This window comes from Muscardinus avellanarius, assembly GCF_963383645.1.
Source record: "Muscardinus avellanarius genome assembly, chromosome: 4".
NCBI lineage: Eukaryota > Metazoa > Chordata > Mammalia > Rodentia > Gliridae > Muscardinus > Muscardinus avellanarius.
The window spans coordinates 136,013,172-136,084,836 of NC_137789.1; the positions used below are offsets into that span (position 1 = coordinate 136,013,172).

The 71,665-nt window shown below is 43.2% G+C and overlaps 3 protein-coding genes and 1 pseudogene across 5 annotated transcripts in view; 2 read left to right on the plus strand and 2 right to left on the minus strand.

The window, feature by feature from the left end:
• INA (internexin neuronal intermediate filament protein alpha) overlaps window positions 1-4,956 on the plus strand; it is a gene marked incomplete at both ends in the record, with an annotated part of 14,587 nt that extends 9,631 nt beyond the window's left edge. Inside the window, 2 exons of the mRNA XM_080694093.1 lie at window positions 1,986-2,110; window positions 4,635-4,956. Coding sequence (XP_080550219.1) covers window positions 1,986-2,110; window positions 4,635-4,956 — 447 coding nt within the window. The remainder of the gene's footprint in view (window positions 1-1,985; window positions 2,111-4,634) is intronic.
• Window positions 4,957-22,086: 17,130 nt separating this feature from the next.
• Window positions 22,087-39,876, minus strand: PCGF6 (polycomb group ring finger 6; the record flags this gene model as incomplete). Its single annotated transcript, XM_080694856.1, has 10 exons — window positions 22,087-22,143; window positions 27,760-27,846; window positions 29,002-29,100; window positions 31,445-31,472; window positions 34,906-35,014; window positions 36,194-36,253; window positions 36,352-36,407; window positions 37,447-37,543; window positions 37,634-37,733; window positions 39,532-39,876. 10 exons carry the CDS (start codon window positions 39,874-39,876, stop codon window positions 22,087-22,089), a joined length of 1,038 nt encoding a protein of 345 aa, XP_080550982.1.
• Window positions 39,877-40,547: 671 nt separating this feature from the next.
• Window positions 40,548-42,844, minus strand: LOC308262445 (large ribosomal subunit protein eL19-like; annotated as a pseudogene). Its single transcript has 2 exons — window positions 42,831-42,844; window positions 40,548-41,120 (listed from the first exon to the last, which is right to left on the minus strand). The product of its transcript is annotated as a large ribosomal subunit protein eL19-like (transcript).
• A 10,498-nt stretch (window positions 42,845-53,342) lies between these two features.
• TAF5 (TATA-box binding protein associated factor 5) overlaps window positions 53,343-71,665 on the plus strand; it is a gene marked incomplete at both ends in the record, with an annotated part of 24,213 nt that continues 5,890 nt past the window's right edge. For both annotated transcript variants that reach the window (XM_080694970.1, XM_080694971.1), the window contains 5 exons: window positions 53,343-53,901; window positions 58,715-58,952; window positions 68,132-68,447; window positions 69,588-69,751; window positions 70,597-70,732. In XM_080694970.1, coding sequence (XP_080551096.1) covers window positions 53,343-53,901; window positions 58,715-58,952; window positions 68,132-68,447; window positions 69,588-69,751; window positions 70,597-70,732 — 1,413 coding nt within the window. The remainder of the gene's footprint in view (window positions 53,902-58,714; window positions 58,953-68,131; window positions 68,448-69,587; window positions 69,752-70,596; window positions 70,733-71,665) is intronic.

Sequence of the window (71,665 nt, forward strand, 5' to 3'; positions counted from 1 at the left end):
TCCCAAATGCTGGGATTTCAAGCATGCCCCACCACACCCAGTTTATATAGACTATTAATTTATTGTGGTACTGGGGGTGGAACCCAGGGGCTTTTCTACCTCTGAGATATACTCTCAGACCTATTTTATACTATATTTTGAAATAGAGTCTCACTAAGTTGCTGAGCACCTCACTAAGTAGCTGAGGCTGGCTTCGAACCTGCGTGATCCTCCTGTCTCAGCCCCTCAAGCCCAGGGATTATGAGCGTTTACCACCACACCCGGCTATTTATTTATTTATTTATTTATTTATTTTGGTGGTACTGGGGTTCCTGGAAGCCCGTCTACCTCTGGGCTACACTCCCAGACCTATTTTATAGGTTTTATTTGGAAACAGGGTCTCTTAAGCCAGCACGGCTGGCTTCGAACCTACGAGATCCTCCTGTCTCCACCTCCCAAGCACAGGGATTACAAGCGTGCGCCACCATTCTCGGCCCGGCTTTTTATATAGGCCATTTAATCACATCTTTTCAGATCATTAAGAAAAGAAATAGTACTGAAACCAGGCATGGTGGTGCTTGCTTGTAATCCCAGCATTTGGGAGGCTGAGACAGGAGGATTCCAGCTTGCTGACAGCCTCAGCTACTTAGTGAGGCCCTTCACAACTCAGTGAGATCCTGTTTCAAAATAAAGAATAAAAAAAAAAAATTTGGGCTAGAGGTGTAGCTTGGAGGTAGAATGTCCCTGGGTTCCATCCCCAGTACCACCAAAAAATAAAAATAAAAAAAAAATAAAAAATAGGGTTGGGAGTGTAGCTCAGAATTAGAATGCCCCTGGGTTCCATCTCCAGTACTGAAAAAAAAAAAAAAAAAGAAAAAGAAAAAGAAAAAGAAAAGAACTAAAAGCTAGACATGGTGGCATACGCTTGTAATCCCAGCATTCGGGAGGCTGAGACAGGAGGATCACAGATTTTGCAGCCAGCCTCAGCTACTTATTGAAGCCCTTTGCAACTCAGTAAGACCCTGTTTCAAAATAAAGAATAAAAAATAGGGCTAGGAGTGTAGCTCGGAGGTAGAATCCCCCCGCCCCCCGGGTTCCATCCCCAGTACTGCAAATAAATAAAAAGTAAAACATTTTCAGTAGCATTGAGTAGCAGACTTTTCAGAGAATCTCCCAGGCCAGCTGAGGCCTGGGATGGCGGCAGGGAGGCCTTGCTGTCTTCCCTGTATTCCACAGTGGAATGTTCTGAATCTAAGCTCCTAACCTGATCCTTTGGGGTTTGTTTTGTTTTTGTTTTTAGTACTGGTGGGGATGGAACCCACATCCTACCTCTGAGCTACACCCTCAGCCCAAGTTTTTATTCTTTATTTTGAAACAGGGTCTCCCTAAGTTGTGAAGGGCCTCACTAAGTATCTGAGGCCAAGAAGTCTGGTACCTGAAATAAAGTCATTTGCCACCTTTTGCTTTTCCCTTTGTACATTTTATTTATTTTTATTTTTATTTTTTCCGATACTGGGGATGGAACCCAGGGGCATTCTACCTCCGAGATATACCCCCTGGCCGTGAACCTGTGATCCTCCTTTCTCAGCCTCCCAAGTACTGGGATTACAAGCATGCACCACCACACCTGGCTTTCTTAGGTATTTTTTTGTTTTGTTTTTGTGTGTGTGCGTTTGTTTGTTTTTTGGTGGTGGTACTGGGAGTGGAACCCCGAGGCTTTCTACCTCTGGGCTATACTCCCAGATCTATTTTTATATTTTATTTGGAAACAGGGTCTCACTAAGTTGCTGAGAGCCTCACTCAGTAGCTGAGGCTGGCTTTGAACCTGCGCGATCCTCCTGTCTCAGCCTCCCAAGCGTGGGGATTATAAGCGTGCGTCACCATGCCCGGCTTTTTATATATGCTATTTAATGTGTAGTCAGGGTTGAGAATCTTGGCTTTGTGGAAAGTTCCATGCATTTCAGCTGTGGTGTCCTACTAAAGATTTTGCACATGTCCCTTTCCAGGATAGCATTGGCCAGCTGGAGAATGACCTGAGGAACACCAAGAGTGAGATGGCACGCCACCTTCGGGAATACCAGGACTTGCTCAACGTCAAAATGGCCCTTGACATTGAGATAGCAGCTTACAGGTAATGCAGAGGGCACACTCGCTCGGGCCAAGCGCATGCTCACCCAGGGCAATGCTACTCAAATAAGAGGTTCTGGTCGCTCTGGTTTTTGATGAGTGAGGGAGGGTGAGAAAGGGCATCACTGGCCACTTCCAGGTGAGCTAACCTCTCTTCTCTATTTGGGTGCGTGTCCCAAGTTCACCTTATTAGCCTTAGAGTATTCTACATACTTCTGCCCAGGGCTTAAGGGGATAATGAAGGCACACGGTTGCAATAAAAATCCATCAAACTCTAAATTTTAAAATAGAGTTTAAGCTAAGCATGGTAGCTTAAAATCTATTTTAAAATTTGCTTATAATCCCAGTACTTGGAAGGCTGAGACAGAAGGATCGCAGGGTTGAAGCCAGTCTCAGCTACTTAGTGAGGCCCTTCACAACTTAATGAGACCCTGTTTCCAAATAATAAAATTGGACTGGAGGTTTAGCTCAGAGGTAGAATACCTCTGGGCTCAATTCCCAGTGCCATACACACACACACACACACACACACACACACACACACACACATGTTTAAGCTGAGTGTGGTGGCACACACTTGTAATCCCGGTATTTGGGAAGCTGAGACAGGAGAATCACAGGTTTGAGACCAACCTCCATAACTTAGCAAGGCCCTGAATTAATATAAACTTTAAAAGGGGCCTAGGGATGTAACTCAGCGGTAGAGCACTTACCTAGCATGCGCAAGGCCCTGAGCTCAATCCCCAGAAACACACACACACACACACACACACACACACACACACACACGGAACGGAACTACCGGTGTTATTTTTGGAGTGATTATCATGTGCCAGGAACTGTATTAGAGACTTCCTAAACCTGGCTTAGGTGTCAAGTCAACCACAGGTTGTATGGCTGGCCCAAAGTCACAGTAACAGTAAATGGCAGAGCTCAAAGTCAGCCTGGGATCAGTCTGAACATTCTTCTTTTTTTCTTTACACTAATTATGAACACTACTTCAGAATAAGTCTTCAAGAGCAGTGATAGTATTGTGCATCTCCAATAGTTAAGGATAATAAAAACTATTAGTTATGAGAAACAAGATATTGGGACCAATCCTTGATGGTTCTGTTTAGGCCAGGCCAACAAGTCTGGAACCTGAAATAAAGCCATTTGCCACCTTCTGTTATTCACTTTGTACATTTTAATTTTTTCCGGTATGGGGAAGAAACCCAGGGGCCTTTTACCTCCGAGCTACACCCCTGCCCTATTTTTTATTCTTTACTTTGAAACAGAGTCTCACTGAGTTGCGAAGGGCCTCACTAAGTAGCTGAGACAGGCCACAAATCTGCTATCCTCCTGTCTCAGCCTCCCAAATGCTGGGATTACAAGCAGGCGCCACCACACCCAGCTCATTTTATTTTTCTTCTTTTTGGTGCTGGGAATTGAGACCAAGGGCATTCTACCTCTGAGCTATACCCCCAGCCATTATTTATTTATTTATTTATTCATTTATTCATTCTGGTACTGGGGTTTGAACCCAAGGGCTTTCTACTCCTGAGCTACACCCCTATTTTATTTTATTTTATTTTATTTTGAAACAAGGTCTCACTAAGTTGCAGAGGGCCTCACTAAGTTGCTGAGACTAACTGTGAACCTACAATTCTCCTGTCTCAGCCTCCCAAGTACTGGGATTATAAGAGTAAACCACCACACCTGGATTATTTATTTATTTATTTATTTATTTATTTATTTATTTATTTTTGTGATACCGGAGACTTAGCCCAGGGACATTCTTCCTCTGAATTAAACCCCCAGCCCTATTTTATCTTATTTTGAAACAGTCTCACTAAGTTGGGGAGGGCCTCACTAAGTTGCTGAGGCTGGCCACAAACCTGCCATCCCTGCCATCCTCCTGTCTCAGCCTCCCAAGTACTGAGATTACAAACGTCTACCACCATGCCCAGCTTTATTTTTTATTTTGAAACAGGATATTAGTTGCTGTGGCTGTCCTCAAACCTGCAATTCTTCTGTCTCAGCATCCCAAGTACTGAGATTTCACTAGGTTGATGAAAGTCTCACTACATGCTAAGGCTGTCCTCAAACCTGTGATCCTCCTGTTCAGTCTCCCAAGTGCTGGGATTACAGGAGTGTGCAGCCACACCCAGCTATAGGTTTCCTTTTGACAGTACTTTAAACACAGCTGGTGCGGAAGGGGTGTATGGGTGTGTTTTGCAAGGAGTCTCTCTAAAATGAGTAGCCACAGCCAGGCATGGCGGCACACACTTGTAATCCTAGTACTTGGGAGGCGGAGACTGGAAGAGCACACGTTAACGGCCAGCCTCAGCAACTTAGTAAGACCCTGTTTCAAAATAAAAAATAAATAGGGCTGGGGGTGTAACTCAGAGGTAGAATGCCCCTGAGTTCAATCCCCAGTACCATGAAAACAAACAAATAAATAAATACAACAAATAAGGACTAGAGGGTTAAGTTCTTTTAACAATTTTGCAAGTTGACTTCTTGATCTCCCTTTATTGTATTTACAGGAAACTGCTGGAAGGCGAAGAGACACGATTTAGCACCAGTGGATTAAGCATTTCAGGGCTGAATCCACTTCCCAATCCAAGCTATCTGCTTCCTTCTAGAATGCTCAGCTCTACAACCTCCAAAGTCTCATCCACTGGGCTGTCGCTTAAGAAAGAGGAGGAGGAGGAGGAAGAGGAGGAAGAGGCTTCTAAGGTTGCCTCTAAGAAAACCTCCCAGATAGGGGAAAGTTTCGAAGAAATAGTGGAGGAGACAGTAATATCTACTAAGAAAATCGAGAAATCAAATATAGAAGAAAGCACCATTTCTAGCCCCAAAATATAATTTGTTTGCTTAAAAAAATGTTAATGCTTAAGAGGGAAAAATATGCATTTGACTTGTTAAACAGCCTATTCCTGAACCGTAACACCTGTCACCACTATGTAATCTCTTCAAGGCTTCCGTCTCATATTCAGTACTGAATACTTAATTTCTCTAATAGGAAAACCAGCCCTTAGATTGGAGTCAACTGCAGTCCTGGAGCTATCACAGAGGAGTTATCTAAGAACACAGCTTTCTCACCTACAGCTCAGGCTTCACAGTGATGAGGGGTGATTCAGGTGCAGAGGAAGTACGAACTCAGGTGCTAAATCTGTGATCATCATCATTTGCTGTGAGCCGAAACTAAGGCCTGTGTATATTCACACTACCCAGCCAGTGCCCAGCTAGACGCTCTTATTCTAGGAACCTAAAACCTAAGATCACTGCCAAAAGTAAACCGGTGGTCCACACCCAAATCCACACTGATAGAACTAATCAGAAACGATAGGTGTTTGTTGAATGGACATTTTCCTTCCCACTCTCCTCAATTCCATATATCCTCTTCTTCCGTCCAGGAAAAAACAAAAGAAAGTAGAAAAAAAAGTCTAGTGTAGTATTCTTCCCTTTTAAACACATGAAGCTTTTCCTCAAAAGAACTTACCCCGTTAGCCGTCTTTGCTCAATGGGTAAAATTAAATGCATGTCGACCATTTCTGTGATTCGTGTAATGACTTGTCCCTGCCCATTTCATGTTTTTTCAACTCCGTAGGTTAAGAAAAACTTGGCAGTGATGAATTTTAAGGCCCCCCCCCAAACAAATAATATCATGAAAAGAATCCTTAGATTTTAGGCTTTTACCTTATTCCAGTCCACTGAAGTAGGGGGAAACGTACTTTATTAAGAACGTAGCTTTTTAGAAGTACGGTAATAGTTTTTCAGAGCTGTGATTAAGCTGACCTTAGATTAGTCGTGTAAGTTAGAAGAGGTATTTTCACGAATGGAAAAAGCCAAGGTCTGGTCTGTGTTAGTTCCTGTACGATGGTATAAAATTAGCTTCTTCATGTCCTTGCCCTTAGAACCCACATATCCCCCTTCCCACTAGCCTGGCTCCGACAGAGGCCTTGCTTTTACTCCTAAGCCTTTTAAGAGTGCTACACTGTAGGATATTTTATCACCAGGACACAACGCTGCTACCCCAAAGTTAAGAATAACAATAAAAGGCCCCACTTCTGGTCAGTCAACACCACCAGCAAACATAAAAAAGAAATCTTGCTCTTCTCAAAGAGTCTTCGCCCCTGGCACCAGTTTCCCGCGGAGCCCCTCCTGCTGGAGAGGCAGGGAGGGACACTCACGCCCCCGCGCTTGCTAGGAGGTCGCAGAGTCGGCTCCTCATGGCCAGCGGCGTAGCATCCGCGTTGCCCGCCTGCCGCGTGCCAAGCTCGATGCAGGATTCATTCTCTGCCAGTGCTTGCTTCCTCTGGAGCCAGAGTCACCCTGACCCTGTCCCACAGCTCCATTAGGAGCCCTGTGGCTGGAAGGACGCGATGCTTTCACCGAACTTCAATAGCACCTGCTTCAGTAGTTCAAGGAACTCCACAGACACTTTTCCCTTCCTCTTTTCTCTTCCTCTGTCCCTGCCCGTACTCCTCACACTTACTGTAAAACATTAGTAAAATAAATTAAAAGTCACACAAACGCCACCAGTGTGACTCGTGTTCTTTGGTTTCAGCTGGTTTCACTGAGGGAAGCGCTGTTTGGGTGGAGAGAGGACACCTGGCTCAATTTGTATATTCTGTTTTTGTCGAGTTACAACTAACTGCTACACACTCATTTCTGAAAAAAGACAGACATTAAGAGCATCTTACAAGCCAGGCGTGGTGGCACACGCTTGTAATCCCAGCACTGGTGAGGCTGAGACAGGAGGATCGCAGGTTCACTGAGACAGCTACCTTGTGAGGCGCTCTGCAGCTTAGGGAGACCCTGTTTCAAAATAAAGAATAAAAAACAGGGCTAGGGGCATAGCTCAGAGATAGAATGCACCTGGGTTCAATCCCCAGCACCACACACATCATCATCATCATCATGATAAAAGGAGTGAGGTGTAGCTTGGAGGTAGAATGCCCTTGAATTCAATCTCTAGTGCCAAAAATAAAAAAAATCACAAGGCAAAGGGGAATGAAAGGGAATCGAATGACATCAACTGTTATTTACAATAGGCAACAAAATAAGTCCAATAAATGGTGGGAAAGCTTACCTGAGAAGTGCTTTAATGATCCCCATGATGACCTTCAGGTCTGTTAAATAATGAGATCCCTACATCCTGAAATTTATATCTGTTATTAATAATTAAAATCTTAAGCCAGGCGTGGTGGCACACGCTTGTAATCCCAGCATTCGGGAAGCTGAGATAGGAGGATCCGGATTCACGGACAGCCTCAGCTACTTAGGCCCTTTGCAACTCAGTGAGACCCAGTTTCAAAATAAAGAATAAAAAATAGAGCCAGGGGTGTAGCTCAGAGGTAGAATTCCTCTGGGTTCCATCCCCAGTACTGCAAAAAATAAATAAAATAAAGAATAGGCCGGAGCTGGGCGTGGTGGCACACACTTTTAATCCCCGCACTTCGGAGGCTGAGACAGAAGAATCGCACAGGTTTGAAGTCAGCCTCAGTTACTTAGTGAGGCTCTCAGTAATTTAGTGAGACCCTGTTTCTGGGAGTATAGTCCAGAGGTAGAAAGCCTCTGGGTTCCACTCCCAGTACCACCAAAAAAAAAAAAAAAAATAGGCCAGGCATAGTGGTGCATGCTTGTAATCCCAGCATTTGGGAGGCTGAGACTGGAGAATCACTGTTGGTGGACAGCCTCAGCTACTTAGTGAGGCCCTCTGCAACTCAATGAGACCATGTTTCAAAATAAAGAATTAAAAACTAGGGCTGGGGAGCCGGGCCTGGTGGCACACGCTTGTAATCCCAGCATTCGGGAGGCGGAGACCTGACGATCGCGGTTTGTGGACAGCCTCAGCTATTTAGTGAGGCCCTTTGCAACTCAGTGAGACCTTGTTTCAAAAAATAAAAACACTAAAAACTAGGGCTGGGGGTGTAGCTTGGAGGTAGAATGCCCCTGGGTTCCATCCCCAGTATAAACACACACACACACATATACACACACACACACACACAAACAACTAGGGTTGGGGGTATAGCTCGGAAGTAGAATGCACCTGGGCTCCATCCACAGTACTGCAAAAAAAGAAAGAAAAAATAAAAAATAGGGCTGGGTGTATAGCTGCAGGGAAAAAGACAACCTACTCATTCGGATATAGCACTAGGCAGTAACAGAGTTGCCTCATTTAAACCTCACCCATTCTTTAGATGTAATATGTGTGTACAGGCTTCAGAAATGAAGAAGCCAGGCGTGGTGGCACACACCTGCAATCTCAGTACTTGGGAGGCTGAGATGGAGGATCACAGGTTTGAGGACAGCCTTAGCAATGGTGGGACTCTCAGCAACATAACAAGACCCTGTTTTATACCAAAAAATAAAAATAAAAAGGGCTAGGACTGTATCTTAGGGATAGAATGCCCTGGGTTCAATACTCATTACAACATCAACAACAACAACAAAAGGATGAATTTCAGAATGATATGGTCAAGGCCCCTGCTTGATGGCGTGATGTCGCACAGTATAAGTAGCAGAGCTGACCATTTGACCTGGGTCTTCTGTTTTAATCTACAGGACTTGATTTTCTTTCCGATGATGCCTTTGTAAAAGGAAGTGAGCTCTGAAGGAAGTAGGAATCCTTATAATTCCTTCGTCACCAGATTCCATTTAAAGTGACTCTTCCCAGAAGCCATTGGCAGCACCAGGTCCCATAGGCAAGCTGTGGCGTTGAGCCAGCTTCCTCAGCTCCTGCTTCCTGATGGCAGCCAGGTGGTGAAGCTCAGTACTGGGCTCTGGTCTAACCACAAGTCACCTCTGCTCCTGATACAAAGTAGATAGACATGGGGGCAATTCCCCATTTAAAAGAAAGGGGTAAACTGGGCATGATGGCGCACATTTGTAATCCCAGTGCTTGGGAGGCTGAGATTGAAGGATTGCAGGCTCGAGGACAGCCTCAGCAAATTGACTCTCATCAACCTAGTGAGACCCCATTTCAAAAATAAAAATAAAATAGGGCTGGGGGTGTAGCTTGGAGGTAGAATGCCCCTGGGTTCAATGCAAAAGAAAAAGAAAGGAAAAAACAATTAATTACAGGTTTGTGGCCAGCCTCAGCAATTTAGTGAGACCCTGTTTCAAAATAAAATAATAAAATGGGGCTGGGGGTATAGCTCAGAGGTAGAATGCCCCTGGGTTCCATGCTCAGTACCACACACACAAAAAAAAGATATAGAGAAGAGAGATGATGGGGCTGATAATTTTGCAAAGGAATTCTATAGCATCCCTTCTAAGGGCCCGGAAATGAGGGAGTATTACAGGTTAATTCTTCGAGGGATAATAAACCCAGAATACTCAGAATTCATTTTACTGCACTGGCTAATCAAGGGGGAAAATACGCGCAATCATTTGGAAGTTAAGAGTCCAAATTTAGCTCCAGAGTTAATGCAAGTCACAGTCATGGAGATAAAGTCGAACTTACATGAGGACCCGGAAAGAAGGCCTAGAACCACCGTCCATGGCTCTAAAGGCAAATATGAAATGGCTTTGTGTGTGTTCATGGAGTACTGGAGACTGGACTCAGGGCTGCTCTGCCACTGAGCTGTGCCCCCCAGCCCTTTTTGTTTTTCATTTTGAAGTTGAGTGTAGTGGCACATACTTGTAATCCCAGTGCTTGGGAGGCTGAGACCACGGTCGTCAGCAATATAAGGGTTTCAAAATAAAAATAATAGGGCTGAGGGGGTAGCTCAAAGGTAGAATACTCCTGGGTTCAATTCCCCATAATACACACACACACACACACACACACACACACACACACACACACACACACACAGACAAACATCAATCTTACTTAAGATTGGTTTATTTATTTATTTGTTTATTTGTTTCTTTATTTATTGTGGTACTGAGAATTGAACTCAGAAGCATTCTACCTCTGGGCTACACGCCCAGGCTTATTTTGAGACAGGGTCTCACTAGGTTGATGAGAGTCTCACTATTTGCTGAGGCTGTCTTAGAACCTATACTCTTCCTGTTTCAGCCTACCAAGTATTACAAATGCACACCACAATGCCAAGCTTGGTTTTATGTTACTTAAATCTGACCTCAATTTTAAAAATCCATTGAATATCAGGCATGGTGGTGCACACTTGTAATCCCAGTACAGTACAAGGGAGGCTGAGAAAGTAGGATCGCAGCTTAGCAGCAGGCCTCAGATACTTAATGAGGCCCTCCCCAACTTAGTGAGACCTTGTTTCAAAACAAAGAATAAAGAATAGGGCTGAGGCTGCAGCTCAGAGGTAGAATGCCCCTGAGTTCCATCCCTAGTCGTGCAAAACAAAACAACAACAACAAAAAACAAAAAAACAAAACATTAATGGGAAATTTGTGGAATTATCTATCAGAAAAATGTTGTGCAAGTCCACTGTACCGTCTGCGTCTGCTGAGACTATTGTGTACACAGGTACCCTAGATCTTCTCAGGGAGAAGGAATCAATCGCTTTAGGATAGCATAAGGCATATTGAATAAGAGTACTGATTTTAGCTGGGCGTGGTGGCTCACACTTATAATCCCCGCGCTTGGGAGGCTGAGACAGGAGGATCGCACGGGTTCAAAGCCAGCCTCAGCTACTTAGGCTCTTGGCAACTTAGTGAGACCCTGTTTCCAAATAAAATATAAAATAGGTCTGGGAGTATAGCTTGGAGGTAGAAAGCCTCTGGGTTTCACCCCCAGTACCACCAAAAAAAAAAAAAAAAAAAAAAAAAAAGAGTACTGATTTCAAAACAGGCTGGAGAAAATGCCAGGAGAAAAAAACAGACCCAGGCCAAGTGTGGTGGCGCACACTTGTAATCCCCACACTTGGGAGGTGGAGACAGGAGGATTGTGCAGGTTCGAAGTTAGCCTTGCTGGCTTAAGAGACCCTGTTTCCAAATTAATTAAAAAATATACACACACACACACACACACATATATATATATATATATATATTATGTCTGGGAGTGTAGCCTGGAGGTGGAAGGGTTTCCAGGAACCCCAGTACCACCAAAAAAAAAAAAAAAAGAGAGACCCAGATGGAAATGTTGCCTAGTTAGAAGTACTCGTCTCTGCTTTCAGCTCTTATTTTATATCATCAGACATCTCCAGGGTCCTGAAAAACATCTGAATTGTAAGAATACAGTCCCCCACCCCCATAGGATCAAATAGATTGGTGCACCTGAAAGTAAACAGTAATGCAAAATGGAAATAACTGAGGGGACTTTGTAGGCCTTTTAAACAGAACTCATATGGAAAAATTCCATTTTTTTCTGTGTAGAACAACATCCATTACTGGCTTTGCAACATTTTCCAGTTTGATGTGCATGTTAGATTGATGTCATCGTGCATTTTGCAATTTTCAAATATCTCCAATGGATATGCAATTTGCAAATGGCCTTGGTGGGTGCTCCTGAATTCAGCTGAACAAAGGGCTGTTTTTATTACATTACCAGGCTCTGCTGCGTCCCTAAAGGATGAAAAGAATGATAACTACACAGATCAAAGGGCTTCTCTCCTCCTCTATTGATCTCCTAGAAGGTGAAGCGATTGCTTCCCTGCTTTCTGATGAGATTGCACAAGCTTACTAGGTGGGGGTGGGGATCAACTACGATTTATCAGTCTCTTATAACGCACACACAGTGGGATTATGGTAAAACAGACTGTCACATTGAAGTTTTTAAAGATTTATGTGTCTGCAATGCCTCGGTGATTCTCTGTAGCTCAGGCTACAAAGAAAAATGAAGATTGATTTGGGGGTGTCTAGCTCGCTCACTGATTCATTTCGGTGGATACCAGATGGCTTCTCCCTTCCCTGACGAGGCAGGTGGCCTCTCTTCAGTGTCTGCGGCATTTCATTCTTGCTCTACCACAGACTCTTGGGGTTATAAAATGCTCAGTGGAGTGTAACAAAATCATTTGTATATGGGATGGAGTATGCGGATTATTGTACAGGGGAAATAAACTACCCCCATAAGTGCTGGGTTTATTTTTTCTTTCTTTCTTTCTTTCTTTCTTTCTTTCTTTCTTTCTTTCTTTCTTTCTTTCTTATTTTTGTATTTTTGTGGGGGGGGTTGTTGGGTTTTTTTGTTGTTGTTTTTTCAGTACTGGGAATTGAACTCAGGGGCATTCTACCTCCAAGCTACACCCCAAGCCCTATCTATTTATTTTTTATTTGAAACAAGGTCTAAGTTGCAAAGAACTTCACTAAGTAGCTGAGACTGGCTATGAACCTATGATCCTCCTGTTTTAGCCTCCCAAGTGCTGGGATTACAGCATGTACACCATGCCTGTCTGGTCACCAGTATTAAAACCAGGGGCATTCTACCTCTGAGCTACATCCTCAGCCCTATTTTATTTATTTTTTCTATTTCATTATTTCTTTATTCATTGTGGTACTGGGTGTTGAACCCAGGACATTCTACCTCTGAACTACATCCCCAGACTTATTTATTTATTTTACTTATTTATTTATTTATTTATTTATTTATTGGTGGTACTGGGAGTGGAACCCAGAGGCTTTCTACCTCTGGCCTGTACTCCCAGACCTATTTTATATTTTATTTGGAAACAGGGTCTCACTAAGTTGCTGAGAGCCTAAGTAGCTGAAGTTGGCTTCAAACCTGTGCAATCCTCCTGTCTCAGCCTCCCAAGCGGGGAGATTACAAAGGTGAGCCACCACACCCGGCTTTATTTTAATTTTAATTTAATTTTATTTTATTGTGGTACTGGGGTTCCTGGAAGCCCTTCTACCTCCGGGCTACACTACCAGACCTATTTTTTTTATTTTTGGAAACAGGGTCTCTTAAGCCAGCATGGCTGGCTTCGAACCTGCGCGATCCTCCTGTCTCCACCTCCCAAGCATGGGGATTACAAGCGTGCGCCACCACGCCCGGCTTTATTTTTATTTTTATTTTATTTTTTTTCTTTTCTTTTTTTTTTTTTATTGGTACACTGTATTCATACATCATAGTGGGATACAAACTTTTGTAGGCATACATGCACACATCGCCCAGTCAGCCCCCACCCAATCCCCACCCCATTCTCTCCCCATCCCTCCTTCCCATGCTTGGCTTAGTGGTTGACATCTAGTATTATAGCAATTTATCCAAAATTAAAAATGATAATCTCACATAATAGTTTCATTTGTCTGATACCAAGCTTTTGATGACTTAAAGATAACATTTCAATATTTCTTTCTACTTTCTTTCTTACCAGAGAATATTTTTTTTTCTATTTTTTTAGGTGAAACTATCATATATTTATATATTTATTTTTCAGAAAAAAAAATCTATCCTAATATGGAATATGGACTCTAGATACCCAAAACGATCTTGAAAAAGAACAAAGCTAGAAGATATATATTTTCTGATTTCAAACCATATGAAGCTACAATAATTGAAACAGTGTAGTACTGTTCTAAAGGCAGATATATAAACCATTGAAGTTAAATAAAAGCCTAGAGCTAAATTCTTCCCTATATTGTCAAGTTATTTTTGACAAGGTTTCCACGAACATTTGGTGGTGGAAATAATAATCTTTTAACTAAATATTGTTGAAAAATAATAATTACATGGAAAAGAATAAAATTGGACCCTTACCTAATCCCATATACAAATATTAACTCAAAATAGATAAAAGACCTAAATATAAATCTTAAGACTATAAACTTTTAGAAGAAAATCTGGGTCATAAAACCTCACAACATCAAAATTGGCAGTGATTTCTTGGATATGATTTCAATGGCACAGGCAACAGAAGAGTATACAAACTCCCTAAAAAATAAAAAAATATTGTATATCCAAAGACAATGTAAACAGAGTTAAAAGTTACTAATAGAATTGGATAAAATATTTCCAAATGCTATATCTGAAGGTATATTAATATTCCAACTAGAAATCCTAAAAATTAACAACAATAAAGGCAAACAATACCATTTAGAGATAGGTAAAAGACTAACATAAATAATGAATCTCCACAGATAACCAATCTTAGTTGTCTGTTGGATGGAAAATCTTGTTTCTCTGGTTCTGGTGTGTGTTACCTATTTCTTCTTTGTAGTTAATCTCTTTGAGTATTTTCTCTAGTGCTGGTTTTGAAGACATAAATTCCTTCAGTTTCTGTTTGTCATGGAAGCTTCTTATTTTTCCATCTAATTTGATAGAAAGTTTTGCTGGGTAGGAAATTTTTGGCTGGAAGTTGTTTTCTCTCAGAGTTTGGAATATGTTACTCCAAGCCCTTCTGGCTCTCATAACTTGGTTTGGGAAGTCTGGAATGATTCTAATTGGTTTGCCTCTGAATGTCACTTGGCCCTTTGTTTTTGTTGCCTTTAAGATTCTCTGCTTGGCTTCCACATTGGTCATTTTGACAATTATGTGGCGTGGGGATCCTCTTCTCCGATCCTGTCTAAAGGGAGTTCTATAAGTTTCCTGGATCTGTGTATCAACCTCTTGCTCTATGTTTGGAAAATTTTCTGCTATTACTTCCTTGAAGAGATTGTTGATCCCTTTGGTTTCACTTTCTTTTCTCTCCTCTATTCCAATTATTCTTAGGTTAGCTCTCTTAAAATGGGCCCATATTTCTTCAATGTCAGATTCCTGCTGTCGGATATTTTTTCCTAGATTAGAAACTATGCGTTCATTTTTGGAATGATCATCTTCTAAGAGCAAGATTCTGTTCTCCATGTGGTCTAATCGGTTGTTTGTGCTTTGAATTGAGGCCTTTACTTCATTAATTGCATCCTTTATCTCTTTTTGGCTCTCTCTGAGTTCTTTTCAAAGCACCTCTATTATTTCTACAGTTATTTTCCTGATTTGATCTTCTAGAAATCTCTGATTATCTGTTTTATCAGGTTCTGATGTTGTGGGATTGTGGGCATTCATTGCTCCAGTGTTATTCCTCTTTCCCATGATTTCGGAAGTTTGTGCCTTCTCTGGGTTCTTCCCTTGGGTCACTATGACTTCACTTAAGGTGCTCTGGATCTCGAGTCTGTAGTATCTCAGACCCCACTACTCCTTTACTGGGTTGTATCACAGAGTCTCCGACCCAGAGAGTCGATAGAGGCTGCTTTAGACTGTGGGGGGTGCCAGGTTGCATGTTCTCCTATGGTGTGATATCTCTGCCACCGCCACTCCCCCACTGGGTCAAGTCCCAGGGAGTACAGTACTGGAATTTCTCCTCTCTGGCCCGCAATTTGACTTACTGTTCTTGAGTACGCAGGTGTAGCTGTACTGGCCTCAGTGAATTCGCTGCTGCTGCCGCCGGTGGCAATATGGTGCCGCTGCTACGCCCTCGGCCGTGAGGCTGGCATATTTCTTCTTGGTTTTGAGTTCCACTCTGAATCCCTGCAGCGTGTGCTGAGCTCAGCCACTGGGGGCTTTAGATGCTCCCTGCGCCGAATAATCCCGCCTGGCTGTTTCGCAGCGGCTCACCTCGGCTTGCTGTAGCCGTCCGGTGAACTTGCCGCTGCCGCCGGCAGTATGGCACTGCTGCCGCGTCCTCGGGCGTGAGGCCAGTGTATCTCCTCTGTGGCTCTGAGCTCTGTTCTCAGTCCACTTTCTCTCTGGAGCCTGGTGATTTTTTTGTTTCTCTGGTGATGGTGTTTTCTGGCTATGAAAGGCGCTGATTTTGTGGTAATGGAGATTGGTTGTTAGCGGGGCTCTTAAGCCCCGCTTTTCTCGGTCGCCATCTTCCTGGAAGTCTCCTATTTTTATTTTTAAACAGGGTTTCACTAGGTTAATGAGTCTCACTACTTACTAAGGCTGTTCTCAAACTGTGATCCTCCTGTCTCGGCCTCCCAAGTACTGGGATTATGTGTTGGTGCCACCACGCTCAGCACATGACAACACTTTGAATTAGGTATTGTTGCCCTCTTTTACAGATAAGAAAAACTAGAGTTTATCCAGGGGCATGGTGGTGTTTGCTTGTAATCCTAGTACTTGGGAAGCTGAGACTGGGGATGTAGCTCAGAGGTAAAAGTTCCTGGGTTCAATTCCCAGTTCCACAAACAAACAAATCTTGGAAGACCATAGACACCATCCGAATAAAATCAACATGCAGTAAAGATGAAGCCATAACATCCATTCTGTATAAGTAAATACTTGGCAGGCTTTCAGAAGATCAATACCACATTTCATTTGTAAGAAGACTATTAATCTCTGAAGGTAATAAAATTTAGATTTCACCAGTCCAGTTTTGAAGAGAGGCCAGTAATCAAACTCATGTGCACAACAATACATTGAAAAAGAAAAAAAATTGAGCCGGGCGTGGTGGCGCACGCTTGTAATCCCACCACTCAGGAAGCTGAGACCTGAGGATCGTGGTTTGAGGACAGCCTCAGCTACTTATGAGGCCCTCTGCAACTCAGTGAGATCCTGTTTCAAAATAAAGAATAAAAAACAGGGCAGGGGATGTATCTCAGAGGTCAAATGCCCCTGGGTTCCATTTCCAGTCCTGCAAAAGAAAAAAAAAAGTAAGACCCTACTTTTTGTGTATATAGGTGGTTCTGGGGCTATAACTCAGGGGCATATATGTCCGAGCTACACCTCAGCCTATTTATATAGTATATGTTTGTGTGTGTGCATGAGTGTATTTTACAGGGGATGAAACCCAGGAGCTTTCTACCTTAGGGCTACACTCCCAGACCTATTTTATATTTTATTTGGAAACAGGGTCTCAAATTTCTGAGAGCCTCACTTAAGTAGCTGAGGCTGGCTTTGAACCTGTGTGATCCTCCTGTCTCAGCCTCCCAAACACTGGTATTACAAGCATGCACCACCATGCCTGGCTTATATTTTGTTTTGATACAGAGTCTTACTAAGTTGCTAAAGCTTGCCTTGAGTCTGCAATCCCCCTGCTCCAGCTTCCCAAGCCCTGGGATTACGGGTGTGTGTGTCATCATGCCCATATGACAACCTACTCTTAGTCATGGTCTACTAAAGAAAATAGTGCTGACCATTCAGAATCAGCATCTGCTTGAATCTTCTCCATCACCACTGGTATTCAAGGTGACAGAATACAGCAATGGTGGTGACAACCATTAGAATTTTATGAAAAAACAAAAAAGACATGGTAAGCAATTAAGGCCCGGTGACCCTCTGAGAACTTTCATCCAGGAGTGAATAACAGGGCAAGCTGAACAGGACAAAGAAATGGGTCCACAGAGCCGGGTGTGGTAGCGCGCATGCTTTTAATCCCAGCATTTGGGAGCCTGAGTTGGGAGGATCGTGGTTCAAGGACAGCCTCAGCTACTACTTAGCAAGGCCCTTTGCAACTCAGTGAGACCGTGCTTCAAAATAAAGACTAAAAAATATGGCTGGAGGTGTAGCTCGGAGGTAGAATGCCCCTGGGTTCCATCTCCAGTATCGCAACAACAACAACAACAACAAAAAAAAGGGTCCACAGCACTGCCTTTAGGAAAGCTAAGCCTAGTCACTGCAGGAGCATGGTGGGTAGGGGAGCATGTGCAAGGTGTGCTGGATCTTGGAGTCTAAAGAGGGAATCTTGAGAAACTAGATAAGAATGTATTTGATCCAGTTAGGAGAGAAGGGCAACAAGTTGAAACAGGCAGCTCAGTGACCCCAGGGTCAGGGATGGCTGGGAACTATGGTAGAGGTAAATGGGGTAGCCTTTAAGGGATGAGCTGAGAGGCCAAACTACAACTACTGCAGATATCCTCGAGGTAGCTTTGCTTAATATCATGGACCTTGACCACTGAAGTTAGACTCTTAGAATCTGTACTATACATGCTCTTATTTGTAAACATTTGTGCAGATTTAGGTATTACTTGTTTGTGTGTGTGGTACTGGGGATGGAACCCAGAGACATTCTACCTCCAAGCTACACCCCAACTCTATTTCTTATCTTTTGTTTTTGTTTTTGAGGTAGTGGGGATGGAACCCAGGGGCATTCTACTCCGAGCTATATCCCCAGCTCTATTTTTTAGTTTTTATTTTGAAACAGGGTCTCAGTGAGTTGGAAAGGGCCTCACTAAGTAGCTGAGGCTGGCCGCAAACCGTGATCCTCCTGTCTCAGCCTCCAAAATGTTGGGATTACAAATGTGTGCCTCCACGCTCAACTGCAATTATTATTATTATTATTATTATTTTTAGTACTGGGGATGGAACCCAGGGTAATTCTACCTCCAAGCTACACCCCCAGCCCTATATTTTATTCTTTATTTTGAAACAGGGTTTCACTAAGTAGCCAAAGCTGGCTATGAACCTGTGATCCTCCTGTCTCAGCCTCCCAAGTACCAGGATTAAGTGTGTGCCACCACGCCCGGCTGTGCTAATATTTTTTAATATAATTTATTTTCATTTTTTTTTTTAATTTTTAAATTTTTTATTTTTTTTGGTGGTACTGGGGTGGAACCCAGAGCCTTTCTACCTCCGGGCTATACTCCCAGACCTATTTTATATTTTAAATGGAAACAGGGTCTCACTAAATTGCTGAGAGCCTCACTAAGTAGCTGAGGCTGGCTTCGAACCTGTGCAATCCTCCTGTCTCAGCCTCCCAAGCACGGGGATCAGTTTTTATTTTTTGTGGCACTGGGGATTGAACCTAGAGACATTTTACTTCCCAGCTACACCCCTATCCCTATTTTTATTCCTTATTTTGAAATAAGGTCTCAGCTGGGCGTGGTGGTGCACTCTTGTAATCCCAAAATTCAGGAGGCGAGACCAGAGGATCGTGGTTCACTGACAGCCTCAGCTACTTAGCGAGGCCCTTCGCTATTCAGTGAGACCTTGGTTTCAAAAAAATAAAAAGAATAAGCCAGGTGTAGTGGCACACAATTGTAATCACCATACTTGGGAGGCTGAGACAAGAGCATCACACAGGTTCGAAGCCAGCCTCAGCTACTTAGTGAGGCTCTCAGCAACTTAGTGAGACCCTGTTTCCAAATAAAATATGAAATAGGTCTGGGAGTATAGCCTGGAGGTAGAAAGCCTCTGGGTTTCACCCCCAGTACCACAAAAAATAAAATAAAATAAAATAAATAAAAAGACTAAAAAAATAGGGCTGTGGGTGTAGCTCAGAAGTACAATGCCCCTGGGCTCCATCCCCAGGTACCTCCAAAAAAAAAAAAATAATAATAATAAATAATAAATAGGTTCTCACTAGCTGGGCATGATGGCGAACACTTGTAATCCCAGCATTCAGGAGGCTGAGACAGGAGGGTCGTGGTTCAAGGACAGCCTCAGCTACTACTTAGTGAGGCCCTTTGCAACTCAGTGAGACCCTGTTTCAAAAATAAAGAATAAAAATAGGGCTGGGGGTGCAGCTTGGAGGCAGCATGCCCCTGGTTCCATCCCCAGACATGCAAAAAAAAAAAAAAAAGAAAGAAACAGGGTCTCACTAAATTGTGAAGGGCCTAAGTATCTGAGGCTGTCCTCAAACCTGCAATTCTCCAGTTTCAGCCTCCAAAGGACTGGAATTACAGAATTTTACTTTTATTTTCCGTGTTGGGAAATCAATAAATTCTAGTTACTATTCATTCCATCCTCCTCCTCCTCCTCCTCCTCCTCCTCCTCCTCTTCCTCCTCCTCCTCCTCCTCCTCCTCCTCCTCCTCTTTGTAGTGCTGGGGATTGAACCCAGGGGCATTCTACTACTGAGCCACAACCTTAGCTTTTTTTTTTGGGGGGGGGGTAGTACTAAGGATTTAACCCAGGGACATTCTACCTCTGAACTATACCCCTAGCCTAATTTTTATTCTTTATTTGAAAGCAGGGTCTCACTCAGTTGCTGAAAGCCTCATTAAGTGGCTGAGGCTGACCTGCGATCCTCCTGTCTCAGCCTCCCAAGTACTGGGATTAAGAGTGTGCACCACCACCACACCCAGCCTGGCTCTTTTTTTTTTTTTTTTTTTTTTTGGGGTCTGGGGATGGAACCCAGGGGCATTCCATCTCTGAGCTATACCCTCTACCCTATTTTTTATTCTTTATTTTAAAACAGGGTCTTACTAAGTTGTGGAGGGCCTCACTAAGAAGCTGAGGCTGTCCACGAATCATGATCCTCTTGTCTCAGCCTCTAGAATGCTGGGATTATAAGTGTGCGCCACCACGCCCGGATGGTTATTTTTTTTTTTGCGGGTCTGGGGATGGAACCCAGGGGCATTCAACCTCTGAGCCACACCCCCTCCCCTATTTTTTACTTTATTTTGAAACCGGGTCTCACTGAGTTGCAAAGGGCCTCACTAAGCTGAGGCTACCCGCGAACCGTGATCCTCCGGTCTCAGCCTCCTGAATGCTGGGATTACAAGCGTGTGCCACCACGCCTAGTCAGATGGTTATTTTTAAAAAAATTCTACAGCCAGCCGGGCATGGTGGCATGGTGGCACACGCTTGTAATTCCCACACTTGGGAGGTTGAAACAGGAGGATCACACAGGTTTGAAGCCAGCCTCAGGTACTTAGTGAGGTGAGGCTCTCAGCAACTTAATGAAACCCTGTTTCCAAATAAAATATAAAATAGGTCTGGGAGTATAGCCTGGAGGTATAAAGCCTCTGGGTTCCACCCCTTACCACCAAAAAAAAAAAAAAAAAAAAAAAAAAATCTACAGCCAGTTGTGGTGGCACACGCTTTTAATTCCAGTATTTGGGAGGCTGAGACAGGAGAATCGCAGGTTCAAGGCCAGCCTCAGCTACTTAGTGAGGCCCTCCACAACTTAGTGAGACCCTGTTTCAAAATAAAAAATAAAATAGGGATGGGGGCGTAACTGGAAAGTAGAATGTTCCTGGGTGGGCATGGTGGTGCAGGCCTGTAATCCTAGTACTTTAGAGTATAAGACAGGAGGATCTCAGGTTTAAGAACAGCCTCAGCAACTTAAGTCTCCCATCAACTTAGAGAAACCTTGTTCTATCCCCAGTAACACACACACACACACACACACCAGCAAACACTTTTCGAAATAGGCTAAAATAAAATTTTATCACATGTTAGATTTATACATAATTCACAGATTCTTTACAAAACAATTGTGAATCTTTGTCCAATTATGTAAATGTCTATACATGTTTGGAAATTTTGTGGTGAAGACTATAAAATATTTCTCTTAGAAAGGACCAGGATGTTAATTTTAGGCAAAATAATATTCAAAACTGAAGTCTTTGTATGAAAGTGAGCTCTCAAACAGTCTTATTCTTTATCCTAGTAACAAAATAATGGGAAAATGAACATTAAGCTGATTTACTGAGGGAATAAATAAGTATTCTGTAAACTTCTAAAATTTACCTGAATTCTTGTATCACTTTCAGAAGTAGTGCCATTAAAACCATACTATGTATGTAAATAAAATTAAAAACACCATCACACATAAGCACCTTATTGTAGGATACGTTGAAAGTTCTTATTTCATTGAAGGCTTCTGGCACAGGCCATAAATCCTACATAAAACAGTCTCTTCACACAGAATAATGATAATTCATCCATTTTTGAACAGAATGATATCTCTTTAGTAGTATTGCTGGTATAAAAAAAATACACAAGTTCAAAATAAGATGGCAACTTACAGAAGTGGCCGGAAGCTTGGGTCTTTGAGAGCACACCCTGCAACTGAACAGACACGGGCTTCGAGTCTCCCCTTCAGAAGCATATCTTTTTCTTTGAAATAGACTGATGCTGTCCCACAGAGCAGAATCCCAACCACCAACTTGGGTTATGGCTCAACAAAGATAGAAAGCAAATATTAAGGTCAAATTATTGGGGATCACAAGGAATTTTAAAATTCGAAGTTTTGAAAAATTTCCCCTGAGCTCTGGTGCTTTTCACATACAGTCTCTCAGAAACAGATGCGTCCCGCTGTTGCGACCGTTCCATAAATGCTGATTCCTGCTGCTGGAAATAGGCGAGTCTGTCTTGTCTGGAACAGCATGGCGTGGCAGCGACAGTGTTTGTGGAGCGCTTTGGTGGGTGCAGTCCTGACAGGAGTCCTTGCGGTGTTACCCTTCTCATGATGTGCTTAGCGTCTTCAGCTTATTTTCAGAGGGGAAACCACAAGACCATAATGAAGCACAAGAAGACCATCCTAAGGGGAAAAAAAGACTTTTTTGTAGTTCTCTAAAAACTGACTGTTCAGATGATATCAAAGCTGGCTTATTTTTCATGACCCAACACTAGTGTGATTTTTTTTTTTTTTTTTTGGTGGCACTAGCGGTGGAACCCAGAGGCTTTCTACCTCTGGGCTGTACTCCCTGACCTATTTTATATTTTATTAGAAACAGGGCCTCACTAAATTGCTGAGAGCCTCAGTAAGTAGCTGAGGCTGGCTTCGAACCTGTGTGATCCTCCTGTCTCAGCCTCCCAAGCAAGGGGATTGCAAGCGTGCGCCACTAGTGTGAATTTTGTGTGTGTGTTGCTGGCGATTAAACCCAGGGGCATTTTACTTCCAAGCGACACCTCAGCCTTATTTTATTTTTCTACCTCTGGGCTATACTCCCAGACCTTTTTTATCTTTTATTTTGGAAACAGGGTCTCACTAAGTTGCTGAGAGCCTCATTAAGTAGCTGAGGCTGGCTTTGAACCTGTGCGATCCTCCTGTCTCAGCCTCCCAAGCGCGGGGATTACAAGCGTGCGCCACCACACCCAGCATGAAACCGGGTTTTGTAAGTTGCTGAAGTTGGCTTCAAGCCTGTGATCCTCCTGTCTCGGCCTCCCAAGTATTGAGATCATAGGCATGCCCCACCATACCTGGCTGAAATTCTTTATTTTTATTTTTTAGGTGCTGGGGATTCAACCCAGGGCATTCTAACTCTGAATTATACCCTCAGTCCCATTTTTTACTCTTTATTTTTGAAATGGTCTCACTAAGTTGCAGAGGGCCTCACTAAATTGCTGAGGCTGACCATGAACCTGTGATCCTCCTGTCTCAGCCTCCCAAGTACTGGGATTACAAGCATACTCCACCACGCCTGGCTAAATTCTTTGTTTCAAAGAAAGAAAATGTTTCCAAGATAAATATCCTTGCTTAATCATCTACTTCATAACCAAACAATTCATGTCAGTGTGTCTTTTCTTTTTTTTTTTTGGTACTGGGGATGGGACCCAGGGGCATTCTACCTCCAAGTGACACCCCCAGACCTATTTTATTCTTTATTTTTAAACAGGGTCTCACTGACTTGCAACGGGGTTTCACCAAGTAGTAGCTGAGGCTGTCTGCGAACCACTATCCTCCTGTCTCAGCCTCCTAAATGCTGGGATTACACCACGCCCAGCTCCAGTGTCTGTCTGTTTCTTTCCTTCCTTCCTTCTTTCTTTCTTTCTTTCTTTCCTTCCTTCCTTCCTTCCTTCCTTTCTTTTCTTTTCTTTTCTTTTCTTTTTGTGGTACTAAGGGGTGGAACCCAGGGGCTTTCTACCTACAGGCTACACCCCCAGCCCTATTTTTATAATTTATTTGGAAACAGGGTCTCACTAAGTGGCTGAGGCTGGCTTTAAACCTGTGTGATCCTCCTGTCTCAGCCTCCCAAGCACTGGGATTACAAATTTGTGTCACCACGCCCGGTTCTTTTTTTTTTTTTTAGGTGAAGTCTATGTTGCCTAGGCTGGTCTCAAACTCCTAGGCTCAAATCATCATACCTGATCAGCATTCCATGTGTCTTTTTAAATAACTCTCAGAAGTCAACTTTTCTTTTTTCTTTTTCTTTCTTTTTTTTTTTTTTTTTTGCGGGTCTGGGGATAGAAACAAGGGGCATTCGACCTCCAAACTACACCCCCTGCCCTATTTTTATTCTTTATGTTGAAACCGGGTCTCACTGAGTTGCAGAGGGCCTCACTAAACAGCTGAGGCTGTCTGCGAACCGCGATCCTCTGGTCTCAGCCTCCCGAATGCTGGGATTACAAGCGTGCGCCACCACATCCGGCTTTATTTTCTATTTTTTGTGGTACTGGGGATTGAACCCAGGGCTTTCTACCTCCAAGCTACACCCTGAATCCTATTTTATTCTTAATTTTTTTTTTTTTTGGTGGTACTAGGGTTCTTGGAAACCCTTTTACCTCCAGGATATGCTCCCAGACACCTATTTTTTAGTATTTTTATTTGGAAACAGGGTGTCTTAAGCCAGCAAGGCTGGCTTTGAACCTGTGCATTCCTCCTGTCTCTGCCTCCCAAGCGCGGGGATTATAAGCTTACGCCACCATGCCCAGCGGAATCCCCCCCCCCCACCCACAAAGGGGCTTTTCTACCTCTAGGCTATACTCCCAGACCTATTTTATACTTTATTTGGAAACAGGGTCTCACTAAGTTGCTCAGAGCCTCAATAAGTAGCTGAGGCTGGCTTCGAACCTGTGTGATCCTCCTGTCTCAGCCTCCCAAGTGCTAAGATTACAAACGTGGGCTATCACGCCCAGCTTATTTTTAATTTTGAAACAGGGTCTCACTAAATTATAGAAGGCCTCACCAAGTTGTTGAAGGTAGCTATGAATCTGTGATACTACTGTCTCGGCCAGCCAAGTACTGAGGTTACAAGCTTGCATCACCACACCCAGCTTCAGAAGTCAATTTAATGAGTAACAAGAATCCATAGTTAGGCAGGTTGTTTATGATTAAGCAATTCTCCTAAAATGAATAAAAGAGATATACCTTTTCTTTTCTATAAACTCCTTAATAGACTACCTAAACATTGGGTTTGCCTAAAAAGAGACTCAACTATCAGCTAGGCATGGTAGCGTACACTTAAATCCCAGTCCCTGGGAGGCTGAGACAAGAGGATCACAGTTTCAAGATCAACCTGAGCAACTTAGTGAGATTCTCAGCAACTCAGCAAGAACCCGTTTCAAAACAAAAACTAAAAAGGATGGGGGGAGGAAGGAGTGTAGCTTTGAGGTAGAATGTCCATGAGTTCAATTCCTAGTACCATAAAAAAAAAAAAAAAAGGCCAGGTATGGTGGCAGAGGCTTGTAATCCCAGTCCTTGGGAGGCTGAGACAGGAGAATCACAGGTTTGAGGACAGTCTCAGAAAATAGTGAGACTCTCATCAACCTGGTGAGATCCTATTTCAAAATAAAAATAAAAATAGGGCTAGGGGTGTAGTTCAGAGGTAAAATGCCCCTGGGTTCAACCCTGAGTTTCCCCCTTTTTTCAAAAGTGGGGAAAAAAAGACCAAATATAATAAAGAATCATGAATCTGATGTGTTTAAGAAATTAAATGTCAAGCCCGGCGTGGTGGCGCATGCTTGTAATCCCAGCATCTAGGAAGCTGAGACAGGAGGATCAGGGTTAGTGGACAGCTTCAGCTACTACTTAGTGAGACCCTTTGCAACTCAGTGAGACCCTGTTTCAAAATAAAGAATAAAAAATAGGGCTGGGGGTATAGCTCGGAAGTAGAATGCTTCTGGATTCCATCCCAAACAATGCAAAAAAAAAAAAGAAATTAAATGTCATTTCCAAGTAAGTGCAGCTCACTAATACTGCAACTGAAAAACTCTGAAATTCTTACTCATTTAATGGAAGCCTAAAATAAATCATATATTTTACTTCCTTCTTTGAAGACTGTCCTGAGAAATTGTAGGGCTTAACCTTACACTAAATGACTCCAGATGCCGTGCTTCTGAATCTTTTGTTTTTTTGTGGTTTTTCTGTCTACCCTCTTGATATCAGGCCATAATTCTTTGTGTTCTCACTAAGGCTGAATCCAGTAAGTAACTGGCTTTTTTTTTTTTTTTTCAGTATTAGGGATGGAACCCAGGGGCAGTCTACCTTCGAGCTACACTCCCAGCCCTATTTTTTATTCTTTATTTTGAAACAGAGTCTGAGTTGCAGAGGTCCTCACTAAATAGCTGAGGCTTTCCATGAGCCACGATCCTCCTGTCTCAGCCTCCCAAATGCTGGGATTACAAGCGTGCACCACCACATCTGGTTAGTAATTGATTTTCATAAGATACTAGGTTTTTCCTTCCTTCCTTCCTTCCTTCCTTTTTTTCTTTCTTTCTTTCTCAGTATTTGGGATGGAACCCAGGGACATTCTACCTCTGAGCTATATCCTCAGCCCTATTTTGTAGTCCATTTATTTATTTATTTATTTATTTATTTATTTATTTATTTATTTATTTATTTTTGGTGGTACTGGGGTTTCTGGAAGCCCTTCTACCTCCGGGCTACACTCCCAGACCTATTTTTACATTTTTATTTGGAAACAGGGTCTCCTAAGCCAGCGCGCGCGGCTGGCTTCGAACCTGCGCGATCCTCCTGTTTCTGCCTCCCAAGCGCGGGGATTACAAGCGTGCGCCACCACGCCCGGCTTAGTCTTTTTATTTTTGAAACAGGGTCTCACTGAGTTGTGAAGGACCTTGCTAAGTAGCTGAGGCTGTCTGCGAATCGTGATCCTCTGGTCTCAGCCTCCTGAATGTTGGGATTACAAGTGTGTGCCACCACGCCTGGCTAGTATTTACTTTTCTACGAACAGGAAAATTAGCTGAAAGACTCACACGGAAACACACCAAAGCTCTGCCCTAAGCAACACAGAGAAAGGGTGGTGGCCCGCTCTGAATTGCTCATCCTGTGCATTTTTCTGTTTATTGTTTTGGTTTGGTTTGGTTTTTTGCGGGACTGGGGATGGAACTCAGGGGCATTTGACCTCCGAGCTATACGCCCTGCCCTATTTTTTTTTTTTTATTCTTTATTTTGAAACGGGGTCTCACTGAGTTGCAGAGGGCCTCACTAAGCAGCTGAGGCTGCCTGCGAATCGTGATCCTCCAGTCTCACCCTCCTGAATGCTGGGATTACAAGCGTGTGCCACTACGCCCAGCTTATTTATTGATTTTTTTGCTAAGCTGGCTTTTATTCCTGGAAACTCTGGTGAAAACTCTCCAAAATTCTAGAAAAAGGCTAAGTAAAGGCTAAAGTAAAAAGGCTAAGTAAAAATTCTAGAAAAAGGCTAGAAAAAGGAAAGTAATGAATGAATATATAAGTCAGGCATCTGAAGTCTATAGACAATGACAGAGGCCAGTGGTGAGCCAAAGAGCAGGTGCCTCTCTGAAGGACCAAAGCCTTGGGTGTGCCGAGACACATAACTACTACTGAGCTACATCCCCAGCCCTACAAAGGATTTCTCTATTGCAGTATGGTCAGGAAGAAAGAGCAAGGCCTCTAGACTTCAATTGCTGGGATTTGAGCCCTGGCTCAACCACTAACTCACTGTGGGCAGTCACATGTTCTCTCTGTACCTCAGTTTGCTTATCTTTTTTTGTGTATGGTATTGAGGCTGGCCTTGAACCAGGATCCTCCTGTCTCAGCCTCCCAAATGCTGGGATTACAAGTGTGTACCACCATGCCTGGCTATTTTTATTTTTTGAAGCAGGGTCTCACTATGAGGGTCTCCCTACTTGCTGAGGTGGTCCCCAAACCTGCGATCCTCCTATCTCAGCCTCTCAAGTGCTAGGATTACAGGCATAAGCCACCACACCTAGCTTTGCTTATCTTTTATATGGGGGATAAAAAATATGTACCTCATAGATTAATTATGAGGAATAAATGAGCTAAACGGACACGATAAGCATTCAATAAACATTATCTACAATTACTATTTGTAGTGCAGATTATTTTGAGAAAATTGTTAAGTATTTTTGAAAACTACAAGATATCATGGAGCCTTTTTCTTTTAGTAAATAACTTGTCTGCTCAGCACAGGCCTGATGAATTGAGACCTACCTGCATGGCTGCGTCACCTATGGCACGTCGGATTTCCCTCAGAGTCTGGTACTGCTCCAGCAAGTGATCACCACAGATGATATCCACCTATGGGAAAAAAGAACATATCAAATCCTTTCCTGCTTCAAAACACCATCTGAGGAGATGAAGGGCCTGGCCCAGTGTGCCAGAACAGCCTGTCATTCCAGAGATTGAGGCAGGAGGATCACAGGTTCGAAGCCAGCCTCAGCTACTTAGGCTCTTAGCAACTTAGTGAGACCCTGTTTCCAAATAAAGTATAAAATAGGTCTGGGAGTATAGCCCGGAGGTAGAAAAAGCCCCTGGGTTCCACCCTCAGTACCACAACAAACAAACAAACAAACAAACAAACAAACAAACAGGGTCTCACTAGGATGATGAGTCTATTTCCTGAGGCTGTCCTTGAACCTGTGATCCTCCTGTCTCAGCCTCCCAAGTACTGAGATTACAAGTGTGTGCCACCACACCTAGCTTAGAAATTAATACTTTTCTTATGATCAGCTTTTCTCTGACACCACAAAATGATCATAAAAGGCAAAAAGAAAAAAGACATTAAATCAAATGTGACTGAGCTGGGCATGATAACGCACACTTGTAATCCCAGTACTTAGGAGGCTAAGAAAGGAGGATCTGGGTTTGTGGCCAGCCTCAGCTACTTAGTGAGCCCCTCCACAAATTAGTGAGGCCCTGTTTGAAAATAGGCTGGGTGTGGTGGTACAAACTTGTAATACCAGTATTTGGGAGGCTAAGACAGGAGGATTGCAGTTCAGGGCCAGCCTCAGCTACTTAGTGAGGCCTTTGCAACTCAGTGAGACTCTGTTTCAAAAATAAAGAATAAAAAATAGGGCTGGGAGTATAGCTTGGAGGTAGAATGCCCCTAGGTTCCATCCCCAGTACCGCAAAAATAAATAAATAAGTAAATAAATAAATAAATAAATAACCAGACTAAGGGTGTAGATCGAGGTAGAATGCCTCTGGGTTCAATCCCCAGCACCACCAAAAAAAAAAAAAAAAAAAAAAAAGCGATGAAAGTTGGGGGTGGGAATCACGGTCTATCAATATTCAACTGGCATTACAATGTCTACTGTATCATAAAACAAAAGCTACCACATGAAATTCTAGAGACAGTTTTTTGTTCAGTATGCTAAGGGCTATCTCACCTATTATCTTTTCTTCAACATGCTAAAGGTAAGCTCCCTGTCCTTTTATATACATGTACTATACCTGACAAGCTGGATCAAGTCCCATTTTTCTTCTGAGAAATTTTTCTACATGCCCAATAGTTGCTTCTCCCGAAACTCGAACAAACTTCTTTTCTAATGGCTACAAAAAATAAAAGAGATTAATAAAATTGTTTTCAGATTTTATATATGTATATCTGTATATAAAACATATTATTATACTATATGTATATACTAAATATACAAAAATTTTTTCCTTTTTTTTGTGGTACTGGGGGTGGAACCCAGGGGCTTTTCTACCTCTGGGCTATTTTATACTTTATTTGGAAACAGGGTCTCACTAAGTTACTGAGAGCCTCACTAAGTAGCTGAGGCTGGCTTTGAACCTGTGCGATCCTCCTGTCTCAACCTCCCAAGCGCTGGGATGACAAGCGTGCGCCACCATGCCCAGCTTTTTTTTTTTTTTTTTTTTACACTACTGAGGATGGAACCCAGGGTATTCTACTTCTTAGCTACATCCCCAACCCTATTTTTTATTCTTTTTTTTTTTGGTGGTACTGGGGTTCCTGGAAGCCCTTCTACCTCCGGGCTATACTCCCAGACCTATTTTTATACTTTTCTTATTTGGAAACAGGGTCTCTTAAGCCAGCACGGCTGGCTTCGAACCTGCGCAATCCTCTTGTCTCCGCCTCCCAAGCGCAGGGATTACAAGAGTGCGCCACCATGCCGGCCTATTTTTTATTCTTTATTTTGAAACAGGGTCTCACTGAGTTGCAAAAGGTCTTGCTAAGTAGCTGAGACTATCCGTGAACTGCGATCCTCCTGTCAGCCTCCCAAATGCTGGGATTACAAGTGTGCATCACCAAGCCCGGCTTGACATTCTTTGATCTACACTCTCACATTTTATTTTTAACTTTGAAACAGGGTCTTACTAAGTTGCTGAGGGTCTGCGTCACTGTTCGCAGCTACAACTTAATGCGAGGGGGAAAAAAGGCAAACACTTGTAATCCCGGTACTTGGGAGGAAAAGACAGGAGGAACACAGGTTCGCAGTCAGCCTCGGCAACTTGGTAAGACTCTTACCAACCTAGCCAAACCCTGTATTCAAATAGAAAATAAAACAGGGTGGGCATGTAGCTCAGAGACAGAATGCTCCTGGGTTAAATCCCCAATACCACAAAATTAATTAATTAAAAAAATAACAAACAGGGCATAGTGGCACACACCTCTAATCCCAGCACTTACGAGGCTGATAGGAGGATAACAGGCTTGAGGCCAGCATACAATAATTAACAAGAAAGCCTGGCGTGGTGGCACATGTGTGTAATCCCTGGGTTTGGGAGCCTGAGACAGAAGGATTGCACAGGTTCAAAGCCAGCCTCAGCTACGGAGTAAGGCTCTCAGCAACTCAGTGAGACCGTTTCCTAATAAAATATAAAATAGGGCTGGGAGTATAACCCGGATGTGGAAAGCTCCTGGGTTCCACCCCCAGTACCACAAAAAAAAAAAAAAAAAAAAGTCTTCACGGAATACTACAAGGATATAACCCTGTCCTTAAACCACATAGAAACTTAACTGCCACCTAACTACCCATATTATGAAACATGTTATTGATATGCAAGTTTCCTAAACAATTGCTATGAAGCAATTTCCTAAAGTAAATTACCATTAATTTTATACCTTATCATTTAAAAGTGGTTTAAAGTTACCAGAGTTATGAGGACTCAATGGTGTTTTCGTTCCATCACAAGGATTCCTGAGAGGTGCTGTAATCCCTGCACAGGAGTAACTCACTCCAGGCTCCTGCCTCTACGCTCCTGCGCTCACAAACACTGCACCAAGCACATACAATCTACTTAACTTTTAGTATAGGCTTTGGCAGTCACTGGAAATCTAAACAGATCAAAGTCACCTACTCCTTATGTATTTACAATCCCAAGTTTCTGTAAGACCCAGTTTACCCTTTTAAAGAAGCTACTTTTTCCTGAGTGACCTTATTCGACACTGTACACAGGGCACCTGTGATGCTAGAGCCTTTAAGACAACTCTGAACTTAGGCATGCTGCAGAGGTATCCATTTTCACCTCTAAGACCTCAGCCAATGACCCAGCTAACAAGTTAGGGCAGGGGAACTTCAGCCAAAACGTTACACACAAATCTGTAGCGCAGGTTGAACTCTAAAAGCCAACTATGCAAAAAATGCTTTGAAAGGTTTTTAATCACCCAATTAACATAGTCTTGGTTTTAGAGTTTTAAAAATTATTACTTTTCTTTAGACCATTGTTCTGAACTAATAACTAATCCCCACTTAATCATTCTTCCCCTCATAAACCTCTCATAAATCAATATGGAATGTTCTTCATATTCTAGGAACTTATTTATAAAATATTTTATTATAAATGAAGATAACCTCTATTTGTTTGCTAATATCAATTTGTATGCTACAGAGTTTTCTTATGAAATGAATAAAAAATAAAAGAGAAATACCTTGAAATGTCCTGTGCCTTCATTAGCACTGAAAATCGAGAGCAAAGTTAATCAGTACATAATACGGTAAGTTATATGCTTAATCATAAAACAACAAAATATAAAATGAATATACATATTTTAAAAACAATAGTTTATTTTCATTTTATGTTTTTGTTTTTGTGGTATGGGGGATGGGACTCAGGGACACCATACCCCTGAGCTATACCTCCAGCCCTTTTTTATTTTGAAACAGGATCTTGCTGAGACTGGCCTCCGATCTACAATTCTCCTGTCTCAGCCTCCAAAGTACTGAGATTGCAGGCATATCCCACATCATGCCTGACTCTAATTTTTTTTTTTTTTTTTTTTTTGGTGGTACTGGGGGTGGAACCCAGAGGCTTTCTACCTCCGGGCTATACTCCCAGACTTTTTTTATATCTTATTTGGAAACAGGGTCTCACTGAGTTGCTGAGAGCCTCACTAAGTAGCTGAGGCTGGCTTCGAACCCGTGCGATTCTCCTGTCTCAGCCTCCCAAGCGCGGGGATGACAAGCATGCGCCACCACGCCCAGCCTGACTCTAACTTTAAATCATAGCCACCTAAATAAACCTTTATAAAATAAACAAATACAACTGTCATTTCTGCCACCTAGTGGTAACATGAAGACAGCTTTATCCAGCATTTTATACTACTTTACAGAAGTTAATACATTCATTTTTGGTGGCGCTGGAGACTGAGTTGGGAGACACCCTATCGCTAAGCCCCTTCCCCAGCCCTTTTATTTTTTATCTAGAGACAAGATCTTGCTAAATTGCCCAGGCTGGCCTGGAACTTGCAATCCTCTTGCCTCAAGCCTCGAAATCTATGGACGCGAAGGCAAATCTCTGGTTTAGAGGCATGTACCACCAAACCTGGCAAAAACAAACAAAAAATGTACCAAACACACCTATAATTTCAGTACTTGAGAGGCTAAAATAGGAGGACTGAAGATTTGAGGCCGGCCTCAGCAATTTAGGAAGACCATTAAAAAAAAAAATTTAAAAAGGGCTAGGAGTAAAGCTCAGAGGGAGAATTCCCCTAAACTCAAGCCTTAGTGTTGAAAAATATTTTTTTTTAAATTCCTCCAGGGGCATTCTACCTAAGCTACCCCAATCCTTTTTTTTTTTTTCCCCTCAGTACTGGGGATGAAACCCAAGGGCATTCTACTTTCAAACTAAACCTCCAGCCCTATTTTTCATTTCATTCTTTATTTTGAAACAGGGTCTCACTGAGTTGTAGAGGGCTTCACTAAGTAGCTGAGGCTGTCCATGAAGCGCAATCCTCTTGTCTCAGCCTCCCAAATGCTGAGATTACAAGCCTGTACCACACACCCAGCTACCCCAGTCTTTTTTATTCTGAAACAGGGTCTTGCTAAATTGCTGAGGCTGGCCTTGAACCTGTGATCCTCCTGTCTCAGCCTCCCAAGTACTGGGATCACAAGAAAGACCTACCACACTCTGCTTCTTTTTTATATATGTGGCACTAGGGATGGAACCCAGGGGCATTCTACCTCTGAGCTGCATTCCCCACCCTATTTTTATTATTTATTTTGAAACAGGATCTCACTAAATTACAGAGGGCCTTACTAAGTAGTAGAGGCTGTCCTCGAACCTATGATCCTCCTGTCTCAACTTCCCAAATGCTGGAATTAACAAGCATTCATCGCCACGCCTAGCTTTTTTTTTTTTTTTTTTTCCAGTACTGGGGATAAAACCCATGGGCATTCTACCTCAGAGCTATACCCCAGCCCTATTTTTTTTAATTCTTTCTTTATTCTGTGCTACTGGGGGTGGAACCCAGGGGCTTTTCTATCTCTGGGCTATACTCCCTTACCTATTTTATATTTTATTTGGAAACAGGGTCTAAGTTGCTGAGAGCCTCACTAAGTAGCTGAGGCTGGCTTCAAACCTGTGCAGTCCTCCTGTCTCAGCCTCCCAAGTGCTGGAATTATAAGCGTGCACCACCACGCCTGGGTATTCTTTTTTTTTTTTTTTGGAACCCAGGGGCATTTGACCTCCAAGCTATACCCCCTGCCCATTTTTTATTCTTTTATTTTGAAACAGGGTCTCACTAAGTTGCAGAGGGCCTCACTAAGTAGCTGAGGCTGTCCGCGAACCGCTGTCCTCTGGTCTTAGCCTCCTGAATGCTGGGATTACAAGCGTGTGCCACCATGCCTAGTTTATTCTTTATTTTGAAACAGGGTCTTACTGAGTTGCAAAGGACCTCACTAAGTGGCTGAGGCTGTACGCGAACCACAATCCTCTTGTCTCAGCCTCCCAAATGCTGGGATTACAAGCCCAGCTTTTATTATTTTCAAAATAAAATTTAAAACTATTTGTACCAGTACAATATATTAATTTTACAAATGTAAAAATCTGTAATCCTGAGCCAGATGTGATGGCACATGCTTGTAATCCCACCATTTGGGAGGCTGAGACAGGAGGATCACGGTTCACAGAAATCCTCAGCTACTTAGTTTCGCCCTTTGAAATTCAGTGAGACCCTGTTTCAAAATAAAGAATAAAAAAATAGGAGCCGAACTTGGTGGAGCATGCTTATAATCCCAGCATTTGGGAGGCAGACACAGGAGGATTGCGGACAGCCTCAGCTACTTAGTGGGGCCCTTTGCTACTCAGTAAGATCCTGTTTCAAAAAATAAAGGAATAGAAAATAGGGCTAGGGGTGTAGCTCGGAGGTGAAAAGCCCCTGGGTTCCATCCCCAGGTCCGCAAAACAAAAAATTAATTATTTAAAAATAGGGCTGGGGGTGTAGCTCGGAGGTAGAATGCTGGATTCCATCCCCAGTACCACAAAAATAAAGTAAAATCTGTAATCCTCCTGTCTCACCCTCCCAGATATTAGAATTACAGTCATATACCACTACACTCATCTCCTTTTTCTCAGTCTTAAATAGTCTTTTTTTTTTTTCTTTCTTTCTTCAGAACTAGATACAGAACCCAGGGGTATTCTACCACTGTTACATCCTCAACCCCCTTTAAAATGTTTTTATTCTGATACGAGGTCCTGCCTAAGTTTCCAAGGCCAGCCTTGAATTTGTGATCCTTCTGCATCCGCTGGGATTATCCATGTGTGCCACTGTGCTCAGCTCCATAATTAATTTTTAAAAGGATGTCAGAAAAACATGACTTCACCTGAATTCTGGATAATTTCATAATTGTTGGTACTTAAAAAATTTTTTCTTTTTTTGGTGGTACTGGGGTTCTTGGAAACCCTTCTATTTCCGGGCTACACTCCCAGACCTATTTTATACATTTTTTTTAAAATTTGGAAACACGGTCTCTTAAACCAGCACAGCTGGCTTCTAAACTGCAGATCCTCCTGTCTCCGCCTCCCAAGCACGGGGTTTACAAGCGTGCGTCACCATGCCCGGCCAAAAAATTCTTTATGTTAAGGTGAAAAGGTAGATTTTTAGGTACTTACCCAATGAACTCCAGTAACAAAGACATGTCAAGTTCGGGTGGAATACGAAATACCGATTCTAGGACTTTCTTTGTTCTTCCTTTACTCGAAGGGACTGGCTGTGGAACAGCTATTTATTTGATAGCCAAACAAAAAAGCTGATTTAGGATAAAAATTTCACAAACTGAGATATTTCAAGAAAATAACTACATAGATTACAACTATGTTGACTAAAATGCCATACAACAATCTTCCTTTCATTAATAACATCAGCTACTCTGTCGAAGGCAGTGAAATCAGCAGCAAGCCCAGGGAAGATTCTACAAGGAAGGCGAGTTTAATAGGGCCACAGAGGGAGCTCATCAGAGGAGCAACATTTGTAAATGTCACTTTATAACACTCCTGTGAACCAGGGCTCATGCTAGTGTTTTACTTGTATCGTCTTTTTTTTTTTTTCTTTTTTTTTTTGGCGGTGCTCGGGATTGAACCCAGGCACATTCTGCCCCTGAGCTACATCCGTAGCCCCTCTTTTTTTCTTTATTTTGAAAGGATCTCACCAAGTAGCGGGAGGCCTCACTAAATTGCCAAGGCTGGCCACGAACCTGTAATCCTCCTGTCTCAGCTTCCCAAATACTGGGATTACAAGCGTGCACAACCATGCCTGGCTCTTTTTTGTTTGTTTGTTTAACTGATTAGAAAAACCAAGGCTTAGGCAATTAGACAATTTACCTAAAGACTCCAGGTAGTGGAAGAACCAGAATTTTATTTTATTTTTTTTTTGAAGATTTAAAGAAGTTTATTAGAAAGATAGAAATACAGAAAATAGAAATACAGCCCCATGCCAAAATGGCATGAGAGGGTGACTCGAAATGAATACACCCAAGAACCAGAATTTTAACCCAAATCTCTATCTGCTATATAGTAACATTATCAGCATCATAAAAACTAATGTTTGAGCAGTTACTATGTGCCAGGCACTGTTTTAAGTGCTTGTATTACTCAATGTCTTTTTTTTTTTAAATAAAGCACCATTATTTTTCCTATTTTATAGATAAGGAGGATGAGACACTGAATTTGCTAAAGTTCCCTAAGTACAGTGGCAGAGCTATGAACTCAGAAAATCTAACTCCAGAGCCTGCAACTCATAATTCTTATACACAATTTGGTTGGGTTACACTGCAGCATTACCCTCAAAATATTTCTCTTTGATATAACTAGCTATTCCCAAAAAGAACCTCATAGGTCATGGATTTTACTAAGTTAGTATTCCCTACTCTATAAGTATGTTATAGTTATCACCCAAACTTACCAGGTTTAGGTACTTCTAGACCTCTTTCTTTATAGAAATCATGCATTTGCTTTTTTTCTCCTAAAAAAATGATAAAACATAGACTAAATTACACTTAAAATGTAACTAGCAGAGTCAGAGATGCTGGGATTCACAACTATGTAATAAAAGAAACTTACTTTCCTCTAGATTGACCACTAATTTGTACACTATGTCTTGTAACTGCCGGTCCAACCTAATAAAAGGAAAGGATTGAGAAAACCTCAGAATTCAGAAAAATACATTTTGGTATAGAGAGAGTTAGCTCTATTTTCCCTTAAAATGGCTATCTCCTTTCTCAGAAGCTAGTTACTTTTAGGTATCACTTGAAGCTTCTAAAGATAAAACTTACCTAAGAGAACCTCAAGTAATTATATATAACCATAGTATTCAGAACAGTTTACTAAATTGTTCCTTGTTGTACTTGTCTTATTTCCTCAATAAGAATGTGAATTTGAGGGCAGAAACTATGTTTTTAACTTCTGTGTATCACCTGCAAAGCAATCTTCTAAGATAATAAAGCTTGCTATGTGAATGAAAGTAACCTATGCTTAGTATTTTCCTTCTTCTAGAAAACTGGGCCCGAGCTGAAAACTTGATTAATAAGCCATAATGAGCTACAACAGATCGGCTACACTAAAGAGGCCAGCTGTTTCAGATATTATTTCTGAATACTATAATGAAATGACAAGCCTAAACTAGCTCCTATTAACTTGATGGGATTAAAACCCTCATGGAAGAGGCTTGTGTTTCTTCTTTTTTTCTTTTCCTATTTTCCTTCTTTCTTTCTTTTTTATTCTGTGTGTGTGTGTGTGTGTGTGTGTGTGTGTGTGTGTGTGTGTGTGTTACTGGGACTGGAACCCAGGGGCTTTTCTATCTCCTGGCTATATTCTCAGACCTATTTTATATTTTATTTGGAAACAAGGTCTCACTAAGTTGCAGAGGGCCTCACTAAGTAGCTGAGGCTGCCTTCAAACCTGTGCGATCCTCCTGTCTCAGCCTCCCAAGCACAGGATTACAAGTGTGCACCACCACGCCCGGCTTTCTTTCTTTTTAAATCCCCAACATATATCACAGTGCCTGGCATATAGTATGTGCTCTACACACATCCCTTAAAAGAATATATAATTCCTTTTCTTCTAATGTTGAGGGAGGTTAAGAATTTATTCCCAACTACACAATTTTCAGCTTTCAGAAAAGTATACTCAAAACTATTACTTACATACTTCTCTTACCTTATGTTGTAAAGAGGTTGTGTCTGATGTACAACTATGTTGCACTTTGGACATCTGTTACTATAGTAAAAATGTCTTACAATGCAGCTTTTACAAACTGTTGAGAAACAAAATGTTTAAATTAGGATGCTTTAAAAACATTGAACAAATTGCAAATATTATTCAGAAATGTGAACCATATGCTTACAGGTATGAAGACATTCTGTAATGGTTGTTGCATCTATTAGGTAACCTTTGCAAATGGAACACAAGATGTATGGGGTCAGCTCAGCAAGATTAATCAGGCGCTGCAAATGCAATGGAAATAGTTTTAAAATACAAGTCTTTGCCTTTTCAAAAAAAAATTTTTTTTTGGTGGGTTTGGGGATGGAACCCAGGGGTATTTGACCTCCGAGCTACACCCTCTGCCCTATTTATTATTATTATTATTTTTGAAACAGGGTCTCACTAAGTTGCGGAGGGCCTAAGTAGCTGAGGCTGTTTGCAAACCTCGATCCTCCAGTCTCAGCCTCCTGAATGCTGGGATTCCAAGTGTGCCCCACCACAGCCGGCTCAAATTCTTAAACTAGTAGGGAGAGGTAGCCTGTGCCTGTATTCTTGTCTACTTGGAAGGTTGAGGCTGCAAGATCACTTCACTTGAGCCCTAGAGTTGAAGACTAGCTTGTACAATACAGTGGGAAAAGTTTCAAAAGTGAAACAAAATGAAACAAAACAATATAAACAATAATCTCAAGATTTCATTACAATGTATAAATTTAATTACAATATGGAAACATACCTCCAACCCTTCAAAATACTGGGAGAAATTACAATGATGCGATATAAAGCAATATTTCAAAAGGATTCCTTTCTCTTGGATACAATGTATAGCAAAAGAGATAAAGACATCTATGTACATAATTTACAAAAATAGGTAAACTTTCCATATATTGGTGTTTAAACTTAATATACTAATTCTAACTGGTAAAGTGTATTACCTAACTTGATGAAGAATGTGCTACCAGCCAGAAACTCTGGTACACATTTGTAATCCCATTACTTGGGAGGTTGAGACCAGAGGATAGCAGGTTCAAGGTCAGCCTCAGCAATTTAGGTGAGACTCTCAGAAAGCTAGCAAGAATCTGCTTCCAAATAAGAAATAAAAAGTGTAGGAGCCAGGCGTGGTGGCGCATGCTCGTAATCCCCGCGCTTGGGAGGCGGAGACAGGAGAATCGCGCAGGTTCCAAGCCAGCAGCACTAGCTTGAGACCCTGTTTCCAAATAAAAATGTATAAAAATAGGTCTGGGGGTGTAGCCCAGAGGTAGAAGGGCTTCCAGGAACCCTAGTAACACACACACACACACACACAAAAAAAAAAAAAAACAAAAAAAAAAACAAAAAAAAAAAACAAAAACTACAACAGGTGGGGAATTGCTTATCATCTTTTCAATGCCTGTAAAAAGTATTTCACCAGGCATAGTGGCACATGCCTGTAATTCCAGTACTTGAAAGGCTGAAACAGGAAGATCACAGGTTCAAGGACAGTGTCAGAAATTTAGCTGTACCTTCAACAACTTAGTGAGGCCCAGTTTAAAATATACATATATATATATTATATAAACACACACACACACACACACACACACACACACACACACACACACACATATATATATATATAGAGAGAGAGTGTGTGTGTGTTGTGTGTGTATCTGTCTCCTGGGGGTGTAGTTTAGCGTGCTTCAACTGCCAGTGCCAAAAAAAAAGGGTCCCCTGCCTGATGGTAAATTTGTGTAGGGCAGGGGCACCTTACCCCAGGCACCTAACTCGCTGGTCACGCAGTAGGCTCAATGATTTCTTAGTGAATGAATGACTGGGACCCAGAGAGCCAAAGTGACTTGCGGGAATCTCACAAAATAAGTCGACTGGCAGGGAATCGGGTCAAGACCGAGGCCGGTCCCCGCCACACTGGGGGCAGGCAGGGCGGGGTGGGGTGGAGGTTCACACTGCCGTAGGCTGCCGCAGAGAGCTGGGGTCGGCCATGCGGGCCAGCTAGGTCCCAGAGGCCATGCGGGCCCAGCAAGACGGGCCGGGGGCCGTACACACCTCCTCCTCGTCCTCCGAGTCCGGCCGGCCGCCCTCCAGCCTCAGCGAGAAGTGGTTCATCTCTTCCTCCTCCTCCTCTTCCTCCTCCAACTCCTCGTCCTCTTCTAACTCCTCGTCGTCGTCCTCGAAGCGGCCCCGCAGGCGGCCCAGGCCGCGCTCGGGCTCCAGCTCCGGGGGCCGGGAGCCCGAGCAGCCGGGAGCCCCAGCCTCGGGCGGCGCCGGGCCCTGGTCGCCGGCCGCGGGCGCGGGGGTGAGGGCGGGCGGGGAGGCGGGCGGCGGGGCGGCGGCGCCCTCGGTCTGGGCCGCGCCGGCTTTGCCCGCCGGGACCACCGCAACCCCTTCCATGGCGGGGCCGACACCAGACCTGAGCCCGGAGGCGCGGCGGCGCGGGAGCGCGGGAGCCGAGCCGGCGCCCGCCCCGGACGCCAGCGCGCAGGCGCGGGAGCGGGGGACGCCGGGAAATGTGGTCTCCCAGGCCCCGGGAACGCGGAGCTGCCCAGGTGAGCGGGGCGGGGCTTACGGTGGCATCTTAGAGGAAGCGCGCCCAGTTTTGCCTTTGAAAGGTTTGGCTCCCTCCTCACCGACTTTTGTCTGTCTCTCTGCCTGCCTGTCTGTCTAAGTATCTATCATCTATCTATCTAGCACTAGGAATTGAACCCAGAAGCAGTGTGTGTATGTGTGTGTGTGTGTGTGTGTGTGTGTAGTGCTGGGAATGGAACCCAGGGACATTCTACCTCTGAGCCACACCTCCAACCGTTTTTAGTTTTTATTTTGAAACGGGGCTTTGCTACTTTGCTCAGAGCCTCGCTAAATTAATTGTTAAGCTTGGCTTTAAACCTGCGATCCTCCCGCGTCAGCCTCCAGAGTACTGGGATTACTGGGGATTGAACCTGGGGATTCTACCTCCGAGCTATACCCCAGACCCTTTTTTTTTTTTTTTAACACATAAAGGCTCCTTTTATTTATTTAAAGGACTGATCTCCGAGGCCACTATGTATAGACACGAGAGGGGAGCTTTATTTTTTGGTCTCCTCCTCCATGGACAGAGTCTTGATTTCTTCTTCTTGGCCCGGAGGCGCTCCTCACGGCGCTTGCGTGCCTCCTCGGTCTTGGACCTGCGGGCCTCGGCCTGGCCAGCCAGGAGCTTCTTGCGGGCTTTGTCTGCCTTCAGCTTGTGGATGTGCTCCATGAGAATCCGCTTGTTTTTGAACACATTCCCCTTCACCTTCAGGTACAGGCTGTGGTACATATGGCGGTCAATCTTCTTAGATTCACGGTATCTCCTGAGCAGCCTGCGCAGGATCCGCATCCTCCTCATCCAGGTCACCTTCTCTGGTATTCGAGCATTGGCTGTACCCTTTCCCTTACCTATGCCCATATGCCTGCCCTTCCGGCGAGCCAAGGTGTTTTTCCGGCATCGAGCCCGGGAATGGACAGTCACAGGCTTGCGGATGATCAGCCCATCTTTGATCAGCTTCCGGATCTGCTGACGGGAGTTGGCATTGGCGATTTCATTGGTCTCATTGGGATCCAATCAGACCTTCTTTTTGCCACAGTGGAGGACGCTGGAGGCCAGCCTCTTCTGCAGCCTGAGCCATGGCCTCAGCCGCCGCAGCAAAAGGAAAGCCCAGACCTATTTTTTATTCTTTCTTTTGAAACGAGGTCTCAACAGGGTCCGAGTTGCAAATGGCCTAAGTAGCTGAGGCTGTCTGAACCGGATCCTACAGTCTTAACCTATCAAAAGCTGGCGATTACAAGCATGTGCCACCATGCCTTGCTCAGCATCACCATTTTTTTTTTTTTTTTTTTTTTTTTTTGCGGGTCTGGTGATGGAACCCAGAGGCATTCGACCTCCGAGCTACACACCCTGCCCAATTTTTTATTTTATTTATTTATTTATTTATTTATTTATTTGGTGGTACTGGGGTTCCTGGAAGCCCTTCTACCTCCGGGCTACACTCCCAGACCTATTTTTACATTTTTATTTGGAAACAGGGACTCCTAAGCCAGCGTGCATGGCTGGCTGCGAACCTGAACGATCCTCCTGTCTCTGCTTCCTAAGCACGGGGATTACAAGCCTGCGCCACTACACCCGGTTCAAAAACCAGATTTGACTGCTTATTCTTTCCTGTCTTCAAGGGACCTCTTACAATGATTGATCCTTGGTAAACCCCTTGGAACATGGCCGTAACATTTTTTTGTCAGTAACTGATGGTTTTGCCGTGTACACCTAAAGCAATGAACCATGCTGTGCCAGATTGTCAGATTACTTTGTACAAACATGAAGATCTATGGTGTTCATGCACCTGGTTTTGCTGTTGGAGACCTGAGTTTTGGTTGCCTGGCAGGTTATGTCTCCCATATGAATAGCTCTCCTGCCCCCATAAAATGCTGTGGTGCTAAACTCAAACAGTAGTCTCTGGGCAGAGACATACCACTTATGTCCCTGTAGTTGGCTATTTAGAGAGAAAGCATGTCCTGTGTGGGCCTGGATGAGAAAGACATGTGTCTGGTCCTCTCTGGACTTTGGCAATGTATTTCCTGATGCTTGTTCCTCTTGTTTTTGCTTTATATTTTTTGCCCTAATAAACTTCTGTCTTGAATATAACCTGCTACTGAATCTTGTATTTCAGCCAACTGCTAAACTTCTTGAAGAGATTGTGGAACTTTTTATATACTTTCTATATACTTTGTAAAAGATACCCTTAGAGCCATGCATGGTGGCTCACAACTATACTTTCAGTATGTGGAAAGCTCAGACAGCTATTTATTAATATATAATTTTACTTATATTTATCATAATGTAATAAATTGATACCTTGTTAATATGCAGACCACTCTCTTTTTTGTGTATTTGGTCCTGGGGATAGAACCCAGGGCCTCACACATACTGGACAAGCACTCTACTGTAAAACAACACCTCAGTCGAGTGTGGTGGTGCACGCTTGTAATCCCTGCATTTGGGAGGCTGAGACAGGAGGATCATGATTTGCACACAGTCTCAGCTACTTAGTGAGGCCCTTCACAACTCAGTGAGACCCTGTTTCAAAATGAAGAATAAAAAATAAGGCTGGGGGTATAGCTCGGAGGTAGAAAGCCCCTGGGTTCCATCCCCAATACCGGAAAGAAAAAAAATTAAAAATAGGCTGGGTGTGTAGCTTAGAGGTAGAATGCCCTTGAGTTCAATCCCCAGTATAAAAAAAAAAAAAGATAAAAAGATGATCAAACTCTCTGAGAGAAATGCCAACTAAAGTAACACTGAGGTTACTGAGTTCTGCTCAAAATGATAAGCATCTCACCGTGTCCTTCCCATTGCATACAGGTAAAACCTCTAGACAAAATGCATGGCAGAGCTATTGAAGTCTCTGGAGTATAAATGGTAAGAGGCAATTTGGGAAAGGAAATCAGAACTCAAAGTTTCTGAACCAGCCCAGTATGGCAGCCCAGGCCTGTAATCCCAGACTAAAATAAGATTCCAGGTTCAAGGCCAGCCTCAACAATTCAGCCAGACCCTCTTTCCGAATTAAAAAAAAAAAAAAAAAAAAAAAGGATGGAGGTGAAGGTCAGAGGTAGAATGCCTCTAGCTTCAACCTCCGGTAACCCTACCCAAGGAAAAGAAATAACAGAAAAATCGAATATTAAAAATTAGAATTTGATGCTGAGTGTGGTGGCGCACGCTTGTAATCCCAGCATTTGGGAGGCTGAGACAGGAGGATCACGGTTCTCAGACAGCCTCAGCTACTTAGTGAGGCCCTTTGAGACCCTGTTTCAAAATAAAGAATAAAAAAAAACAGGACTAGGGGCACAGCTCAGAGGTAGAATGCCCCTGGGCTTCATTCCCAGTACCACAAAAAAGAGAAAGAAAGAAAGAAAGAAGGAAGGAAAGAAAGAAAGAAAGAAAGAGAAAAGAAAGGAGAGAGGGAGGGACAGAGGGAGGGAGGGAGAGAGAGGGGAAGAAAGAAAGAAAGAAAGAAAGAAAGAAAGAAAGAAAGAAAGAAAGAAAGAAAGAAGCCAGGCATGGTGGTACAAGCTTGTAAGCCAGTATTTGGGAGGCTGAGACAGGTGAATCAGGGCTTGCAGCCAGCCTTAGCTATGTATGTGTCTAGACTCTTAGCAACCTAGTGTGAACCTGTTTCAAAACAAACCAAAAAAGGGGCTGGGGTATAGCTTGGAGGTAGAAAGCTCCTGGGTTCAATCCCCAGTACCACAAAATAAATAATTTAATTAGTTTAGGAGGTATGGTACTGTATGCCTGTAATCCCAGCTACTTAGGAAGCTGAAGCAGAGGATTGAAAGTTCAAACCAAACTGGGCAATTTAGCAAGACTGTCACAAAATAAATAAAAGCCGGACTTGTGCATGAGTGTTATCCCAGTACTTGGGAGGCTAGGCAGGAGGATCATATGTTTGAGGACAGCCTCAGAAAGTAGGGAGACTCTCATCAACCTACTGAGATCCTGTTTTTGTTGTTGTTTTTGCGGGTCTGGGGATGGAATCCAGGGGCATTCTACCTCCGAGCTACACCTCCTACCCTATCTTTTATTCTGTATTTGAAACAGGGTCTCACTAAGTTGCAGAGGGCCTCACTAAGAGGCTGAGGGTGTCCATGAACTGTGATCCTCTAGTCTCAGCCTCCCAAATGCTGGGATTACAAGCATGCACCATGCACGGCTTGAGATCATGTTTCAAAATAAAAATAAGGCAGAATGTAGTGGTGGACGCTTGTAATCCTAGTACTTGGGAGGCTGAGACAAGATGATCCTGGTTCCCGGCTAGCCTAAAAAAATCGGGCTGGCAGCATAGCTTGGAAGTAGAATGCCCTGGGTTCAATCCCCAGCACCATATACACACACACATTCATGCTCGCGTGCGTGCACACACACACACACACAGCCGGACTTGTGGTGTATGCCCGTTACCCCAGTACTTGGGAGGCAGGAGGATCATAGGTTTGAGGACATTAACCTACTGAGATCCTGTTTCAAAATAAAAATAAGGTGGGGCATGGTGGCATGGTGGTGCATGCTTATAATCCCAGCATTTGGGAAGCTGAGACAGGAGGATTGTGGTTTGTGACCAGCTTCAGCTACTTAGTGAGGCCCTTTGAAACTCAATGAGAACCTGTTTCAAAATAAAGAATAAAAAATAGGGCTGGGGGTGTCACTCAGAGGTAAAATGCCCCTGGGTTCCATCCCCAGTACTACACACACACACACACACACACACACACACACACACACACACACACATCTCATTATGTAAACCAGGGTGGTGGCACACACTTGTAATCTCAGTACTTGGGAAGCCGAGACAGGAGGATCACAGGTTTGTAGCCAGCCTCAGCTACTTAGTGAGGTCCTCTGCAATTTAATGAGACCTTGTTTCAAAATAAAGAATAAAAACTTGGGGTGCCGGGCGTGGTGGCGCACGCTTGTAATCCCCACACTTGGGAGGCAGAGACAGGAAAATCGCACAGGTTTGAAGCCAGCCGCGTGCGCACTGGCTTAGGAGACCCTGCTTCCAAATAAAAATGTAAAAATAGGTCTGGGAGTGTAGCCCGGAGGTAGAATGGCTTCCAGTAACCCCAATACCACCAAAAAAAAAAAAAAAAAAAAAAAAAACCTGGGCTGGGCATGGTGGCGCATCCTTGTCCAGAGCCAGCCTCCCTGGCTTAAGAGACCCTGTTTCCAAATAAAAATATAAAATAGGTCTGGGAGTGTAGCCCGGAGGTAGACTGCCTCTAGATTCAATCCCCAGTACCCCCCACCCAATCTCATTATGCTTATATAATATAATATTTAATGATAATCATTTCTTCCTAAAATAAGGAACAAATTAAGCATGTCTACTTTCACCTTACTGCTCATATTTTTTTTTTTTTTTTTTTTTTGCGGGTCTGGGGATGGAACCCAGGGGCATTCGACCTCCGAGCTACACCCCCTGCCCTATTTTTTATTCTTTATCTTGAAACAGGGTCTCACTGAGTTGCAGAGGGCCTCAGTAAGTAGCTGAGGCTGTCCACGAACCGCAATCCTCCAGATCTCAGCCGCCCAAATGCTGGGATTATAAGCGTGAGCCACCACACCCAGCTCATAATTTAAAAAAAATTTTAATTTCTGGTGGTACTAGGGGTGGAAACCAGAGGCTTTCTACCTCCGGGCTATACTCCCAGACCTATTTTATACTTTATTTGGAAACAGGATCTCGCTAAGTTGCTGAGAGCCTCACTAAGTAGCTGAGGTTGGCTTTGAACCTGTGCGATCCTCCTGTCTCAGCCTTCCAAGCACGGGGATTACAAGCGTGCGCCACCATGGCTAGCCTTTTTTTTTTTAGTACTGGGGGTAGAACCCAGGTGCATTCTACCTCTGAGCCCCTGTTGCAAAGGGCCTCACTAAGTAGCTGAGGCTGTCTGAGAACTAACCGCGATCCTCCTGTCTCAGCCTTTCAAATGCTGGAATTATGAGCATGCACCACCATGCCCCACCCCAGTCCTTTTTACTTATTTATTTATTTTTGCGAGTCTGGGGATGGAACCCAGGGGCATTCGACCTCCGAGCTACACCCCCTGCCCTATATTTTATTCTTTATTTTGAAACCGGGTCTCACTGAGTTGCAGAGGCCTCACTAAGTAGCTGAGGCTGTCTGTGAACCAGGATCCTCCCGTCTCAGCCTCCCAATGCTGATGTGCCACCACGCCCGGCTTATTGTTTTTTAAACAAGGTCTTACTTGGTTGCTAGGAGTTTCATTACATTTTCTTTCTTCCTTCCTTCCTTCCTTCCTTCTTTCTTTCTTTCTTTCTTTCTTTCTTTCTTTCTTTCTTTCTTTCTTTCTCTATTTCTTTTCTTTCTTTTTTTTTTTCTTGTGGTGCTGGGGATTGAACCCAGGAGCATTCTACTTCCAAGATACACTCCCAGCCCAATTTTTTATTTTTTATTTTTGAAACAGGGTGTCACTGAGTTGCCGAGAGCCTCACTAAGTAGCTGAGGCTGGCCATGAACCCAGATCCTCTTGTCTCAGCCTCCCAAGTACTAGGATTACAAGCATGTGCCACTGCACCCCACCCTTATTTTATTTTACTTATTTGTTTATTTTTTTGTGATGCTGGGGATTGAGCCTAGGGAATTCTACCTCTGAGCTACACCCTCAGCCCTTTTTATTTGGAAACGGGATAAGTTACCGAGAATCTCACTAAGTGGCTGAGGCTGGCTGTGAACCTTCGATCTTCCTGTCCCAGCCTCCTAAGTACAGGTGTTCACTACCCACCACCACATCCAGTTCTACTTTACGTTTTTATTTGTTTCGTGTGTGTGTGTGTGTGTGTGTGTGTGTGTGTGTGTGTGTGTGTTAATGGGTGTGGAACTCAGGGGCATTTTACTTCTGAGCTATACCCCCAGTCCTATTTTTTTTTATTCTTTATTTTGAAATGGAGCCTCACGAAGTTGCAGAGGGCTTCACTAAGTAGCTGCGGCTGGCCTGTTTATTTGTGTTTATTTTTTTGTGGTACTAGGGACTGAATCCAGGGGCATTCTACCTCCGAGCTACAAAACTAGCCCTATTTTTTATTCTTTATTTTTAAAATTTTTATTTATTAAGCTGGGTGTGGTGGTACACACTTATAATCCTAGCATTCGGGAGGATGAGACCAGAGAATCATGGTTCACAGCCAGCCTCAGCTACTTAAAGAGGTCCTCTGCTACTTAGTGAGACCCTGTTTCAAAATAAAGAATAAAAAATAGGGCAGGGGGTGTAGCTCGGAGGTTGAATGCCCCTGCGTTCCATTCCCAGTACCGAAAAAAAAAATTGCCTTAAATTTATCTGGAATAACAAAAAGCCCAGAATAGCTAAGGTAGTTCTCAGCAACAAAAACCATGCAGGAGGAATCACAATACCTGACTTTAAACTATACTACAAAGCCATTGTAATAAAAACAGCATGGTACTGGCAAAAAACCAGATACATAGACCAATGAAGCAGAATAGAAGACTCAGAAACAAGTCCACACACTTTCAGCCAATTGATTTTTGACAAAGGGGCCAAAAACATACACTGGAAAAAAGATAGCTTGTTCAACAAATGGTATTGGAAAACTGGTTAACCATATGCAGAAAACTGGAAATTAATCCCACTTTCTCACCCTGTACAAGAGTCAACTCAAGATGGATCAAAGACTTGGAAATCAAACCAGAGACCTTGAAGCTCCTTGAAGAGGGCATAGGTCCAACACTGCAACACACAGGCACAGATAAACACTTTCTCAACAAGACCCCAGAGGCACAACAAATTAAAAGGCGAATCAATACGTGGGATTGCATGAAACCGAAGAGCTTCTGTTCAGCAAAGGAAACTGTCAAGAACCTCAAGAGCCAACAGAATGGGAGAAGATTTTTGCCACCTACACCACTGATAGAGGACTAATATCTAGAATATACAGAGAACTCAAGAAACTCAACACTAAGAAAACAAAGCATCCAATAACAAAATGGGCAAATGAACTAAATAGACACTTCACAAAAGAAGAAATTCAAATGGCCAATAAATGCATGAAAAAATGCTAAACATCACTGGCAATTAGAGAGATGCAAATCAAAACTACCTTGAGATTTCACCTAACTCCAACTAGAATGGCAATCATTCAAAACACAAATAACAGCAGATGCTGGCGAGGATGTGGAGAAGTGGGAACTCTAAGACATTGTTGGTGGGACTGCAAATTAGTGCAACCACTTTGGAAAACAGTATGGAGAATCCTCAGAAGAATGGGAACAAATCTACCATTTAATCCAGCGATACCACTTCTGGGTATCTACCCAAAAGATAGGAAACCAAACTACCTAACTAATGCATGTGTATCTATGTTCATAGCTGCACAAGTCACCATAGCCAAACTATGGAACCAGCCAGGATGTCCATCAACAGATGAATGGATTACAAACCTGGGATATGTACACAATGGAATTTTACTCAGCCATTAAAAAAATCTCAATTACATCATTTTCAGGGAAATGGATGGAACTGGAGGACATTATGCTAAGTGAGATTAGTCAGTCACAAAAGATAAGAAATCAAAGCTTTCCCTAATATGTGCGAGTTAGGGAGAAATGGGTCATAGGAGGAACTCTCGATGAAAAAGGAAATCCTATAGAGGAGCAAACAAGACAACCTAAAGGAGGAGAAAGGAGAGGGGACGAGGAAAATCTCTAAAACACACAATGTACTTAAACATATCAAAGTCAACCACTAAGCCAAGCAAGGGAGGGAGGGATGGGGAGGGAATGAGGTGGGAATTGGGTAGGGATTAAATCAGCGATGAGTACATGTCTGTACACACAAGTTCTTTACCCCAATATGATGTATGAATATAATGCACTAATAAAAAAATTAAAAAAAAGAAAAAAATTGTGTAAACCCCAAGTGTGTGTGTGTGTGTGTGTGTGTGTGTGTATAAATAGGAATTAGTCTAGTTAAAACATCTTTTTTTTCTTTCTTTTTGCTGGTCTGGGGATGGAACCCAGGGGCATTTTACCTCCAAGATTCCCTGTCCAATTTTGTATTCTTTATTTTGAAGTAGGGCCTAAGTAGCTGTCCATGAACTGCGATCCTCATCTCAGCCTCCCAAATGCTGGGATTACAAACGTTCGCCACCACGCCCCGGCTTTAGTGAAAACATCTTTTTGTGTATCTTTTCCTCATCTTATTCTGGGAAGAGAAATATCTAGGGTAGAGATCAAGAACGGGGACGTTTCTGCGGGGTGAGTGTGCACGAGTGTGCATGTGTGTAACACCAAAGGCAGCCAAGAAGCTGTTACTTCCTGGGAAATGCAGATTCATGGAGAAAAAAGTAGTATGTGGAAGGAAGTGCAGCTCCTACTATAGCAAGAAATGTGCCGGGTGTGGTGGCGCACGCTTGTCATCCCCGCGCTCGGGAGGCTGAGACCCGAGGATTGCAGAGGTTCGAAGCCAGCCTCAGCTACTTAGTGAGGCTCTCAATAACTTATGAGACCCTGTTTCCAAATAAAATATAAAATAGGTCTGGGAGTATAGCCCGGAGGTAGAAAAGCCCCTGGGTTCCTCCTCCAGTAACACAAAAGAAAAAAAAAAAAAAAAAGGAAAAAAGTCATAACACCAGGTCTTGTTACCTTGGCAATATTGACTCTTTGGGGCAGATAATTCTTGGTCACAGCAGGGGTGTGTATGGGGGAGCGTTGTACTATGCGTTGTAATAAATCCCTGTCTTCTCCCTGCTAGATGTCTGTAGCATGCCCTACCCTGAGTTACGACAACCAAAATGTCTCTAGACATTGCCAATTGTCCACAGGGGGGATAAAATCGCCTTACTGCATTGTATGAAGCAGAAACCCAGAGCAAAGTGCCTGGGCTCATGAAGAACCAAGTCAAAATACTTTGAAAAATATAATGGTTGAAGTAAATAACTCAATAAAAGAGTTATGTAAAGCTGGGCGTGGTGGCGCACGCTTGTAATCCCCGAGCTTGGGAGGCTAAGACAGGAGGATCACACAGGTTCGAAGCCAGCCTCAGCTACTTAGTGAGGCTCTCAGCAACTTAGTGAGACCCTGTTTCCAAAAAAAATATTAAATAGGTCTGGGAGTATAGCCCGGTGGTAGAAAGTCCCTAGATTTCATCCCTAGCACCAAAAAAAAAAAAAAAAAAGAATTATGTAGTAATATGAATCTATGCAAAAAATTAATGCACTAAGAAAGTAGGTAGACGAGCTCTCCAAGGAGGGTATCTGAAAGGTGTAAACAGATGAAAATATGAAAGTTAACTGACCTTAGGATAGAACTATCAGTATCAATATTTACATAGCAAGAATACCAAAAGAAGTAAAAGGGACAAAGTATTTGTAGATAGGCTTGCTAAATCCCCAGAATTAAGAAAAAAAAAAAATCTCAGATTGATTGGGTGCATAAATGGCCATTTGGAATAGACAGTATATATCTAATCCTAGATATATAAGAATGAAACAAAAGAAAATCAGAGAAAGAAAAACACTCAGAGAGAAAGAGCAGTTCCCCTTCAAAAGAAGGTGATTCAGGTTGGCACCAGACTCCCAGGAAAGAGAGCAGAAAGGAAGGAGAAAATAGAAGAAAAAAAATTAAAATTCATAAATACTTTTTTCTATTTTGTTTTCTTTCTTTTTTTTGGTTTCATTTCTAGTACTGGAGATTGAATGGGGAGGGGGTTAGGCTGTAGGGGGGTTCTACCACTGAGCTACACTCCCAGGACTTTTTATTTTTATTTATTTTTTTCCCGTACTTGGGGTAGAACACAGGGTGTTTTTTTTTTTTTTTTTTTTCCTGTATTAGGGATGGAACTCAGAGGCATTCTATATCTGAGCTACACTCTTAGCCCTATTTTGTATTCTTCATTTTGAAACAGGGTCTCACTGAGTTGCAAAGGGCCTAAGTAGCTGAGTCTGTGTGTGAACTGAGATCCTCTTGTCTCAGCCTCCCAAATGCTGTGATTACATGCGTGCGCCACCACGCCTGGCTTTATTCTTTTTTTTATCTTTTTATTTTTTATTTATTTTTTTAAAATGGGTTTGGGGATGGAACCCAGAGGAATTCAACCTCCAACCTACATCCCCTGCCCTATTTTTTATTCATTATTTTGAAACTGGGTCTGAGTTGCAGAGGGCCTCACTAAGTAGCTGAGACTGGCTGCAAACCACAATCCTCCGGTCTCAGCCTCCTGAATGCTGGGATTACATGCGTGCGCCACCACGCCCGGCTTTATTCTTTATTTTGAAACAGGGTCTCACTAAGTTGTGGAGGGTTTCACTAAGTAGCTAAGCTTGGCTTCTAACCTGCGATCTTCCTATCTCAGCCTCCCAAGTAATGGGGTTATCAGTGTGCCCCACCATGCCCGGCTTCTAGCCCTATTTGAGACAGGCTTTTGCTAACTTGACCAGGCTGTTCTCGAACCTGCAATTCTTCCTGTCTCAGCCTCTCAAATAGTAAGATGACAGGTGTGTACCACCACACCCAGAAACTTATTATTTTGGTGTAACAGAAAAACCATCGAATTTGAAGTAATCTCAGCCGAAGCCCCTAACCAGATCCTTTGCAATTTCCAAGGCAAAGCCATCAGGGATGTGGTGGCACCTACCTGTAGTCCCAGTATTTTGATCCTCCCAACAGGAGGATCACAGGTTCTAGGTCAGTATCAGCAATTTATTGAGACCTCGTTTCAAAATAATATAGGGCTGAGGTTGTGTAGCTTGGAAGTAGAATGCCTCTTGTTTTAACCTACAATACATAAAATAAAAGAGAGTCACACACAGAGCCAAGTAAGAGACGCCATAGAAGGGAGAAGGGTGGATTTTTGTGGGATTCAGTTCCCAGCACCAGATTCATGGGATTAACATATACATCAGAACATTAATCTATCATTCACAATGGGGTAAACCATCTTTCCATTGAAAGATGCCAGGCTTCAAAGAACATCTTTTAGCTGGGTGTGGTGGCACAGGCTTGTAATTCCAGCACTTGAGAGGCTGAGACAGGAGGATTGCGGTTTGTGAACAGCCTGTTTCGTGAGGCCATTTGCAACTCAGTGAGACTGGGTTTCAAAATAAAAAAATAAAAAATAGGGCTGGGGGTGTAGCTCTGAGGTAGAATGCTCCTGGGTTTCATTCCCAGTAACACACACACACACACACACACACACACACACACACACCCGAAAAGAAAAAAAAATATATTGGGCATCTGGGGCTATGGTGAATTAAGCAATTCCCTCCAGGTCATTCAGCCAGTATCAGGGTCAAAGGATGCCAGTAAGACCTCAAAACAACCTGAACAACTGTGCTAGATTTTCCCTGTGCCAGACTCACTTTTAACCTGTCTGTACTTTCCCCACAGTAACAAGGTTCAAATGAGATAAAGTATGCAGCAGCGTTTATAATTTATGAAACATGACTTAAAATACAACTAAAATGCAATTTATTCGTGTAAATGGTAGCATCAGAATGCATAAACATTTTACAATCACAAAATTGATACAAATTTTTTTTGGGGGGGTTTGGGGATGGAACCTAGGGGCATTCGACCTCCGGGCTACAACCCCAGCCCTATTTTTTTATTCTTTATTTTGAAACAGGGTCTCACTGAGTTGCAGAGGGCCTCACTAAGTAGCAGAGGCTGTCCGCGAACCACGATCCTCAGGTCTCAGTCCCCCAAATGCTGGGATTACGAGTGTGCGCCACCACGCCCGGCTGATACAAATTTTTTTTATTGAAAATATACTACAGAGTTCACACAGTTTAAGTATGCAGTTCGATTGTAAAAAAGTAAAAAATTACAAAAGAACCCCAAAAGTAACCCCCATTCAGATCACAATATAAAACAATATTAGTCTCCTTGCTTTTGACTTCAAGCCCTGGATTTGAACCTTGCCATTTCAGATTTCTTCTGGAGTGATTTTGGCCAGTTATTTACTTGGGTTTCGGTTGAGTGAGCCATCTGTGAAGTCCTCACGGATGATAGCACCTTATACGACTGTTGAATTAAAAGAGGTTATAAAATGCAAAAGACGTCCTCCACTGTGCCTGAATGGAGCTGGCCGGCAATAATCGGTAATTATTATCTGGCAGACGGGTGAGGAGGGCGCCAACCCCCACTTCCTGCCGGCCTCGCGATCTCGAACTTAGCTCTCCCATTCCTGGCCCCCGGCGCTCTGGCTCCTCCCACTGCCGTAAAGGGCCCCCGGAGCTGTCGTGAAAGGCGCGTCCCCGCCCTCCTGGTGGCGAAAACCCAGCCACGCTTGACGGCGCGAGGTGGCTCAGCCGCAAGATGGCGGCGCTGGCGGAGGAGCAGACGGAGGTGGCGGTCAAGCTCGAGACCGAGGGACCGCCGACGCTGCTACCTCCGCAGGCCGGCGACGGCGCGGGCGAGGGGAGCGGCAGCGCTCTCAACAACGGCCCCAACGGCGGCGGCGGGAGCGTGGCGGCGGCGGCGGCGGCCGGCGGGGATGGCGGGACCCCCAAGCCCGCGGTGGCTGTCCCTGCCGCGGCCCCGGCGGGGGCGGCCCCGGCGCCCGCCGCGGCTTCGGAGGCCGGCTCTCCCCACGACCGGCAGACTCTGCTGGCGGTGCTGCAGTTCCTGCGGCAGAGCAACCTCCGCGAGGCCGAGGAGGCGCTGCGCCGGGAGGCCCGGCTGCTGGAGGAGGCGGTGGCGGGCTCCGCAGCCCCGGGTGAGGCGGACGGTGCCGGCGCCGAGGCGGCCAGCGCGCTGCTGAGCCGGGTCACCGCGGCGGCCCCCGGGCCCCCGGCCCCCGAGCCTCCGGCCACTGGCGCTCCGGGGGCCACGGGCGTCCCGGGCTCCGCCTCAGGTCCTGCGGCTCCCGGGAAAGGTGAGTCGCGGCGGCCCGGGGAAGCCGGGCGGGCGCGGACGGGAGCGAGCCGGCAAGGCAGGGGCTGGCGGGCCCGCACCTCTGCGGGCTTGTTTTGAATTTCCTGGGCCCGCCTCTAGGGCCACATGCCCGCCCCTTTCTCCGGCGCGCCGGCTGCGCAGTCAAACCCTCTCCCGAGCTGTCAGTTGAGCGAGAGGCTGGGCTGAGCGGCGCTCGGGCGTGCAGGGAAGCGGGGCGCAGAGTTGCGGGAGCTCGGGCTCTGGTCCCTCGCTGCTCGTCGCGCTCTTGAGCCCCGCGCAGGTCCGCGTTCGCACCAGCAAGGCGCGTACAGTTTCGTACCATCGTATTATATAAGTCCTTTAAGTTATATATCTTAATTTCCACACTTTTACTGTGTGGTGGACGTTACCTCTGTTTTAGAGACGAGGAAACAGATTTTCTGAGAAAGGGAAAGGATTTACTCTGCCCCACACAATAGACAGTGATGGAACTTGTGTTGCCAATATCGCTCAAAAGATGGGCTAGGTAGCACCAGAGCTAAGTGTTCGGGAGGATGCGAATTCCTGGGCATCACTTCAGGTTCTGACTGTCTAGAGGTGGAGTCCTGAAGTCGGTAATAGATTTGTGTAAGGAGTAGTGATGTATGAAAAATTGAGAACCATAAGTACAGGAGTAGGTGTGGGACCTACTTTTTTTGGTCTCTGCTGCTTTTCCTTGTGTGCTGCTTTTTAAAGTTATTTTTCCCGAGGTTGAGGTTTTTTCTCTATTAAATGGGTTATTATGAGGCTCAGATGTAATGTATGTAAAAATGCCTAGTACTGAAAAGCTTATGTCTGTGCATCCATCCCTGACACTTTAGCCCCCCTTCCTTCCAGCAAGTGTTACAAAGTTTATTCAGTAAAATTCATACACAACAGAAGGTCTCAAAGGTGATCATTCAATGTTGAATTCAATTGTGGAGAGCCAGCCAGGTGTGGTAGTGCGTGCCTGTAATTTTTGTACTAGGGAGATTGAAACAGAAGGCTGGCAGGTTCCAGGCCAGTGTGCAGTAACTTAGCGAGACCTTGTTTCAAAGATCTTAGGTATAGTTCAGAGATAGCCTGCCCTTGGGTTCAGTCCCTCATACCAAGTGTGTACGCACGAGTATGCATGCACATACACACACACACACACACACACACACACACACACACACATTTAGTGCAACATCTCTAGCCAGATTTATCTGTACTTATGAGACTTTATCTTTGCAGCATTGCCAGAAAGCAAAATTTGAATACTAGCATTGTAACCCATAAATAGAAATGTGAAAAACTGTGATTGAAGATAATTTCTTTTTTTTTTTTTGGAGGGAGGAGGTACTGGGGGTTGCACATGCTTGGCAAGCATTTTACCAGAAAGCTACACCTCCTCTCCGCTCCCCTTTTTAAAAAATGAGCTGGGCATGTAATCTCAGTATTTTGGGAGGCAGACAGAAGGATCGCAGGTTTGTGGCCAGCCTCAGCAACCTGGCAAGGATCTTACTGAGACCTTGTGTTTTTTTTTTTTTTAAAAATGAGGCTGGGGATGTAGCTGAGAGATAAAATCTCCCTGGGTTCAATCTCCAGTGCCACAAAAAACAAAACAAACTTGAGATAGGTATTGCTAAATTGTCCAGGCTGGTCTCAAACCTGTGTTCCTCCTGCCTCAGTTTCCATAGTAGCTGCTATTATAGATGTGCACCACTGAGAACAATCTTTTCTGAGTACTCAATTTTGGGAATGAATTGTGAGATAAATTATATTGTTGGTTCTTTTGTTATTATCTCACCCTTTCTTTCTTTTTTTTATTTTTGGTATTGGGGATTGGACCAGAGGCATTTTACCTCTGAGCCACACCCCCAGCCCTTTTTATTTTTTATTTTGAAACAGGGTCTTGCTAAATTGCTGAGGCTGGCTTTGAACATGTCATTCTCCTGTCTTAGCAACCCACGTATTCGGATTACAGGTGTGTGCCACCACACCTGGCATCTCTCGTCTTTTCAGAATTTACCTTTAGATTATAACTGAGAATCCAGAAAGGAAAAGAATCAATCAGAACGACTAAAAATGTTATGTTTTTTCAGTAACGAGCATAAACATAACATAATTTCAATTTACCAAAATTTCCCCAAACCAAACTGATTAGTGGCTGTGTCATTGTTATTACTGTCTTATAAGTAAGTATGTTTTCCGCCTTGAAATGGTGGTTATGGAGATTTCTTTAAGCATGTACAATCGCGTTATGGTTAGTTGTCTTTTGGAGATCTAAAAAAGGCATAGTCCTTCCAGTATTTACAGTGCCGACATTGGTGGGGCACCATGGCACACATCTGTAATTCTAGTACTTGGAAGGTTGAGACAGGAGGATAGTAGGTTTGAGATCAGCCTCAGCAACTTAGTAAGACCCTGTTTTAAAGTTAAAAAGTACTTCGAAGTTTAGCTCAGAGGTACAGTATCCCTGTGTTCTATTGCCAGTGCCAAAAAAAGTTGACATTTTATACAGGGTGATAATGATGTACATGCTAAGGTACTATAGGATATGTTCAGAAATCTTATAAATTACTTCAGTAGTTCAGAGAATAGGAATATTACTCTAGCATAGATTCCCATAGTTGGTGGTACTGAAATAGAGGGCGGTTGAAGTGCCTAGCGAGGAACTGAGTAATCTTTTCTTGAAAAGAAGAGACAATAAGCCAATAAATTTGGGAATCTATGCTTTAGGGGATGGCTTGGTAGTGGTAGATGCCCTTTGCACTGATTGTTGAAAGACGATTAATATAATTGCTTGATATACACATAACATGTATGTGTGTGTGTATGTGTATGCATTAGTGTGTGTGTGAGGATCAAATCCAGGGCCTCATACATGCTTGTCAGATGCTGTACTTCTGAGCCACATTCCCATTCATGTACATAGGATCTTTTATATAGCTTCTCTTTAAGGTAGTTCTAGTTAGGTGTGGTGGCGTATACTTGGAATCCTAGTAGTTGGGAGGTTGAGACAGGAGGATCACAGGTTTTGTGTGTGTGTTTGTTACTGGAGATGAAACCCAGGGGCATTCTCCCTCTGAGATACACCCTCAACCCTATGTTTTATTTTTTATTTTGAAACAGGATCTCAATAAGTTGTGGAGGGCCTCACTAAGTAGTAGAGGCTGGCTGCAAATCTGGATCCTCCTGTCATAGCCTCCCAAGTATTGGGATTACAAGCGAGCGCCACCATGCCTGGCTGAGGAACACAGGTTTGAGGAGACCTTCAACAAGTTAGTGAGATCCTGTTTCAAAATAAAAAAAATAAGCAGGGCATGGTGGTGCACGCTTATAATCCCAGCATTTGGGAGGCGGAGATAGGAGGATCACGGTTCACGGACAGCCTCAGCTACTTAGTGAGGCCCTCCGCAGCTCAGTGAGACCCTGTTTCAAAAATAAAGAATAAGCTGGGCGTGGTGGCGCACACTTGTAAGCCCCGTGCTTGGGAGGCTGAGACAGGAGGATTCCACAGGTTCGAAGGCAGCCTTAGCTACTAGTGAAGCTCTCAGCAACTTAGTGAGACCCTGTTTCCAAATAAAGTATAAAATAGGTCTGGGAGTATATAGCCTGGGTTCCACCCCCAATACCACCAAGAAAAATAAAAAAAAGGGCAGGAGGTGTAGCTTGGAGGTCGAATGCTCCTGGTTTCCATCCCCAGACCTGCAAAGAAAAAGAAAAAAAATTAGGGTTGGGGGTGTAGCTCAGAGGTATAATGCCTCCAGGTTTCATCCCCAGTACCAAAAAAAAAAAAAAAAGACAGGAGGATCGCAGGTTCACAGCCAGCCTCAGCTACATAATGAGGCCCTACTCAGTGAGACCCTGTTTCAAAATAAAAAATAAAATATAGGGCTGGAGGTGTAGCTCAGAGGAGAGTGCTCCTGGGTTCAATCCCCAGTAATGGGAAAAAAAATAAATAAATAAAGTAAAACTAGAGGTGTAGCTTGGAGGTAGAATGCTCCTGGGTTCTGTCCCTAGTACCACACACACACAAAAGGTAGTTCTAGGAAATATATTGAATCTTTTTGTTATTGATTTGAAAAGTTTTTTTAAAGATGTAGACAAGCCGGATGTAGTGATGCATTCTGTAATCCCAATACTTAGGAGGTTGAGACAGGAGAATTACATGTTTGAGGCCTGCCTCAGCAGTTTAGTGAGGCCCTTAGTAACTTAGCAAAATCCTATTTCAAAATAAAAAATACAAAGGGCTAGGGGTTACCTGGGAGATAGAATGCCCTGGAGTTCAACTGGTTAAAAAAAAAAAAAAATGCTGGGCATGGCACAGGCTTGTAATCCCAGTACTTGAGGGACTAAAACAGGAGGATCGCTGGTTCGCGGCCAGCTTCAGCAATTTAGTGAGGTCCTCTATAACTTAGTGAGATCCTCTATAACTTACTGAGACCTGTTTCAGAGTAAAAGAAAAGAATAAAATAGGACTGGAAGGTGTAGCTCAGGGGTAGGATGCTCCTGAATTCAATCTCCAGTGACACATACACACACACACACACACACACACACACACACACACACAAAACCAAAAAAAAAACAAAAACAAAACAAAAACAGTGGACATGTAGAAGGGGTTTTGGCCTGGGTGATTGAAACAAATGCCAAATCTATTAAGATATTATGTGTTTGTGTTGGGGAAGAGAGGGTGAGAGAAGGACAAACTGAGAAATAGCCTAATTCTGGGCCATAGCAAAACAGCTGTAGCAACATGGTATATCAGGTCATTTTCTTACAAGTTGTCTTTCATTTTTAAACAGTTGGGAACGTAGCTGTGGAAGACCAGCCAGATGTCAGTGCTGTCTTGTCGGCCTACAACCAACAGGGAGACCCTACAATGTACGAAGAATACTACAGCGGACTGAAACACTTCATTGAATGTTCTCTAGACTGCCACCGGGCAGAGTTATCCCAACTCTTTTATCCTCTCTTTGTACACATGTACTTGGAGCTAGTCTATAATCAACATGAGAATGAAGCAAAATCATTCTTTGAGAAGTACGTGAATTTTTACATATTTTACACACACACACACACACACACACACACACACACACACACCTGTAACCACACAAATGTGAGATTGCAACTCAGAAAGTACATGTGAAGGAGAACTTCCTGAGGCTATGTGAACTTAAGCTGGGATATTTTATCTAGTCGGAGAAGCCAGGGAAAGCTCCCAGAGGAGACCATGCTGGAGGTGAGGTGTAAAGATTGGGTAGGAAGTAGCCAGATGCAGAGAAGAGGGAAAAGCATGTCTGAAAGCTCTATGACAGGAGGGACCGTGGTAGCTGTAGAGACTGACAAAAGTCCGCAGTAGCTGGAGCAGAGAACACGTGTGATGTGGTACAGTGTGCACCTGGAGAATTGCTTAGAGGCGGAACAACAGGCAGGTTCTCGGACTGCGTTGGGAGTCTTCGTCTGTCCTAAGACCAGTAGGGAATTGAATTGGGTAGGGTTAGATTTGGTTGAGAGTCAAAACTGGCTTTTTTCAGTCATCAGTGAAAACTCAATGATGGCATAAATGAGACTTTATTTTTGCCTTTACCCTAAAATCAGTAGGAAGCTGTGTTAGGATTAGGCTGAAAATCCAAACAACAGAGGCTTAAATTCAGTAAAGATTTTTTTTTATCTTTTAAAAAATTGGAAGTTCAGGACTGATATTGTGAGTCCTTGATTATCAGGGATGCAGGCTTCCTCAGTTGTCATCCCCCTCTCCCCCCAGTACTGGGGATAGAACCCAGGAACTTTCTATCTCTTCCTCATACTTTTTAAAATTACTTATTTATTTTGCGGGTCTGGGGATGGAACCCAGGGGCATTCGACCTCTGAGCTATATCCCTGCCCTTTTTTTTTTTTTTTTTTGGTGGTACTGGGGGTGGAACCCAGAGGCTTTCTATCTCTGGGCTATACTCCCAGACCTTTTTTATATTTTATTTGGAAACAGGGTCTCACTAAGTTGCTGAAAGCCTCACTAAGTAGCTGAGGCTGGCTTTGAACCCGTGCGTTCCTCCTATCTCAGCCTCCCAAGTGCAGGGATTACAAGCGTGCACCACCCTGCCCGGCACCCTGCCCTATTTTTTATTCTTTATTTTGAAACCAGGTCTCACTGAGTTGCAGAGGGCCTCACTAAGTAGCTGAGGCTGTCCATGAACCGTGATCCTCCGGTCTCAGCCTCCCAAATGCTGGGATTATAAGCATGCGCCACCACGCCCGGCCTTACTCTTTTTTTTTTTTTTTTTGTGATACTGGGGTTGAATCCAGAGGCATTGTACCTCTGAGCTACACTCCCACTCACTCACCCTTCCTTCCTTCAGATGGAGCCCAGGGGCATTTGACCTCTGAGCTACACCCTCTGCCCTGTTTTTTATTCTTTATTTTGAAACATAGTCTCACTAAGTTGGATTGAGCTAAACTAAGTAGCTGTGGCTGGCCACAAGCTCGGATCCTCCTGTCTCAGCCTCCCAACTACTGGGATTCCAAGCGTATGCCACCATACCCCGCTTTCCTCACTCTTCTTGATTTGTCCTCCTGTCATGTACTTTCCACTGTGTGGCACAAGATGGCTTTCCAGCTCTAAGCAATTAAATCTGTGTTCGAGTCAGGAGGGAGGAGCATACATTCTTCCTGGAAGGTACATAGGTTTTTTTTTTTTAACAACTTTTTAGTCAATGGCTATATTAGTACCAAAGGAGTTAGAAAATGTGTTCTTTAAGTAGTATGTATGTGCCCAGCTGATAGTCATGTGTTCTGTTATGGAGAAAGAAAGGAAAAAAGTTATTTGGGGGCAGAGACATCTTTGCTACAGAAGTCTTTGGAAGTCTACGTCATTATTAAATACGCATTTTCAACAAAACACTATGCAGCTGGGTGTAGCAGCGCACGCCTGTAATGCCAGCATTTGGGAGACTGAGACAGGAGGATTGTGGTTTGAGGATAGCCTTGACTGCTTAGTGAGGCCCTTTGCAACTCAGTGAGACCCTGTTTTAAAATAAAGAATAAGTCAGCATGGTGGCACACACTTGTAATCCCTGTGCTTGGGAGGCTGAGATAGGATGGCACAGGTTTGAAGCCAGCCTCGGCTACTTAGTGAGGTTCTCAGCAACTTAGATCCTGTTTCCAAATAATTTATAAAATAGGGCTGGGGTGTAGCCCGGAGGTAGAAAGCCCCTAGGTTCCACCTGGTACCGCAAAAACAAAAAACAACAACAAAAACAAAGTAAAGAATAAAAAAACAGGGCTGGGGGTGGAGCTCAAAGATAGAATGCCTCTGGGTTTCATCCCCAGTACTGCAACAAACAAACAAACAACATTATGCAGGTGAGAACACTGAACTACACCCCCAGCCCTGTTTTATTCTTTATTACGAAGCAGGGTCTCACTAAGTTGCAAAGGGCTTCACAAGTTGCTGAGGCTGGCTAGGAACTGTTATACTCCTGTCTCAGCCTCCCTGGTACTAGAATTACAAGGGTGCGGCCAGGCGTGGTGGCGCATGCTTGTAATCCCCACGCTTGGGAGGCTGAGACAGGAGGATCGCACAGGTTCGAAGCCAGACTCAGTTACTCCGTAAGGCTCTCAGCAACTTAGTGAGACCCTGTTTCCAAATAAAATATAAAATAGGTCTGGGAGTATAACTCAGAGGTAGAAAGCCTCTGGGTTCTACCCAGAGTACCACCAAAAAAAAAAAAAAAAAAAAAAAAAAAAAAAAAAAAATTACAAGGGTGCATCATCACTCAGTTTATTGAGTGGTTCTTTTAATGTGGATGACATTTCTCCTTCCTGTAGGCTATTTGAAAATGTGTGGAGGCATTTTTGTTTGTTTTTGTTTTTGCTTTGTTATAATAATTCTAGGATGTGTAGGTAGTCCTACTTAGCAAAGAGTTGTCCTGCCCAAAATGTTGGAGGCATCTCTTTTGAGAACCATTGGACTAGGTTGTGGTGATGGAGGTGAAAAAACGTAGCCAAGTTGATGAGATGCCTGAGGGATGGGTATGGAGGGGAGGGAGATGGAGGTATCATTGATAATCCCAGGTTTCTAGCCCCCATTAGATAGGGATGCCCTTCACTGACGTACAGAACTCTTAAAGAGGACATGGTTTTTCAGGTGGGATTATAATCTTTAGTTCCAATTTGAATATGCTTTGACTATTTAGGTGATATCATCCCAGCTGGGTGTGATGGCCCACACTTGTAATCCCAGTACCTAGGAGGCTGACATAGGAACATCGCAGGTTCCTGGCAGCCTCAGCAACTTGTGAACTCCTTCACAACTTATTGAGACCTGGTTTTAAAATAAAGAATAAAAAAATAGGGCTGGGAAGCCAGGCATGGTGGCACACACTTGTAAGCCCAGCATTTGGGAGGCTGAGACAGGAGGATCCAGGTTTGCGACCAGCCTCAGCTCTTAGTGAGGCCCTTTGGAACTCAGTGAGACCCTGTTTCAAAATAATAAAAAATAGGGCTAGGGGTGTAGCTTGGAGGTAGAATGCCCTGGGTTCCATCCCCAGTACCGTAGGAAAAAAAAAAAGGGCTGGGAGTATAGCCCAGAGGTAGAATGCCCCTCCCCATTGAGACCTACTCAGGAACCTCCAAACCTGTTTCCCTATCATCTCTTTCCACCCGTCCTATGAGCTTAGATAAGGAGAAGTAGGGACTGGAGTCATAAGTTGGAGTTTTGTGTAGTGTTGATGAACATGGATGAGATTGTAGGAATGTATGAAATTAGTAGTAGGAGGGCTAATCTTGAGGAGCTCCAGCACTTAATAGTCAAATATTAGAGATATGAAAAGAAAGGTTAGAGAAGTAGAAAGAAAACCATGAGACTGTTGAGTTGTAGAAATCAAGAAATAACAGTGTTTAATAGTTTCACTGAGCCGGGCGTGGTGGTGCACGCTTATAATCCCCGCGCTCGGGAGGCTCAGACAGGAGGATCGTGCAGGTTTGAAGCCAGCCTCAGCTGGCTTAAGAGAGACCCTGTCTCCAAATAAAATATAAAATAGGTCTGGAGTGTAGCCCACAGGTACAGGGCCCCTGGGTTCCATCCCCAGTACCACCAAAAAAAAAAAAAAAAAAAAAAAAAAGAATAAAAAATAGGGCTGGGTGTGTAGCTTGGAGGTAGAATTAGAACTGGGTTCTATTCCCAGTACAGCAAAAAAACAAAAAACAAACAAAAAGTTTCACTGAGAGCTCTTTTAAGATAGGTAATAGCGATTAAAGTCTGGACTTGTCAGATAACACAGTAGTGATAGAGGAACAAGAGTTCCTATGATATTATATTTATTCACTATAGGATGCATAACAGTATGGAGAACAAAGGGTTCTACAGCTCAGTGTTCTTAAATTAAGGCCAGCCATGTGTGGTGGCACACGCTTGTAATCCCAGTATTTGGCAGGCTGAGACAGGAGGATCTTGGTTCCTGAACAGCCTCAGCTACTTAGTGAGGCTCTCTGCAACTTAGTGAGACCTTGTTTCAAAATAAAGAATAGAAATCGGGCTGGGGTTATAGCTTGGAGGTAGAATGCCCCTGGGTTCCATCCCCAGTTCCAGGAAAAAAAAAATTAGCTGGACGTGGTGGCTCACGCTTGTAATCCCAATGTTTGGGAGGCTGAGACAGGAGGATAGCACAGGTTTGAAGCCAGCCTCAGCTACTTAGTGAGGCTCTCAGCAACTTAGTGGGACCCTGTTTCCAAATAAAGTATAAAATAGGTCTGGGAGTATAGCCCAGAGGTATAAAAGCCCCTGGGTTCTACCCGCTGTATCCCACCCCCCCCCCAAGGAAAAAAAAAGAAAAGAAAAAAAATTAAGGCCAATAATGACCAAATGTCTACTGTAGAAGCTAATTTCTTTGCTGTCAGCGAATTATAATCCTCCTGTCTCAGCCTCCCAAATGTTGGAATTAGAGGCGTGTACCACCACGCCTGGCTAATGTAGAAGCTAATTTCTATTACAGTAAAACATCAGCCTTGGTGGCACATGCTTGTAATCCCATTACTTAGGAAGCTGTGATAGGAGAATCTCAGGTTTACGGCCAGCCTCAGCTATTTAGTGAGGCCCTGTTTCAAAAACAAAGAATAAGATCAGGTTGGGTTATAGAATGGAGGTAGAATACCTCTGGTTTTCATCCCCAGTACCAAAAATAAACCAAAGAAAAGAAAAGAAAATTACTTACTCTTCCAGTCTCATGGTTTGGTCATCTCCCTTCAAAGCAATGAGTACGGTAGGGATTTTCTCTCCCCATTGTGGACAGCTCAGCCTTTGCCAGGACCCAGTGCAGATGAGGGTAATGAGCAGTGACATAACAGACACCAGGAGGCTGACGATTGTAATCTTACACCCTGGACAGGAAGCCTTGGTTCATGTATTGACGAGACCAAATGGGCAGCACAAGTAACAGTTTTGGAACCCTAATGGGCTGTGTATCTTTTGGAGCTTGAGCCCTATATTTTATATTTAGTCATTGTTTTTAAATATTTTTCATTGATTGCTGTTCTTAGTGTCAAATATATTAAATATGTTAATATATCAATTATATATTTTAATCATGTGATTTATTATACAAATATAAATGTATTATACATAGATGTATTAATATATAAATACATATAAGACATTGAATTTTACTTTTTAAGGAAAGATTTGTAAAATAAAATATATATTTAAATTTGTAGTCACCAAGGCTAAAGGCTTTATTCAGTTGCCTTTGGTAATAGTGAGTAAATAGTAGTGCTCATTGTTTGGTATCAATATTGGTTTTTTAATATGTCTCAATTAAGAACATTGGAAGCTGGGCGTGGTGGTATGTACTTGTAATCCCAGTTTACAAGTAGCTGGGAGGCTGAGACAGGAGAATCTCAGGTTCGTGGTCACCCTCAGCAACTTAGCGAGGCCCTACACAACTTAGGGAGACCCTGTTTCAAAATAAAAAGTAAAGCTGGGTGTGGTGGCACACACTTGTAATCCACCATATGGGAGACAGGAGAATCGTGGTTTGGACCAGCCTCAGCAACTTCTGAGGGGCTCTGCAACTTACTGAGACCCGGTTTCAAAATAAAGAATAAAAAAGGGCTTAGGTGTAGCTTGGAGGTAGAATGCCCCTGGGTTCAATAAAAATAAATAAATAAATAAATAAAAGCCAGGCGTGGTGGCGCACACTTGTAATTCAGCATTTGGGAGGCTGAGACAAGAGGGTTGCAGGTTTGAGGACAGCCTCATCTACTCAGTGAGGCTCTATGCAATCTAGTGAGACCATGTTTCAAAATAAGAAAAAAAAATAGGGCTGGGGATGCAGCTTGAGGTAGAATGCTTCAGGGTTCAATCCCTAGTACCACAATAAATAAATAAATTAGGGTTGGAGATGTGAGAGGTAGAAGGCCCCTGGTTTAAATCCCTAGTACCATAAAAATAAGAAAATAAATATTGAGAATTGTTAGTTGGTGGGCTTATGAGAACCTACTAAGTATTGAGAGGCTGTGATAGATAACATTGAATTCTTTTTTTTGGTGGTATTGGGGGTAGAACCCAGAGGCTTTCTACCTCTGGGCTATACTCCCAGACCTATTTTATATTTTACTTGGAAACAGGGTCTCACTAAGTTGCTGAGAGCCTCACTCAGTAGCTGAGGCTGGCTTCGAACCTGCGCGATCCTCCCGTCTCAGCCTCCCAAGCGCGGGGATTACAAGTGTGCGCCACCACACCCGGCTTGAATTTTTTATACAATTTTCTACTTTTTTTGTGTATATGTTTGAATCTCTGTGTGTGTGGCACTGGGTTTTTTGTTTGTTTGGTGGTATTAGGATTGAGCCCAGGGACATTCTACCTCTGAGCTACAGCCCCAGCCCTTTTCTATTTTTTTAATTTGGAAACAGTCTTGCTAGGTTGCTGAAAGCCTTTATTATGTTACTAAGGATGTACTCAAACCTGTGATCCTCCTGTTTTAGCCTCCCACCTACTGAGATTATAAGTGTGTGCCACCACACCTGGCTAGGTACCAAGGATTGAACCCAGAGGCATTCTGCCTTTAAGCTATACCCCCAGCCATGCGTTTTATTTATTTATTTATTTGTTTATTTATTTATCGTGGTGTTGGGAATTGAACATAGAGGTATTCCACCTCTGAGCTACACCCTTATCCCTATTTTATTTCACTTTACTTTTTGTGTGTGTGTGTGTGTGTGGTACCAGGGATAGAACCCAAGTGCACTCTATCTCTGAGCTATACTCCCAGCCTTATTTTATTCTTTTATTTTGAAACAGAGTCTTACTAAGTTGCAGGGGCTGCCCATGAGCCTGTGCTCCTACTGTTTCTGCCATGAGAGTGTTGGGATTACAAGCATGTGCCACAATGTTGGATTCTAATTTTTTATTTGGAAACAAGAGTCTTACTAAGTTGCTGAGGCTGGCCTTCATTCTTTGATCCTTCTGTCTCAGTCTCCTAAGTACTGGGGTTACAGGTGTGGGCCATCATGCTTGGCTTTATTTTTTATTTATTTATTTTTTTGTGGTACTGGAGGTAGAACTCAGGAGCTTTTCTACCTCTGGGCTATATACTCCCAGACCTACCTATTTTTATACTTTATTTGGAAACAGAGTCCCACTAAGTTGTTGAGAGCCTCACTAAGTAGCCGAGGCTGGCTTTGAATCTGTGCAATCCTCCTGTCTCAGCCTCCCAAGCACTTTATTTTTGTTTTGAAACAGGGTCTCACTAGACCCTGAGAGTTTTGCTAAGTTGCCAAAGCTGGTCTTGAACCTGTGATCTTCCTGTCTCAGCTTCCCAAGTACTAGTATTACAGGTATGCGCCACCATGCCCAGCTAAAATTTTTCATAGTAAAAAGTTTTATTAACTGGGGGTGGTGGCACACACTTGTAATCCCAGTATTTGGGAGTCTGAGATAGGAGGATTGTGGTTTGCGGCCAGCCTCAGCTACTTAGTGAGGCCTTCCTCAACTTAATGAGACTCTGTTTCAAAAAATAAAAAATAGGGATGGGGGTGTAGCTCGGAGGTCAAATGCCCCTGGTTCCAAAAAAAAAAAAAAAAAAAAGCCCCCAAACAAACCACCAAAAACAGGGTTTTGAGGAAACATAAAATTCAGTAAAAAAGGGTTCTGACCTTTTTTAAACATCTACCAAAGATGGTACTCAAATTCTACCGGCCAAGCATAGTGGCACACACTTGTAATCCCAGCATTTGGGAGGCTGAGGCAGGAGGATCAGAGGTTTGAAGACAGCCTCAGCTATTTAGTGAAGCCCTTTGCAACTCAGTGAGACCCTATTTCAGAATAAAGAATAAAAAATAGGGCTGGAGGTGTAGCTTGGAGGTAGAATGCCCCTGGGTTCCATCTTCAGTACTGAAAAAAAAAAAAAAAAACCAACCCAAACTACCATATATATTTTATATAATGTGTGTGTGTGTGTGTGTGTGTGTGTGTGAGAGAGAGAGAGAGAGAGAGAGAGAGAGAGAGAGAGAGAGAGAGAGAGAGAGAGAGAGAGAAAGAGAGAGGAAGAAATTGATTGGGGATTGAACCTATGGGCATTCTGCTTCTGAGCTATACCCCTGCCTTATTGTGTTTTCATTTTGAAACAGGGTCTAATTAGGTTGATGAAAGTCTCACCACTTGTTGAGGTTGTCCTTAAACCTACGATCCTCCTGTCTCAGCCTCCCAAGTACTGGAATGAAACTCTACTTTACCTTCCATTCACTTATGATACTTATTTCAAATTCTTCTCTTAGAATGTTCATGATACATTTTATTTGATTTTTTTTTCTTTTGTGGTACTGGGGATGGAACTCAGAGTCATTCTACCTTCAAGCTACACCTCCCAGCCCTATTTTTTGTTCTTTATTTTGAAACAGGGTCTCAGTGAATTGCAAAGAGCCTCATTACGTAGTAGTTGAGGCTCTCCTCCAACTGCGATCCTCCTGTCTCAGCCTCCCGAATGCTGGGATTACAAGCGCGCGCCACCACGCCCGGCTCATGATACATTTATTGGAGAATTGAATCAATCATTTTAGGATAAATCCAGAAGTTGAATTATAACTGGTTTGGAATGAGTTACTTTTGGTCCTGTAGGATTATTCTTCTACATTGAAAATATTATAAGATGGTTTATAATATATGGGGAGAGGTGGCTCTCTTAAGATTACGTTGAAAAAATGACTTTTTAAAATCACTGAAACAGGTTCCATGGAGATCAGGAATGTTATTACCAGGATGACCTACGAGTATTATCTAGTCTTACCAAAAAGGAACACATGAAAGGGAATGAAACCATGCTGGATTTTCGAACAAGTAAATTTGTTCTGCGTATTTCCCGTGACTCTTACCAACTCTTGAAGAGGCATCTTCAGGAGAAACAGAACAACCAGATATGGAATATAGTTCAGGAGCACCTCTACATCGACATCTTTGATGGAATGCCTCGGAGTAAGCAACAGATAGATGCCATGGTGGGAAGTTTGGCAGGAGAAGCGAAACGAGAGGCAAATAAATCAAAGGTATGGGGATAAGCCTGAGACCTGTGTGTGCATCTTATGAGAATTTGTGGCATTTCTATCTATATGATTATACATTTTTCTTGTAGCTATTTTGGGAATACTTTTACACTGTAATGATGTGTATATGTGAGGATTTGGGAATAAGTTGTGTTTAACAGAACCCCGACTACAGTTTCAACAAGGGGTTTTTATTCACGTGAAATGCAGAGGAAGAGCCAGGTGTGGCGTACGCCTGGAATCCCGGTACTTGGGAGGCTGAGCCGGGGGGATCGCAGGTTCCAGGACAGACTCAGCAAATCGTGAGACTCTCATCAACCTATTGAGACCCTGTTTCAAAATGAAAATACAGCAGGCGGGGGTGTATTGTGGAGGTAAAATGCCCCTGGGTTTAATCCCTAGTACCTAAGAAAAATGATAAAAACAAAAAGGAAGGCCCTCTAGGACTGGCATGACAGTCCCTCAGTACTGGGTGCCCTAGTTTCTGGTCCACCATCTTCAGAATGTTGCTTTCTTTGACTTGTTCACAAATGTCTGTTGCAGCTCCAGCATCCAACTATATCCCAGTAACAAGGGGGTGGACAAGAGGCCTGCTGAGTACCTTTTATTAGGAAGACAGTTTTTTTTTTTTTTTTTTTTTTTTTTTTTTTTTTTTTACAGTATTGGGGTTTTGAACCAGGGGCATTGTACCTCGAAGCTACACCCCCCACTCCAGTTTTTAGTCTTTTTATTTTTGAAGCAGGGCTCATTGAATTGTGAAGGGCCTCGCTAAGTAGTTGAGGCTAGGAAGACAGGTTTTTAAGTTTTTTTTCCTTAAAACTATGCCTAGTATATTTCTGTGAATACCTGTTAACCAGAGTTATGTTATATGGCCATTACTAGCTGTAAGGGAGCTGGAGAACAGAAATGATTTAACTGAGCACATAGCTGTTATAATAAAATCAGGGTTCTGTTAGTAAAGGTAAAGGGAAGTATGGCTGTTGGGGAGACAAATCAGAATCCTGCTTCAGGGTGTAATTACTATGTTAGAAATTTATCTAATTTATCTTTAAAATGTAGTTTATCTTGTCAAGATGTATGAAGGATATATTAATGAACAAAAATTTAATTAAAAATATTGGGCTTTTTTTTTTTTACTTGTAGGTATTTTTTGGTTTATTAAAAGAACCAGAAATTGAGGTACCGTTGGATGATGAGGATGAAGAAGGAGAAAATGAAGAAGGAAAACCTAAAAAGAAGAAGCCTAAAAAAGATAGCATTGGATCCAAAAGCAAAAAACAAGATCCCAATGCTCCACCTCAGAACAGGTGAGGAGGAGACCTCCGAACTTGGGTGGAGGTGTGCGGAGTTAAGGAGGTTCATATTGTTCTGTTATGTATATGAACAGTAGTGTGTGTGTGTGTGTGTGTGTGTGTGTGTATATATTTTTTTCCTGAACTGGGGATTGAACGCAAAGGCATTCTGCCTCTGAGCTACACCCTCAGTCCTATTTTTCATTCTTTATTTTGAAACACTGAGTTGTGGAGGGCCTAAGTAGCTGAGGGCTGGCCACGAACCTGTGATCCTCTTATCTCAGTACTTCCCAAGTACTGAGATAAGAAGCGTGTACTACCACACCTGGCTCACTTTATTTATTTATTTATTTATTTATTTATTCACTTACTCGTATTTATTTATTTATTTATTTATACTGGGGCTAGAATCCACGGGCATTCTACCTCTGAGCTATACTCCCAGCCCAGCCCTATTTTTTTTTTTTTTTTTTTGGTACTAAGGATAGAACCCAGGGGCATTCTACCTCCCAGGTACACCCTCAGCCCTATTTTTTATTCTTTATTTTGAAACAGGGTCTCACTGAGTTGCAAAGGGCCTCATGAAGTAGCTGAGCCATGATCTTCCTGTCTCAGCCTCCCAAATGCTGGGTTTACAAGCGTATATCTACATCACGCCCAGCTATTTTTTATTCTTTATTTTGATACAGGGTCTCACTGAGTTGCAAAGGGCCTTGCTAAGTAGTTGAGGCTGTCCACAAACTTGCAATCCTCCTGTATCAGCCTTCCAAATGCTGGGGTTACTAGGGTGCGCCACCATACCTGGCTCTATGTTTGTTAATATTTAAGGAGTAATTTTCAATTTGTTTTTCCTTTTGCAGAATCCCTCTTCCTGAGTTGAAAGATTCAGATAAATTGGATAAGATAATGAACATGAAAGAAACCACCAAACGAGTACGCCTTGGCCCGGACTGCTTACCTTCCATCTGTTTCTATACTTTCCTCAATGCTTACCAGGTTGGTGTAATAATTAGATAATTTCTACTTGGAGTATCATATAAAATGGTGACTTACCAGCCGGGCGTGGTGGTACACTCTTGTAAACCCAGCATTTGGGAGGCTGAGACAGGAGGTTCTGGGTTCGCGGACAGCCTCAGCTACTCAGTGAGGCCCTTTGCAACTCTGAGACCCTGTTTCAAAATAAAGAATAAAAAATAAGGCTGGGAGTGTAGCTTGGAGGCAGAAAATCCTTGGGTTCCATCCCCAGTACTGCAAAAATAAATAAATAAAAAGAAAATGGTGACTTACCAACTGACCAGTAAGAGATATATAAATGTTTTAACTAAAATGTAGTTTTGTTATTTAAACTCTTGCTATAAAGAAAGGAAAGGAGAATTGGATACTACAACAGAATAGGTAGGAGACTATGTTTAAAAGACTTTTAGCAACTTTCAGGTAACAAAATCACAATTTTTTTTTTTTTTTTTGGTGGTACTGGGATTCCTGGAAGCCCTTCTACCTCTGGGCTACACTCCCAGACCTACTTTTTTATATTTTTATTTGGAAACAGGGTCTCTTAAGCCAGCGTGGCCCTCCTGTCTCTGCCTCCCAAGCGTGGGGATTACAAGCATGCGCCACCACGCCTGGCCAAAATCACAATTTTTTTATGCTTGACCCTCAGTTCACTGATCAGAATTCTGCAGCCTTTTGACTGAGCCACCTCTGTTGAGGGTTGGTTAAGCGGGCGCGGTGGCGTACGCTTGTAATCACATTACTTGGGAGGCTGAGACAGGAGGATTGTAGGATTATAGGCATGTGCCACTGTACCTGGTTTATTTTCTTCTTCTTCTTTACTTATTCATTTATTTATTTATTTATTTATTTATTTATTTATTTATTTATTGGTGGTACTGGGGATGGAACCCAGGGGCTTTCTACCTCTGGGCTATA